Source organism: Trachurus japonicus, chromosome 17, assembly GCF_045865225.1.
Source record: "Trachurus japonicus isolate A0001 chromosome 17, Traja_1.0".
In the NCBI taxonomy this organism is placed as follows: domain Eukaryota; kingdom Metazoa; phylum Chordata; class Actinopteri; order Carangiformes; family Carangidae; genus Trachurus; species Trachurus japonicus.
The window spans coordinates 17,780,339-17,839,018 of NC_140923.1; the positions used below are offsets into that span (position 1 = coordinate 17,780,339).

Here is a 58,680-nt window from a genome sequence, read left to right on the forward strand (position 1 = left end):
TATATAAAAAAATAATGTTCTATTATTATATACATAGTCTGTTGTCCAGGTTTTGTTAGTCATCACTGTCTGAATTCTGAAAATGAAGACTTCCCTGCATCAGTACAGGAGCGACAGTGACTGGTGTCCACATACTTCTTACCACACAGAATATATACAGTCTGCTCCCGACAGAAAACGATGACAAAGTGGCACTGCAGCCACCGTCTGACACCGTAACAGGTAAACCGTGTGAGCCCATTGTTTTATAAGACAGCTACTCGAATGTAAAATGACAGAGCACAATGGACGACGTGACAACAGACTCTACACTCGACAACTGTCCAGGCCTGATGCCAAGTCACAGAGATCTGCGAGGGTATGAGAAAAAAAAAAAAAAAAGGTCTCAAGAGTCTCGGCCACAGTCGGTGTTGTTGGCGTTGACGACGTGAGAGGGTGACAGCATGATGAATGCCCTGTTATGAGCAGCTGCATGTGAGCCCAGTCCAAAGACGTCCAGGTTATGAATGGACTCGTCAATGAGCAGGAGCGTAAAAGGCCTTTGGTCATAATTTGGAAGTGGAGAGGAGATGTCTTGTGAGATGTCCCGCTGTCACAGCTCGCACTGGAGGAGATGCATCACTGTGCTCGGCTCGCTCCCATCTCTCCTGTGTGGTTTACCTTTCATCCTTCCTCTGCTCTCTCTCTCTCTCTCTTTCTCCCTCTCTCTTGAATTAGCATAGCTGACCTCTCACACGCTGGCGCTGAGTCATTATTAGGTGTGAGGATTTTCAATTACCCCACACCTCCCATCTCTGCCACCCTGTCTCCTCTGCAGAGGCAGACGCTGCACAGCATGACAAAAGCAACAAAATGCAAATGTGTTTTATAAGAAGCTGCTCAGCCACATCTCAACATGAAAAACAAAACAAAACAAAATGCTCAAAGCTAACGAACGATTCCAACTCAAGAGGAACAAACAGCACTTTTCAGCATCCCCGGGTTCATTTGGAACTTTATTTCAGCTATATGGTTGTTTTAAAAGCACTTATTAGCAATACAGCCCGAACGGTTTTCATGAAACATGTCGTACTGCATATGTCAAACATTCATGCCAAAGAAAATACTACCGATACATTTCCAACAGGACAATTGACAGGTATTGAAAATAAAAGTACAAAAGAGGCTTTTTCATAACAACTGTAACAAGACAACACTACCATAAAGCGTATTAGTGCTTCTAGCTTAAAGTGTTATCATGATCAGTGAAAAGAATTGAAACTGTACTCAAGAAAAAAAATTTGCTTTCAGACCTAAAGAGAGAGAGAGAGAGAAAACGATGCTTGTATGTGGTTGCAAAGTCCCACATAGCGGAGCAAGCTAGCCACCTTGCCGAGTCTCCACATGGGCAACTGCCTTTTTCAAAGAGGTAAGGCAAGTTCTGTCTTACAAAAAAACAAAAAAAACATTAGCTTTCCTCCCAAAATAAAACATTGGTGAAAAGATACTTGACACTTTAGACAACAAAATGTCTTTTTTTCTGTTTCACACAAACAAATTAGGCTTACAGAGACCTAGTTCAGAGGAAAAATGCTTAATCTTTCTATCGAGAAGCTACGGCCAACAAAAAGCAAACAAAAAAAACAAAACAAACAAAAAAACATCACAAACGTATCTTAACATTAATATCAAAGCAGAATGTTTTGAGAGATTTTGAGGCTACATATTAGGAAGGCAGTGATACCTATGAATCCTATCTTTTTGGGCAGCAATACAAAATAATTTATTCTACATTTTCATCTTTAGTGTTCTAATAGATTGTACTTTCTAGCTCAAGAGATGTTGATTTTGAGAAAAGGAAATACACTTAAATAAAATAGAAAAACAAAACAACAACAGTAATACAAGATAATAAGCACCTTATCCCCATACAAGTTATTTAACCAGTAGATTTTTGGAAGCAAATGGCACACAGTCATCAATGGTAAATTAGCAATGCTTATTGAATTGTACTTTTTTTTCTTCTTTTTTTTTTAAAAATCAGACAATACCAAGTCTCAAAACAGTAAGTTGTGACAACAGGCTCTGTTACAGAAATGTTTGCATCATGTGAGGTCGTGTGTGTGCGACAAACAGGTGCAACGGTGGCCGATCACTGGACAGGTTGAATCGGCAGTACTGTGGTGTGGTGTGCTACCTGGTGGTCAGACAAACTGTATCTGTGGTGTTTCAACACTGACCTGACGTGGGACCTCCGAAGGTTAAAGTGTGGAAAGTGGAGTTTTGTTAACCCTGACTCAGCTTTTTCTAGTGGAAAACTGCCAACATCTGGTCTTCAACTTGCGAGGCCAAGTCGACGTACGGCTCGTGTCGCGACTGCCAAACTCAACACATGATGAGAAGCAAAGAAGAAAGAAAGGTGGAAAAAAACAAAACACTCACTGAACCTTTAAATGATGCAAACCGTAATGTGTCACAAACTTGCCACACTGTAATGCAAAAAAAGTAAGTAGTTAAAATCCACGTCAGGAGCTTCCGATACCAATACACTTGCATAAAGATTTACAAATACAATAAAACTCGACTGCAGCTGGCGTTGACTGCGACAGATGCATGACAACTTTACAACGACTTTACAACCTCTTCTCCAACTTTTGTGAATCCGCTCTGATGCTCAGAGTCGGTGCAGGGTGAAATCCAGGCACGGGATTGACCCTTTCAGTTCATGTCCAAGACTGTGGGCTTGACGGAGACTCCACAGACTCAGAGAGAGAAAAGAAGCTTCACAGAAGAGAGTGAAAACAGATTAAGGGATGAAGAGGGGGTGGTGAGAAAAAGGAGAAAAAAGTGAGAGATAGAGAGAGAGACACATTGAGAAACGAAGGCGGTGTCCAAGAGGCTGCATTTAGGAAACATGATGACGAAGCAGCAGAATTGATAAAAAGTCAACTCGTATTTTTTCCTTGTTTTGTAACAGAAACTCCACGTCGTGAACTTTAAGAGAACATTGTTGTGTACAATAAGACATTTGAGGACGCCCCTTGGCTGGCTGACTTGGGTGCTGTGAGGGTGGTCAAGCAGCAGCAGCAGCAGCAGCAGCAGTAGTAGTAGTAATAGCGGTGGCAACAGCAGCTGGTGGTGTGGTTGTGGTTAGAGTTGCACGATACCCACGGTAGCCACGGTACCCCGCGGTGCCAAAACGTAACGGTTCCTACTATACTAGAAATTCTACCGTGGATTACTACTACGGTGCCAGTTTCCGCTACATAGCGGCCGCCTCTCCTCTCCTCCCGGCTTCTCACTGCATGCTACTCCCTTGTAAACAAAACCCACATGCGCCCACTGCAACCGAACTACACAGCTGAATGATTGGCTGTTTGCCTGTTACTGGTGATGTCCGGGGATACGATAGGCTGTTTCCGCACGCTGGGTCCGCCCGTCTGTTATCTGATTGGCTGTTTGTGTGTTCATGCCGGCAAGCACCGACTCCATGAAGACAGCTGAGACAGCTCCGCTTCGATAGAAATTCGCTTCAAAACAAACAACGAGCTAAAGTTCTGTCTCGCCCAGACGCGCGTACGGCTTACAGTCACAAACACGAGACAACACACTGACCACGGCAGAAGCACCGGGCGCGAGCGGCGGGTCTGCCGTGACGTCGTCGTCAGTGGCACTTAACTAATTTAGCTCTGTTTATTTTCTCATTGGCTAATATCAGGCTATATGCTCCGTGTACAGGCTGAGGAATAAAGAGTTAAAGGATGTCCAAGTGTAAAGCACCTAGAAAATCCATAAAAATATAGTTTTCACAGGGAATCAGTTCCTGTTCAGTCCTCTATGGTTTATTATGTTGGAGAAGAAGCATTATTGTCAAATTGATTTTTAAGTAATTAAAAAGTATTTATAACTTGTACAAATACATTGCATTTCATAAAAATAATAATAATAAAAAAAGGTTGCAGTATCGTGATATTACGCGGAACCGTGATACTTTGTCTGGTATAGTACCGTGGTTACTCATTTTGGTATCGTGACAACTCTAGTTGTGGTGTCGCGTGAACTTCTGAGAGGAGCGTGAAAGAGAGAGAGAGAGAGAGAGAGAAAAAAGTGTTTGTGTGTGTGTGTGTGTGTGTGGAGATCTAGTAGAGGAGGATGCGGCGTTCGATGGCCTTGCGGCAGATGGGACACTCGCTCATTCGGTCCCCGCACAGCTGGCAGGTGCCGTGGCCGCACATGAAGATCATGTTCTTCAGCCGGTCCAGACACACCGGACACATGGTCTGTGGACAGACGGAGAAAAACGATCACAGCTCGTGTATTTGGTGCGATGACATCATTTCAATTTTCAGAGAAAACACACACACTTCATCACACAACATTTTACAAGTAGTCCTGATCTTGGTCATGAGCTGCTTCTGCTTTGTGTGTCTGTTATTGTCAAACTATTTTGTTTATTAGTGTCTAATGACATCATGGTGGTGCATTCATGGCCTTTTGGAAACCTCACAACCTGCAACAATCTGTCACTGTCCTGCTGGACATTCGCTACGTGTTTTAGAGGTTTGGTGGGTTCAATCCCTTTCAGGGTGGAGTTAAAGGGATAGTTCACCCAAAATTCAAATTTCACTCATAATCTACTCACCCTTGTGTCGACTAAGGGCTGGGGGAATTTTCAGAGTCCTCCGTTAATTTTTTTCGGAACAATTTCTCATGTCGGGGCTTCAATACAAGAGGGACATTACAGAAGAGCAGTATGGAGGTATTTGGATGTTTTTTGGTGTGTCTTTTTGGACGAAGAAAAGTGAGCCCCATTCACAACCATTATATGGACAAATACTGCTGCGCGGACCCCCCCGTAACTCAGAGAAGGCACAGAGGACTCTGAAAATTCTCACAGCCCTTAGTCGACATGAGGGTGAGTAGATTATGAGTGAAATTTGAATTTTGGGTGAACTATCCCTTTAACAGGTGGACGTTCTCTTCAGGTTCTCCAGCTGCTTCCCACACATATTAGGTTGAATGTCGACTGATGTGAATCTGAGTTTGTTCGTCTATGTGTCGGCCCTGTGACGGACTGATGACCTGTCCAGGATCTAACCCCGCCTCTTGCCCTATGTCTCTGACAAACCCACCAAACGGAAACTCGTGTATCTCAATGCATGTTGCCAACTGCTCCATCCTAAACGTGCATGTGGGTGATGAGCCGCAGGAGGAGGCGTCACACTCTTCCGTACACTTCGGGCCTTACCTGCTCCTTGATGTCTTGGAGCTGTTGCTGGAGCTTCTGAACATCGGCGTTGACGTTAGTGTTGTCCTTGTCTCTCTGCAGGGCTGGGATGTTTCCACTGGCTGTTTGAACACAACAGAGCAACACAAAGACGAGTTTAAGGAAAAAGGAAAAAAAAAAAAAATTCAATTACCAGCCTAGGGATAAAACAAATTAACAGTTTACACCAGCGGCAACATCAAACTGGAACTTCACCTCCTCATAATGATAAACTATATTGCCAATAAGAGAGAAATGCACCCACACCAACACTGCCTTTCTGAAACAAGCTGGAAGCTTGATTATATTTAAAACATGAGCTCTGTAAACAAGCAAATGATCACAAATGCATGCACTCGGAAATTTATTATGTTTGGCAGATCAAACCCGGGCTCTAGCAGTCTGTTGGCGTAGCACTCACTTTTAAACGACTTGATTTCCGAAATGCATACTTTGCAATTGTCTAGATTATAGAAACTGGCAAAGGACAAAACATCATGCAGTGTTTCTGGCGTTGGACAATCCACTGCGATGCGAGCGTGTAATGATACAAGTGTGAAACTGCCTGGATATATTATTTGAGTGCTCAACAAAAATTAGTTGGACCGAGGCCCTGATGGGGACTTCCATTCCAGACTGGCAAACATCTGCCAGAAATAGTGATCAGCAGTGTGATTCTTGGCGTATGGACGATGGACGATCTACAGTTCAGGCTGTGTGTGTATAAAATGAAAGAGAAGGAGGAGGAAGGGGGGTTTAAGGGGAGGGGGACAGGGGCCAGGGCAGCACTGTGGGGAGCTCTTTCAAAAACAAAGGCTCTGATAACGGACGGGATCATGGAGGTATACTTACACCAACTTAGTGCCAGATTGTTGGGCTGGAGAAGATCCTGCGATCCCCCTGCCATAGTGTTAGAGCTCCCTGCTGGGGATAACCAGTCACATTGTTATAGCAGGAGCCGTCCTCACCAGCTCAAGAGTTGGCCTGAGGACCAAAAACTACTCGCTACGGCCTCGGAGGGAGGTTCAGAGAAAAAATTTAAAGAGGACGCTAGAAAAGTGGGAAACAGTGATCAGGCATAGAAAGGGAAATAAGAGTCACTTCTATGTAGAGTTAATAGTTAAAATGCAGAGCGGTAAAGTGATTCTTTCTCTTTCTCTAGAAGCAAAGTGGAGGTTTTCTTGGCATCTAAATCTCATCTTGCGTGGAGAGAGGAAAAAAGTCCAAGAGGTCAAAAGTCCAGCAGCACTTGTGGTATGTAAAATAACATTTTTTTGGCTTGCGGCCTTAATCAAGGGTCATGCTACAAGTCAGTGCTGCTGGAGGATTGGCCGTCTTTATTCTTTCTCTTTCTGCCGTTAGCCAATGCTTAAGCGTGAGTCTAACACGGGGTCACTGGGTTAAACATACATTATAAAAGCAAAATACTAAACTAGAGGCGCTGGGAGCTGAAATAATCAAGAGCGACAGATCAATCTGGCATCAGCTTTCATTGTAACTGGGATGCTGCCCCTTGCATGAGGGTCTGCGTGCGTTTGGGGTTTTTTGCACGTCTGGTTGTGAATGTGTGTGAGATCTGCATGGTAATAAAAACCAATAAGTGGAGCGAGGTGACGCAATTAACACATGGAGTTAGTGAACTTACAACAGCTTCCCTTTTAACCCAACAGAAAATGTGGAAAACATGATAGAAGTTACCGCTAGTACACCACTAAAATAAACATGTGGACAATAAAACTGTGTCAGCTGGAGACAAGAAGATGGATTGTGAATGAAACCAAAAACTAAATAAATTTGGACACAATATTATATCGAGATTCATTGGAGGGTTACATCCACTTGTAAAAACTTGTTTTTTTGTGCCTCTCTTTAGAAATTCACCACCAGGGAGGAATTCTAACTCAGTTCTTTTACACATTCATGAAGGTATTAATATATATAAACCATAAGAACTGCAGGTTGTTTAGTAAACGCCTGCAAATAAATCCAGATATGTTTATAGGAATGTGATTAGTTTTCATATTCCAGCAAAACCCAATCTAATAAGTCTCATTAGCCAAAACAAAACATATCAAAAAACAAGGCAGCTAAACATTAGTGAGGCCACTATCTGTCTAAATAGAGTAGAGTAGAACTAAATGACACAATCAAAGTGGATGCATTTTTGGAGAGTAAGGTTGACTGATTCAAACGTCTGACCACATTTTTAAATATCTAATGCATGTTTTAGTAAGGGAAAATAAATAAATTAAAAAAGACAGCAAAAAAAAAACAAACAAAAAAAACATCAGTGATGCAAACATAGGAATACAATGCATAAGCAAGGCAGCAACAAAGCAAAAGGTAAAGATATTTTAAAAAGAGGAAACAAAGAAAGAAGGGAAAGAAAGAAAGAAAGAAAACTAAAAAATAAAAGGGGATAATTAAAAGGGAATGTGTGGAAGATTCACTCACTAAGGTCATCATCATCATCATCATCATCATCATCATCAGCGGCATCATCCTCCATACCTTTCCCTCCACAGCAAAGAACGAAGGGCGTGCGGCGTTCCACAACAGCCCGGCACTGTACGCACTTCTTCATGAGGCTGGCACAGTCTGGAGGGAGAGGAAACACACAGACGGTCAGATATCGTATTCAAAACGGTGGAGGATGCTGAAGTAAAGAGCACGATAGAGCTGGGCGATGATGTTTCATAATGTCACTTTTAACTTGGGTAACTACGGGACGGAGCTGCCGACACTTCTCTGAGCTTCAATAGTTGGTAGTTTATGTTTCAGACACAGGCGAACCATTGTTTAAAAAGTAGCTAATGTTAGCAGAATCGTTTTTCTACAGTTTCCCATATGAGAAGGCCAGGTCCCAGTGGATAGGTGTCTGTATATGCAGTTGAAAATCAACCCAAGATATGAGCAACCCAGGCTTTAATTTATTAGAATAATTTCTTTGTCATTTCTAGAATTTGCAGGAAGAAAAAAAAATACGACTAAAAAAGTAATTGTAGAAAAAAAAAATATATATATATATATTTATATATATATTTTTTTTTAAGGCCGTATCACCCAGCTCTAGATTATGATGTGAAATCTGTGTAACTTACTCTCACAAGCGCACATGTGACCACAGGGCTGGAACAACACGGCTGCCTTTTTGTCAGAGCACACTACGCACTCCTCAATCTGTGGAAAATGAAACAAAGAGAAAAAGAAAAAAAAGGGGGGGTAATAAAAGTGTCTCTCCACTCCTTGTCATCTATACATTTGTGGGTTCGGGACAGACAGTGGTAGGAGTGTCTCTGATACCTTGGTTCTCGACTGGACCTGATCCTTGCAGATGAGACACTTCTTGACACGCGGCGAACAGAGGGAGCAGGTGGCGATGTGTCCGCAGGGCCCGAACAGAGTGTCTCTTTTCATGTCTGAGCACACCATGCACTCCTCCAGCGACTCGATGTTGCTGTTCAGAGACGGGCTGCGGGTGCCCACCTGGCCACTGGAAGGTGGAGGATTAAAAAAAAACCACAGTGTGTGAGAGCAGTGGAAACCACAAAGCCAGAGAGGCTGATGGAGAACAAAGAAAATATGGAAAGACAAGAGGAGACTATTAAGAAAAAAAAAACAGATAAAGAAGGTGGAGAAAGGAAACAATATACTATATCAAACCTTTTTCAGACAATAAATAAGAAAAAGAACACATCAACAGCTTTACTAGAATTAGCAGGTTTTTACTGTCTTCATGTTTACCCTACATACATGGGGGTGGTATTGATCTGCTCTTCCAATGCTCAGCATGAAAGCAAGTAAGTGCATTTCCTAAAATGTCAAACTATTCCTTTAAGGGATGATGTTTACCTGCTCTTTTCTTTGTGACATTTGGCCAGAGCTTTGCAGAGGCTGGGGTCAGGACACAGGTCCAGAGGGGACTGGCCCTTCTTGTTACGAATGGTCAGGTCCGCTCCGTTAGCTGCCAGGAAGCAGGCGATGGATGCTGCGCTCTTCTTCTCCGCCCCCTGAGTGCCCAGGCCCATGATTAACTGTGGACGCAAAAAAAAAACAGATGGAATCAGAGACATGTCAGGTTTTTATTTTGGTTTTGTCACAGTGGCGCAGAGCAAAGAGTGAGAGGAGTGAGGAATCCTGGTTTCAAGAGTTAGATCCAGATGAACCATATCAAAGTAAGTGTCACATCGCCCCTAATTAGCCAGTCAAAGACACGCCTTCAGATGGCTGTCAGGCAGTGTAACCCCCTGCAACCCCCCCACCACCACCACCACCATCCAAAATCCCATTAACTGTCACATCCCTCTCGCATCCCTCCTCCAGCTCATCACCTCACTCGAACTCAAAAAGCGTCTCTCTCTGAAGCAATTTGGACCTTCCATGTCTGATTGTCTTCAAGCAGTAGCTTTTACATCTCTGCTGATGGAGCCATCGGGCCGACTAATTCAATTCTCATCTTGAAGGGGAGGGGGTGGAGGTGGGTGGGTGGGGGGGGGGCTATGGGAGAGTGACCCAACTGCACATATCTCAATTAGACCCGCTGTCTGTCTGTTCCGCTCCTCCGCTGGGGGAACCAGGCGAGGGCAGGAGGCGCTGGGGAGGAGGAGGGCTGAGGGGTGGGGAGGAACTGAGGAGGAGGAGGAGGAGGAGGATGAGGAGGCACAGGAGGAGAGGAGGAAAGACGTGGGAGGGAGACAGAAGGTGACAGGTACGGTAAGCCTGTCGCTGCAGCGAGGCACTCCAGCCTTAAGCACATCCCTGTAGGGATTAGTGATGTGGTGTTAACACGGAAATGGTTCGGCTCTGACATGTCGGCCTCTGCAGAGAGGAATGAACTCATTCAGGCTGGTCAGAAAGGGGGCAGCAAGCCGGTCGACTGCCTTGCTGCCCCCCCACCACCACCCCACCCAACACATCGGAGGCGGCTGGCATCTGAGCGATGGTCCGCTGCAGAACCGGGCTGTCCAGTGATGCAGATGACAGGGGCGACTGAGGAGCACTGAGCTTCCTGTCTAGGTGTGATCTGTCATCATTTTTCACACACCGGGGCAGCGGACCACACACACACACACACACACACACACTCATCTTCATACAGGTGTGTACACAGACCCTGCAGAACGCTACCTAAAGACCATCTAATAACCACTGATGCTGAAAGCCATGATTATGAGAGACAGGATGTGATTGCACCTCTGTGGTGTTGACAGAGCAAGTATGGCATGTATTTATAAAGGCTTTAATAACTGTCTGGTTTTCCTACTGAATCTGGTTTGTGTGTTCTCTGCATGTATGTGCAAGTTTTCACAGGAGAAAAATACATGGCATGGGTGAGAAAAAGTAATGTGTCTTTTTGTCTTTTTGTGTCTAATGAGTTTCATTGTTCAAATCAGCTCAGTAAACAGAGAGAGAAAAAAACATGTTTGCTGTGAGTCAGCAGGGGTCGCATTTGACTCTGTCAGATCCTCCACGGTTACTAGAGAGTTTTTATAAGATAACTGGAGTCACAGTAACTCCTGGTAATGACTTCTTGCTCTCTCGACCATTCGTTTTATCCCTCAATCTGAGAAACATAATAAAATCTTGAGGGGAAATGTTGCAGCAAGTTTAAACGGTTTCATTATCCTGCCTGAGTTTTTTGTATTAAAAGCAGAACAAACTGAGCCTTCTGCATCAGGCCTGCAACACAGTGGCATCCCATCTTAAGAGCACAGCTGGAGTGAGCGACGGCTGCCCATCTTTCCTGTGTCTTTTAATACGCCATGGTAGTCAGCAATCTGCTCCCAGACAATTATGTTTGGGAATATCAAGATGACACCTCACATCAACCTATTGGATAATAAGAAGGGAAATTTCCATATTTCTTTTCTACATATTGACCTAAAAATTGTTATCAACCAAAGTTTAAGATATCTTAACTCTTCAGCTACCTGTGTGTCACCTATTTCACAAGTTTGCAGCTGTTTTCTTGTTGGGTGTTTTTGGCTGTTATCCTGCACACAAAGTTGTTTTCGTTTTAATGTGTGAGTGTCTTTAACAGTGATGCCTTACTGTGTTCTTGGAGGGTTCCCAGGGCTCCACTTTGCTGACATCCTGCATATCTTGGAGCTGTCGCAGTTGGGATAGCGTGTGGTGACGCAGTGCCTCGTGAAGCGGCGTGTCCCCGTCCTTGTCCTGCACATCCAGCTTGGCCTCTGCCCGCACCAGCAGCTGTGAAGAGGAACATATAAACAAAGAGTTGCGCAAGCAGGCGGTTTAAAAACGCAAAAGTCTGGCAGCGACCATGAAACAACTTTAATTTTATGCTACGATGCAAATGCCACGGCGCTGATTTATAAGGCTGCTGCTTACAATGAACTGCCTTCAGTGTTGTAGCCCCTCCAATTATAGAGTGCATTTTGTCTGGAGTCCACAAGATGGCAACGTGGCTATCTCAATCCAATACTACCCCAAATGACTCTAACCAAGACACAGCCTCAGAGAGCATTTTCTCTACACAGCATCAGTCTGAAGCAGGACCTCATTCAACTGCAGGACATCCAACCGTGTAAATTAAATGCGGGGCTGCACTGACGTTATTCCTCTCCCCGCTTTTGTGTATGGTCCAGAGTGAGAGGGACTGACAGAGAGATAACTAGAGACAGGATGTCTAGTTTTTTGGTGCTGTGAAATGAAAGAACAGAAAAAGGAGGAGAACAAATGAGGAAAAGAAGAAAGAAGGCTAGAAGCCCCAACTAACCCGGACTATCTGTGTGTGTTGGCGCTCCACTGCCAGGTGTAACGCCGTCTGCTGGTTGACATTCTGGATGTCTAAGCTGGCGCTGCCCTGGGAGGTGGAAACAAGATAGAAAAAAGAAAACACACACACACACACACTATTAACATCTGGGATATTTGTGCATATATTAACAACCAACCCTAGTGTGTCACTCATATGTGCATGGGAGGGATGATAAATGTGGACGAAATCATATAAAGCAAAATGAAATAAAACAATTGTTCAGTACATGAAAGCCTGTAACTGTAACAAGCTCTCTGGGTTTATGTGCCTCAAACAACCTCCTTTCCTTCTTTCAACCCTGCCGACCAACAAAGTATCACCTAGGGGGCTGGGGAAGAAAAAAAAAGAAAAAAAAAGACGCATCCCACAATAACGCTGCATGTGATTGTCATTTCCAATTGCGAATACCTCAGCTGAGGAGATGTGGAGGGAAGATAAGCATTGTGATCAGGCAGTGTGTGAAATCCCCAAGTAATAAGACTGACTGACTGGCTGACTGGCTGGCTGGCAGGGAATCTGCAGTGCACCTTGTAGTGTGGTGCAATTTCTGAATAGAAAGCTGAGCCATCACTGCAAAACCAGCCCATTGCAGGGACTTGGGAAAAAAGGCCGTCCCCGCTGAAAGGTAGCTTGCACAGCAAACGTACATGCGTTGGAATGCTGCAGCAACATTGCTGCCTTGCACCACATCCTAATTAACCCAGTTCCTGCTTGGTCAGGTGACTTTTGCCGTAAACTCCTGCATGTGTTAGTCTCCGGGGAGTTAAATCTGCACTCTCACAGGGGAGAGAGAAAGAAAAAAAAAAAGAGTACAAACCTATGATTGCAGGAGGAGGAGGATATGAGGGCCCGGCAGCACTAAAGCTTACCTCTAGAGGCCCCGTGAACCGTATGGATTCAATAAAAAAAAAGGCAGTTATAGCTGCTTCAACTGGTCTACAGCTTGCTGGCTGCAGGGAGTGCAGTGGAAGCTGCTCTTAATGGTCTGTAGTGAGGGGGAAGCCGGGAGTGCTGAGGCTGAGCTGATGCAGCTATGCTTTGGGCTAATATTTGTAAACGGTAAAGAGTTTTCTCACAGAGCATGAAGAAACTTGCATTTGTTGTCAGTTTGAGCACTAAAGCATGTATTTAAAAATGCCTCCGTGTTGTCACCTGGTGCACCAACAGCTCGGCCACCTCCACGTGGTTGTTGAGGGCAGCCAGGTGCAGCGCCGTGTAACCGTCATCCTTCTTCTCATCCACGATCCAAGGCCTCGGCAGTTTGGATAGCAGCACACGCATGGCACTGAGCAGAGAGAGCAAGAGAGTGGGGGAGAAAGGAGTGAGTGAGTGGATTCTGGTGTAGAAAGTCAAGACAATGCAGTAAAATTTATCTCACATCTGTGATGTAAAAAGCAAAAAAAAAAAAGAAATTCATACATCAGTGAATGAATTCTTTCATGCACTGTGTGAGACCGTGGGGTCAGACACAAGCTGCTGGAAGCAAACACATCCCAGTGTCTGTGCTGCTGATACACAGCATATTCCAGTACATTTTTCCCCCCTTTTTACAGCAGAGCAGATCCCATTTTCACACATGGGGACAAGAATACTAAATCAACTTAGGGAGGAGTTGCTTTCCCAAGCAGAGTGTTATTTACATCAAGCTTTGAGCGGTACAAGTGCTGTGTGTTATTTTAGAGTACTCGTCCCTCTACCATCTCTTCGGTTAAAAAGGGAAGCCACTTTTCCCTTGATGATGCGCAAAAGCGTCTATCATTGGGAGGCAAAATGGTAATTACATGAGATTTAGCTGCATTCACTCAGGTCTTCTCCTGGGGAAGGAACAGACAGGGTGGATGGGAAAAAAAAATCTATTGTTTAAACAGTGCTGTTTAACACGAGTGGCCTGGTGTGGCGAGAAGAGCCCGTCAGTCCTGTGCCACTGAAGGTCATTTGGAGGATGTGTGCCACCGAGAGACGCGGCTGCAAAGGCGAACTGTACGAGAGGAGGGCTGAGAAGGAGTCACAGTGTCACAGTGGGGATAAAGAGGGAGGCTGGCTGTCACTCCCCACAGTGCCACAGAAGAAGAAGAAGAAGAAAGGAGAGACCCCAGAGTTAGTGGTGGATGAAAGCCACAAACACATTTCCATTCCTTATTAACTCGACTGTAATTACAAAGAAATACATGGGGGTTAATGCCCTTCCTCTCGCAAAGTCAACTTGGTTTTTCTTGCATGGCAGCTTTTAGTTTAGTGTTTGAACTCATCCATTATCTCTTTGCCCCCGACTCCTATCTCTCCGTGCACCCTCCTCTTGCTTTAGCTCTCGGGCACACACCCAGGCATATAATACATGAGAATACTGAAATGAGACTCATCCCGATTTTAATGTACGAGAGGCGCATCAAGCCAAGGATATCTGATGAGGAATAAAGGCAGCAGAAAACTCCTTTTTGCAAATACTTTGAAATGTGAAACAAGGCACTTAAAAGCCCAAGCTGTGTCGCTAAACTCTTCTTATATCTGGTCTGTAGTTAGGTACACAATGTACCTTCAATAAGCATTAGAGCAGGAACGCTGGAGGGAACACTTCTGGCCCTGATTAACCCTGAATAATCATGCAGGGCATATCTTTGAACTGCGACAAAAGGAGGCGGCAGATTTTACCCTGACTTTGATAACGGCTGAACAGCCCACATCCGTACGGCGGAGTATTTACATACACAATACAAAGAGGTAAATATGATCCGAAACAGCACACAGAGGGGGGGGGAATGGGCTGTAGCATGGGACAGGAAGGCCGCAGCCTGCACAATCAATGACAAATGGTGAACTATTGAGACAGAGGAAAGAAAGCAAACCAACAGTCTTTCAGAGTAAAGGTAATCGGCACGGCAGGTTCTCTGCAGGGTTTTTTTTTTTTTTCTTCCTGCTAAACCTACAGCTCGTCTCTCTCCTCCCGGGGTAATGAAAGAGAGCATCATCAGCACACCCCTCTTGAGGAAAAGCAGCAGAGGAAAAGAGGAGCAGAGAGAGGCAAGGGGGGCAAGGCAGTCAGCACCTCTGCACGGACAGAGATCCGGGGCTGGTGTACTGCTGCAGTGATGAACAGCGCAGCACACTGATCCCAGGCTCCCTCTCGCTCTCTCTCTACCTCTCATCGCACAGAGGCTTACGCACATACACCTGCATTGCTTGCAGCCATCTTCAAACCACTTAATGCAGAGGAGCGCTGCTTAAATGATATAGCAGCCGCGCCCACTCTTTGCCCTAATCTCATATTCATAATGTGTCGCCTTTGTTACAAAGAACTATTTGCTCGCCTATTGTAGATTTACCATCTCACGGGGGGACTTTTGAGTAATTTCATCCATTGCACTCCCACTGGGCAGAAGTTGAGACTTAAACAAGCAAATTATTCAAGAAAAGACCTTGCCACATCAGATTCCTGCCTGAAGCTATAACATAAAACTTATTCCCAGCGGTTAAACCTAACACTCTTTTAGCTTTCGTTCAAGGAAGACTGATAGACAACACAGGAATGCAGTTTTTTTTTTTTTTTTTTTTTTTTAAACTACCAACAGAATCAAGGGCATTTGTCCCACATAATGCCTTTGTTCTTTTTGTGCTCATATTCTTCCTCTTATTGGTGCAATACAGAACATTTGTGCGACGTGGATTGGCTGGAAATGTCTCCTATATGTAAAACAACTGGCCAATGAATGCAGCGCCTCCTACAGAAGCCGACTGGCGCCTTCTAGTGTCAACAGCCGGCACTTGAGTGCTGGGCAGGTGTTAGCTGATGTAGGGAGCCCCTCCAATAGAAGTCTAGATTGACAGGCTCCCTGCCATGCTGGGCAAAATGGGCAGACATTAATATTAATGCCCCATACTGGCACTGCTGCATTGCAGTTAAGTTATTTGCTGTAAAGGCAGAAAAAAAGAGAGTGAATTAAGAACCAAGAAATAAATCCTAGATGTTTCTTCTTTTTTTTATCTCTTGGGTAAGTGATGTTAGCAGTGACTGAGGTGTGTGTATGTGTGTGTGAGAGAGGAACTGGCTCTTGAGGTAGGATGTTGAGCAGGAGGATGTCGGAGGGGGGAGAGTGAGTTTGGCCGACTCGGGCGGGCTGCAGACTTTTCTTACCGAGCAGAAGGCGCTGTGTCAACCTGGGAGTTTACATTTGGAGAGCTAAAACATTTTTTGCTATGTGGAGGAAACATATTTAGAGAGCGGTGAGGATTTCCTCGTGACAGCTGAGCCTTACAAAACCAAAGCAAGCAAAGTCTGTGTGTGAATGCAGGGAGGACGTGCAGCTAAAGGAAGGAGAATGGTAGAGGGGAGAGGGAGAAGGAAGGGGAGACGTGATGGAACTGGGTCACCCTGTGAGAGATCTCACGAGTCCCTCAGGAGAGCTGCACCGGGGCCTGTTGTCTTGGGCTGCAATTTGTCATTGACCAGGAACGCTCTCTGACGCCCTCAGCTCTGTGTGTGTTGGCGTTTGTCATTGCGCCGTACGACAGTGAACCCAAAAAGTGTGTGCGCGGTCTCGTGTGTGTGTGTGTGTGTGTGTGTGTGCGCGCTGGGGTCGACAGGGCCCTTCTGCTGCCCTCGTCTGGCTGACAGCCATCTGTGTGGTGGTGGTCAGTCGCCGCTATTGCAACAGGAAGTGAGAGTCGAGGGACAGTAACTTGGGTAGGACAGGGCGAAACGGGAACAGTCAAACATCCAGCCTGAGATTAATGGCTGCGCGCAAACATATGGTTACTCTGATGCAGGAGACGTGTTTGGCATACCGTCAGCCGTTAAACAAAGGCTTCCAGCTCAAGACAGCCCGTCCAAATTCTGCATCGGAAATTAGTCGCCAAGAGGTGCCACCTGCCGAAAACGCTCGGTAAAGGCTGATCATGACAGTGATCAGATTTGCAACTGTAATGTTCAACTGCACAGATCCAATCCATTTCAATAGTTACAAGTACTACATACCAAAATACCAAATAAATGTTTTTAACCAAAATAATTCCTGACATATTAACTTTTACTGCAGCGTGGGCGAGAATCTATCCACATCCTTTTCAGGACTTTAGCAACAAGTGTTTAACTTATAATCAAAAGTGCTATGGATTATATTCTTCTCAGAGCAGATATGTCAACAAGTCCATTTCCATGACAACTGAACAAACTTTATCTGCCAATAAAAACTGTTTACATTTGATGCTTTTAGGAAAAAAAGCCTACAAGTTAGAAATCCTTCTTTCAAAAACGCACAGCCTCTGTTAGATTTAGCTGGTTTCATGAGGTTTGTTTCTATATTCCTTTCCTCCCTCCAAATGTTCTTCTCCGTTGCAGAGGCCTCATCGGAGCAGCCGTATCCAGATGGTGTGACTTCAGGACGATACATGAGGTGTCAGCTCATCGGGGGGGGGGGGGGGGCAGGATCAATACTTTCAGGTCTTTTGAAATAGTGAAGCAGGTTCCCAACAAATCATTCACAAATGCAACACACTAACTGCAAATGGAACCGACTCCCTTCCCCATCCAGCTCGGGGCGGGGAGGCGCTCTTCATCATGTGTTTGGAAGGCAGAGAGTCCCTAACTCAGTGGCAGCTGGGAGGGTTGGAGTCATAAAACTGTTGAGGATTTCACTGATCTTAAAACATGCTGCTCTGAACGGAGGGCTGTTGCATTTTTCCTACAAAAACAAGGCAGCCCCAACTTCAACACACACACACACACACACACACACACAAACTGCAAATACCACTGCTACGAAAACATCATATCTCATATCTTAACATTAATTCAAGCAGCTTTTGACACCCATGCAAATGTGACAACCTCCCAAACTTCACCCCTGCCCATCACTCCACTGCTCCCCCCTCCCGAAGCAATTAGTCACCAGTTTACTTAAGTCGGGGGCCGTCCCGCAGCTGCTGGCCGTCCTGCTGTGGACAGAAGTAAATAAACACAGGTAGCGTCCAGGCCAGCAGTGCAGCAGAGAGCTGAGGACAAGAACCTAACTGGCTCCGCTCGATAAAAAAAGGCTTTCATTACCATGCCGTGAGGAGAATAATTTCCCCTACAATGTGACCTTCCCCTGCTTGCCTGTACCTGAGGCCCCTGAGTGAGCATGCTTTTATTAAGGACTATTTGCATAAACCGGGAAGGGGGGAAAGACGGGGAAGGGATGCATTTCTATGATGTTTTGGTTATCACTATAGCTGTTGCTGCCGGCTTGAAGGTTGTTTAGGAGACGCCAGGTGCATTTTCAAACATTCTCAGGTATAGTCGTCTGTCCATTTGGGAAGTAGGCGCGAGCCTATAAAGGCTTAGCTCTAATTAGCCTTAAATCATCCGGTATTATGGGGTGTCCTGATTCATAGCAATTTATGAAGAAGGAGGCAGCAAGACAGTCAGAGAAGCCCAATGGCGCGTTAATGTCCCATTGGTTCGAGATGACCCAATTATTTTCCCATGCTAGTCTTCCTTTGCACTTTATTCTCCTCAGTACCTTGAAAAAGTCTCATTCCCATTTCTGCACCAGCCATAATAGCTATAATATACATCCTTTTACCCAAAAAGTGAGAAATGGCATAAAAGAAGGAGCAAGGACATGCAGATTATATTAGAATAAAGAGACCCCTAAATCATACGTACTCTATGGAAGAATTCCTCAATAGCATCATTACCTATAAAACAACCACGTAATTATTGAACATCGCTTTGTGCGCAGGGTCTGGATCATTGTAATAGGCTCTACATTGGTTTTTAATGTAACAGGGATACAAATCTAGGAAAGACTGGAAAAAAACTGGATTGGATTTAACCTGCTGTATGAAAAAGACTTACAACAAAGTGACTTGACAGACTGAATACACTCCGACAATGTGCAAATAACCAACTTGAAAAGTGACAAAAAAAACCACAAGACAGGATTTGGTAATAGCATTTTGAATGGTTGACTTGACGTAGGACAAAAAGTATACAAACCGCAGCGTGGAAAATGAAAACGGTAGCTCACATCACTTGTCAGCCCGAGACACAAAACAGACCGGAGTACGCTGTCACCGCGGCATCCAAACCCACCGGCCTTTCTCGCCCATTATTACAGTCATTGCTTCTCAAACAAGCTGCTAACAGAGCAAAGAAAAGCATCTCTGACCCCGTCACCCTGCTCACTCTCTTTTTCGACAAACTTCCCTCTAGTAGATGTTACGGATCAGTGACCCCTCCTCCCCCCCGCCCCCCCTGCCCACAACCTGCTACAAATAAAGATTTTCTCTGTCGTGTCTCGTGATGCGGACATTAGATTTCGATTTAATTGAAAATGCAACCTACAGGTCGATATGTATTGCCCTTTGACATGATATATCACTACTGCTGTGAGTCTAATTGTATCTGTGATGTCTGTAATAATTTTTAATGTTGAATGTGTTGTGCTCGTGTCCATCCCATGTCTGTTGTGAAAAACAAAGAAACTCATTATATTATATTATATTACTCGCTATACTTCAAGCAAATTGAGGCTTTCTCCGACTCCTCTTGGTGACGGAGGTGGTGACCTATTTGAACTTGAACTGAATACCCAAGTTTTACATCTTACTGGGTCATCAGCAGTCTTTGTGTTAAGCCACGTCATTGTTATTTGAATCTTCTTCAGGTTTTTTTTTTTTTTAAACAAGCGCGCCAATCTAACATCATCTTAATAACCTCTTATCTGTGAAGCCAGTGTGACTGACAATGGCTCTTTATACTGGCCATTTTTTTGTGATTATGAAGCTGCTTCCTTCAGAGCAATACTACGCCGTGCTCGTGTCTGGTTTGAAATTAACTGCAGGTGTTTCCACACTGAAGTACGGGGAGCGGTAAACAGAAGCGGAGGGGGACTGACTCCGGGCTTTGCAGAGCAGCGGCGGAGGATTCAGCCGCTTGTGAAGGTCCTTCGATCGACAGCCACTCAGCAGCCTGCCGCACTGTCACCGTATGGGCAGACAGTCTGAGAGGCTCCCGTGATCTACGGTCTCACGGCAAATCTACCACTTTAAATCACCCCTCACTCCACAGCCTCCCACCTTTTTCTTGGCCCACCACAAAACACATCACGCTCACCCTCACCCTTCACACTCTCCTCCCTTGAAACGCTCCATCTCTTGTACGACGTTGTGACCTGCGAGGGTCCTTTTTACACACACAGGAAAAACCCAGCAGTAACAGCATCTCCCCCTCTTAAACGCAGCGGCAAAACGAAGATAACACATCATCAAAAAGCTCCGCCACAGTAATTGGCAGAGCAGATCCAAAGTGACACAAACAAGCTGCCATATTGCAGCTGATGAGCCTGACTTCTTTGGCAGTGCACACACTTCTAGGCACATATGCAGAGGAAGAAGCTGTGGCTGAAACAGCGATTTGGTAATTAAAATCCATTGTTTGCAGTGGGAAATAATGGGGATCAAAGGGCCTTGTATCAGCTACTGCCTCCTCTAAGCACTGAGACAACAGGCCATATGCCCCAGAGCAGAAGAGAAAATGTCTAACAGCCAACTTGTTAACTGTGGGGGAATGGAGCTTGTATGAATGTACTGTACATTAGACAGATAAGGCTCCATAGAAACTTGAATGTATTCCACACGGACCCATGATTGTACAGATAGTACAATGAAGGTTTTTCTCCTGCAATTTTCCCACGTAAGCTGTTCTGCCTAATCCCAATAATGTAATGGCTTTTTTTACAAAGCAAGCGCTTTTTGCCGACGCCGATTCCCCTCCGTATTCTTTGCATGTTTGTACACAAGGACCCAGACACACACACACACACACACACACTCGCACAAGAGCTCGCCAACAGACACAAACACAAATCCTTAGCCTCTCCGACTTGTCATAACGCATTTACGCGGGAGCCATTGACTCGGATGTCCGTACAGGTTACCAGGGTAACGTGGCCTGCATTATTCAGCAGCTTAGCTTAGGTTTAGATGTGAACGTCGGCCTGAATGTGTCCCTCAGAGTACATTAAGGTACTAATAGCCCTTGCGGTGACAAAAAACTGTGAAATGACTGGACATGATGGGACAATGAACATGGGTCGTGCCCACGTTTGATCACACACATCACACGGTCTGAAGCGCCTCTGTATTTTTTTGACATAGCTCGAAAGGATCTTAGCGCTGTTGTTTTATCAAATACAAAACTGCTGAATCATCTGGTGTGCAACCAGGTGTTCCTGAAATGATTCTGTCACTGCATTGAAAATGTATCCAACCTCTGATTCAGTTCTGTTCTACAAAGATTGCTACAGTCTCGTTTAAAAAGAGGATTTCTCACTTGGTATTGATACTCAATATGTGGATTGGGGTCACTAAAGCATGACAGCATCTCTAACGGCCCACGATGACATTAATACTTACATCATGCTATCTGTATTATCTTGATACATGAGTGCAACCATTTCAAGTATACTGCAGGGTTTGTAATGAGGTTTTACACGTGTTCACTCAGCTAAGGAATGTGCAGCACACTTCTCAGTTGTTTCATAAAAAAAAAAAAAAAAAAAAAAAAGACAAACCCAACTGCCATCACTGACGTTAAAGTACCATCTAAAACTGAAATAAATTCTATTACTTATTCCAGTACATCAAGTAAATAGATAAACTACATTTGTTTTTAAATAGGGGGAGAAAATATTAAAGATGCCTGACAGCTGTGCTGTGGAAGTACATCACCTTGCTCTGTCATATTTATTACCTGCATTGCTGAGGCACTTAAAGTGCCACAAATAAATCCTGCTCTTTCTAGGTTTGGCAAGTGGGCGAAAAACATACTAACGGTGCATATGGCGGCTTCACAATGCAACCTTTTCTTTTTGCATGGCATAGTCACTTTCCCAAAAGCTCTTAATGTCCTTGAGTCCCTCCAGTAAAGGGATGCACCCCTCCCTCTCGCTCCCCACCATGCATCCATCCCTCGATCCCTCATTCCCTCTCTTCCCCCTCCATCCATCCATCCTTGCCTCCCTCTGCTTCCCCCAACCCCCTCCCTCTCCCAACATGTGCTATAGCAACATAGCAGCCAGGACTCAATGTTTCAGAATGCCACAGGACAGACAGAGCATTACAGCATGGCTGAGCTTATCTATTGGCTCAGAGCCACTGTTGGCCCAGCCCTTAGGAGGAAGTGTGGGCGTTCTGATTGGCCACAGGGGGATTGGGGCTTGTATCAGCTTGTCCTCTGGCTGATCTGTTGGACTGGTCCCAGCTCATAGAGAGGTGGACATTGGGAGGGATTCTAGGATTGGGGGGACTTTTCAATTAAGTCCGAGTGCATGCTGCAGCAAACTGGAATGAACCCGTTGTTGCGCTACATCCTTAATGGGCGCGCTCCTCAGTCAGTAATTTAACTAGAATAAGCTAATGTCTATTTGTACAACTGAGGATGATAACAACAAATAATACTAAGGAGACGTGTAATTACAAAAAAAATGAATCAGCGGGATAAATCTGTTCAGACTACATAGAGCATGTTATAATAACTACCCGGTCTAAGGATACTTCCTCCCGTTGTGGGCGACAGGAACTCTCTAAGTGCAGTTCATCTGGATTCCAAAGGTTACTTTGACATATCTCTACGATCACTTATCTTTTAATGAATTACAGCAAAGCACCTGTGTGTCCCATTTCCTCTGACCAAGTTTATCGCGTCCACCTTCCTGCCATCAGGAATTATCATATATTACTGTGTAAACATGGCCGGATCACACACGACGGTTAAACACACAAAAAAACGAATGGCCAAATCACCGCGCCTAAGTGACATCATTCCTCTGTTTTAGCCCATAAAACCATAATACTCTGCCATCACGTATTGCGCAACTGTGTCTCTGTGTGTGTGTGCATGGTTGTGCACCTCAGAGCATATGGTGACAAGGAGGAACTCATACATTGTCCTCAGCAGCTACAACACCTTTCCTGTCACCTCTTTTTATTTTATCAATAGGTTGCTGGCTGCTGCATCTGGCTGTCCTCGCCTGGCCGCGTTAACTTCTAAAAATCTGGAAAAAATTAAAACTTCCAATCACAGAAGACTAATTCAGGTTAAGCATCATAATTAAATCTGTGCACGAGCATGCAGCCATTTACTTGAGTGGCATGTGAATAAACAGACATCAAGCAGTATGCTGCGGGTGTGTATGTGTGTGTATGTGTGTGTGTGCCTCTGAGAAAATGGTCTGGCACACGCATTATGCGCCCCTGCAGTGCATAGGTATTTGTGCAGTTTGGGAGTCACTTAATGGTAACATGCAGCGCCAGTAAGGCACAGTAAAAGATCAGAGGCAGGAGAGGCAGAGGAGCTTCCCCTGCAGTGAGGCTGGAGGGAACAATGGGCTGCTGGATCAGAGAGCCTGACAGCCACTGGCTTCCCCCTCCAGCACCCAGGTAGGCTGGCCCATTCATAAATCACTTTTATTCTTCCAAGTGCTCAACAGCCTCACCTCTTCAAATGATGCACTGTGTAAAGGGATGAGGAGAGAGAGAGAGAGGGGTGGGGTGGGATGGTGGGTGTGGAGGGAAGAAGGAGGGAGAGGAAGGCAACCGACGAGAGAGATAAAGTAAGCACGAGGAAGAGCCAGGCTGATGGAGGAGGAGCATGCAGATTTTCTAAAAAAAAAAAAGAAAAAAAGAGAGGCACAAACTGGACTCATTAGAAGTAGCTGTAATCCCTATATGATGTTGACTGGTGGGCAGGGACACAGACAGCAGGAATTAAGACAAGCCAAAAGACCAACCAAAACTTAACCAGCAGGCTTGAGGCTCAAAGATAAAAAATAAATAAAATAAAAAAACAAACAGGGGTGTCATGACCATGTGAAGGTGACCAGGAGTCCCAGAACAAACCTTTCAAATCACAAAAGAGACTTTTCTGGGTCATTTTAGTCGAGTCAGAGGGACGAGCTTTCACTAAGAATGCCCATCTTATAAAATAACCAACAATATATTATGCTTCCTAAAGGTTTTCCCTCTGGGCTTTCCCAGAAATCAAGCTTTTTGACGTTAATTTGGAAAAGGAAAAAAAAAGGAAGAAAGAAGATTTAATGTCAAAGTGAAAACAAATCACTACAAATTCATCTTAATTAGGAACAAATAAAAAAAACAAAGTAATTGATTGTATTCACCCTTCTCAAGTCGATATTTAGTAGAAGCACCTCTGGCAGCAATTACAGCCTCAACTCAACTCTTTGTGAATTGCTCTGTGTGGACACTGCCCCCCCCTCCCTCCTCCTTCCTTCCTACTTTCCTCATCTCTGCCCAGTCTCTCTTGCTAAACTGCCTGAGCTCTGTTATGCTGCATGAGATCCATGAGTAACAAGCCACTTTAAAGTCCTGCCACAAATGTTTGATTACAATCCTTCCAGCGGCTGCTGCAGACAATCATCGTCACAGCATAATACTGCCACCATCGTGCTTTATGGTGTTTCTGCCCTCCCACCCCCCACCCTGTGTGCGGCGTTTTGATTTCACTACATTCACAGGTTGATTCAGTAGCGATGGGCCTCTTCCGCACAGACTCGTGTTTTATCCAACATCACTTATCTTGAAATTTTTGAATTTTTTCTTTCATAAAACTTCTACAAAGTGCTGGCTTCACCACTGACGATTTTGAATCAGAGGAAGTGTGTTAAGAGGGTGAAGTCTGTACTTAATTTAGATCATTTTGGAGAGACTATCCTTTTTTCTCTTGATGTCAAAAATCCTGACTTGTATCCATTCACAATTCCCAAATAACACCAAGAAAGGAACGGCTTCAAATATCAAAATTTCTACAAAAAATCTGTAATAATAAAAAAAAATCATTAAAAGAGACAAATGCTTGATGTCAAACCAACCAGTTTTGTTTAATTTCTTTCAGTTGAATGGGGGGAAACGTCTTAAGCAGCGCTCATGGGGGGAGAAACACCCATTCCAGCCTTCCATCCAGTGAAGCAATGCACATCCATTAGTAGATCCTTTTCTTATTGATCGATTAACTGCTCAGCTAAACATTCAGGCCCGCGCTATTCATCATGGAGGGAAGATGTAAGCCATGCTCCTGAGTTTCAGGGGCAGATGGGATGTCGGGTTGTAATTGAGATTAAACTGGTGGGTTGGGTGGCTGGAACAGTGAGGGTGGAGACCCACCGAGGGGATACACAAAACACACACAAGAGCATCTTCTATGCAGACAGTTGGTTATGGTTTCTGTGGCTCGTGACTGAGTGTTAGCACATTGCCAAGTTCAAACGCGCATCTGCTGCGTGTGTGTGTGTGTGTAAAGTAAATTTGCACAGAGTATGTGAAAAAAAAAAACAGGTTCAATATGAAGCAGTGTGCAAATGTGGAGACTAAAGTGCAATAACAGGTGGACAATTACAGTTGCCATTTATGCAGCTGGGAATCTGCACTTTGATTGTCCGTGTAAGGTCAAGTTTTGAGCGCGACACATTAGCTGGGAATCCATTTTATCTCGCAAATGGTCAATTCTTGTAACAGCCGTAAAGATAATGTAATCGAAAAGCTATAAATTGCGGTGACAATACATTAATTAAATTGCACACTTGAATCTATGCAGAATTATCTCCACGGCGAAGGCTTGAGATATAACTGTGAGCGAGGGGCAGAATGACTGTGAGCTTCTTAAAAGGCTTATCAAATCAACGACCACAGAAGTGCGTGACATTTTTCTGGCTCGTGAAAAACACACTTTGATAAATGCTCGTGGTGCATTCGGGGGTGTTTGTGAGTTTTCACAGTCTCATTCATTACGAAGTGAAATGCCACAGTCTGGTTTCCATGTGATTACCTTATTAAAAAGCATATTTGGTGTGCGAAACCATAGGCCTTACACATCCTGGGGCGTTCTGCAGTTAAAAATGCAGGTGGGGTAAGTAAGAGGACTTGTGTGCTGTCATTGAGGTATAAGAGGAGAGAAGAGGAGAGAGTGAAAAAGAGAGGAGGGCACAGAGGACATTGCTTCCGTACAGTATAGATGTGCCCCGTGATGAGACCGACTAATTAAACAGATTCTTCAGTGGCCGCGCCTCGGGAAAGCTTGAAAAAGACACTTGAAAATTAATGAGAGCTCAAAAAGAGAGAGAAAGCAGCCCAAACTTTTCAGTGCCTCAGAGGTGAGGCTGCCACTTGTCTCCCTGCATTGCCAGAAGCCGCATAAATAAATAAATAAATGTGAAAACACAATAATATTTCCTGCTGTCTGCTGGCTTCTCCTCTGCGCTACGCATGCAGCCCCTACTCTCTCCTCCATTTCTCGCGTATACAGTTATTCTAAGTATAGAGGTGAGCAGACGGAAACTCGACCATAAGCAGTGTGTTCCAGCTCTATTTAAAAAGAAGAATGATAGAGACTAGTGCTGGTGGTGGTGGTTGGTTGGTTGGTAGTTGGGGAGGGAGGGAGGGGGTCAAAAGGACACAGCGAGTGAGGGGGTGGTATCAGAGGAGGCGGTGGAGTTGGTGGTGAAGGATGTAAAGCAGGGGAGGGTAGGGGGGGAGAGAGAATCAAGAATATACAAGTGGAAGCACGAGAGACCACTTTATTTGGAGCTACTAAAAATAGCACAGCAAATGGTAACGGGGGCTAGCTGGCCTAACTCTCCTCCTCTCTCCTTCCAGACCGGTGGAATCGATAGGCAGGGAGCCGTGGGGAAGGCTTCCCAGAGCCTGCAGCCAACAGTTGCTGAAGGGGGGATATGGAAGAAGAGGGTGGCGGGTAAGGGGAGGGAGGTGGGGGGTGAGGCAACAAGAGGAGAGGAGAGGAGCAGAGTGGAGCGGAGCGAAGCGGGAACTATTTTTTGCACTGCTTGACTAAATATGGTCAGGGAGGTGGTGAGACAAGACACAGGAGCAGCCCGGCAACAGGGGCCGAGGCATGTTTCGCATGCTTGGCTTCCCACAAAGTGCTAACCGTTTAGCTTAGCCCCCTCGCTCGCACGGTGGGGTGTGAGCAAAGCCGCTGCTGCCTGCTTCGGCCTCTTGTTTCCTAATTTGCTGCCAGTGTGTTTCGTCCCCGTGCTTCTCTGCCCTCCCAACTGCAGCAGCAGCAGCAGCAGCAGCAGCAGCAGCATCTCTGCATGATCTACTCCTAGTCCCAAAAAAAGAAAAAGAGGTGACCCTTGCAGCGCACTTCCAAGAATGCATAATCTGTAAACTGGAGATTTACGAGTGCAAAAAAGCATGAAAATCTAAACAACGAAAAATACCAAAATGATATTGCAATATCCTTCATCTCCAGGCTCTGACAATGGTAATCAAATCTGCATGGATCGCGGGGGACTATTAAAAGTACAGCTGTCTTCTACCGCAGAGGCACAGACACCTCTTTTTTTTTTAAATACCTCTATCACAATTCTGCTCTCAAACATTCAGTAAACTCCCTCTTCTAAGCTGCTGTATAAAGTTCCACTGAATAATAAAAGCGCATTTTAGGAGCAGGATAAAGCTCTGGGGCTGTGCGTGTGTGTGTGTGTGTGCGTGCGTGTGTGTCGATGGAATAAGAAAAAGGCAGGGTGGGAGGACGGTTGGTATACTTTCTGCCTCCTCCACCGACCAGGGCATCCTCCCAGCTCTCTCCCTCAGAATGCACATGATGGAGAGGAGAGTGCTGCAGAATTTTTTTTTTTTTTTTACCCCTCCTTCTCTTCCTCTTCTCTCTCTGCCCCCTCCCTCCCTCTCTCTCTCTCTCCTTTTCTTTTTTTTCAAATGGCAGCTCTTCATGTCAGCTCTACATCTTCCTCTTCTAAAGGTATGACTTGTGTTTGTGTGGGAATGTGTGGGAATGTGTGCGCATGTGTTGTGCGTGCATGTGTGTGTGTGTGTGTGTGTGTGTATGTATGCCCGCTTTCTCTCCTTTCCCCATCCTCCCCTCCCTGACTCTGGCACTCAACCCGCCCGCCACCACCCCTCCTCCTCCTCCCATCCCCACCCCTCCACCCCCCCCCAATCATAGAAGCTGATTCAGCGAGTCAGGCGTGCACCCGGCACACACGATGGCTGCAGCAGCTGGAGCGCTCTCTAGGTCATTATGGCTCTCTTCACTACGGGAAGAGGAGGAGGAGGAGCGGCTCAGATAAGAAACTGATCTGACAGGTAATATATGCTCTTCCTTCGCTTTCGGACGGAGTTTACCCCCCCCCGACGGGCCTTGACGTCTCCTGTCCCGTCTCTTCCTCCCCCCTCTCTCTCTCCTCTTCTTCTTCTTCTTCGGATGCGATCAGTTATTAACCGCATGGTTTGCCTGTGAGTCGCGTAGTCGAAAGGGGGAGTGGATTGTACTGTTCTGCAGCAGCAGCAGCAGCAGCAGCAGCAGCAGCACTGGGACAGAACTTAACCAGAGAACACCTTTGGGCATTTTTTTTTTTTTTTTGCTCCTTCTCTTGTTCCTCTTGTCTTAGAAGAAGGGAAGAAATAAAGGCTTTACAAAAAGACAAAAAAAAAAAAAAGTATGAAGAGGATGCAGGAGGAGGTTGAACAGGGGAAAGGGAGGCTGGGGAGTTGCTATGGTCCACATGGATTTTAGCCCTGTTTTTTGCACTCTCCACTCTATCTCTCTCATCTTGTTCTTTCTCCCTCCCTCCCTCTCTTGTCTTGCTCCTGCTCTCTCTCTCTCTCTCTCTCTCTCTCTTGTGTTCCTGGCACTGGCCGGACATGCTGCAGCAGCAGAGCTCTTTGGCTCATTAGGCTTCATGGTTGCAGCCCTGCCGCTATCTAATGACGGACTCGTTAACTCAGACCTGCACTGGTGTGGAGCGACATTCCCTTATGCACAATTCGCCCTCTGTATCCAACACCTTCCAAGATGCTTTTTGTCACCATGACTAAGGATACTATAATTACTGGGACTTTTCACATGTTTTTTTTTTTTTTTAATTTTTTATCTTTTTCAAAACATCTTTTTCTTTCTTCCTTGATCAGCCAGACCACTTTTTCAATTAAACTGAGGGGCGGGGGAGGTCACTGGCGTTCTTAATTGATGGGAGGTAAGTTTGAGGACACGTCGCACTTTCAAACCCGAGGCTGGCCGGCTGATCGGGATGGAAGGATGGAATCTGGCGACCGGAGGGATGACGAAGCATCAGAATAATGAACAGCGGGGCAGGTCGGGAGTTTCTGAACAGGGGGGGAAAAGCGGATTGACGGCACACAGCTGTGAGAAGTGTATTAACACAGATGTGGGGTTGGGGGAAGGTGAGGATGGGTGGGAGGGGATATCGGGCAGCGATGGTTGGCTGACTAGATGTGTGTCACTGGCTGAACCCACAGCACTTAGGGTAGTAACCCAGTTTCTTCTCTCTCCCTCCCTCTGTAACGGATCGCTATAGGCTAGGCAGGGCATGCAGGGCACACAGTACTGCAGTACTATCGCCCAAACCAGAACAGACACAGCAACCACCGGGCTAATTCGCTGGTTCGTGTCCCCCCCCCCCAACCTCTACACTCCGCTGTGTGTAGGAAGGAATTTCAACCCCCTCTCTCCGTCCTATTTGCTCACCCTCTCGGGTGGCTGTGACATTTCCTAAACAGGACGTCACACCTTTAGGACCGGGACTCATCCACCTGCCCAACCCTTATCTCAGTCAGTGCTGAGAACAACTATCACCTCCAGTTCAACCTCCCCCTCATTACTATTCCAAAACCCTTGCACTGCAAAAACACTGCACCACTTCTCCCATTTATTCAGTTTTTCCTCTCCAAAACTCCAACCTAAGCTGGTCTCCCCCTAATCCATTTTTTCGATTTACACCCATCGCCTCAGCATTCAGCCTGCTGGCTAGCTTACCGTTGGTTGGAGGCGGTGTGGACTTGTGGAATGTGTTGGTCTGGGGCAAAGATTCATTAGAGGCTTGCTGAATAATTCTCACTACCATGCAAATGGTTATTGATCTGCTCCACCAACGCCCCCACCACCGCCCCCTCCCCGTCTGCAAACAGAACAGCTGGTTTCACTGTAAACACAGGCAGGTGAGGTTTGATCAGAGGAGGAAGTGCGAAAAGGTGACGATATAAAAAAAAACAACAGTGTGGGAAGCAAGAGAGAATGAGGTAAAGAGAGAGAGGGAGGGAGGGAGGGAGGGTGAGAGAGAGAGGGAGGGAGAGGGAGAGAGGTGGTTTTGATGGTGGGTGGGGGGTATAACCAGGACCAATCCACAAGTGCTGAGTGGGCATTAGCGCCTTCATGTGACCTATGGCCTGCCTCTGCGCCTAAAGCCCAAATCCTGCTCACAATAGCTTCCTGTTCCACTTGGATCACCCTCATTTTCAAACATCAGCAGCCGCTCCCGCTAGCGACCGGGGACGTCGCTGACACCAGAGAGACAGGCGGGAGAGAGAGGGGTCCATGTTGGTGGAAGTGAGAGGTGGGGAAAAGGATAAAGAAGGTGGTGTTGGTGGGGGTGGAGGGTGGGGGGGGGGGGGGGTTGGAGGGCAGGTGGCGGTGAGGGGGGGGAGGAGGGGAGGAGGGGGTGAAATAAGAGAACGCGATGGCGGTGAGGGAGACTCACTTGAAAGAGCAGTGGGAGGAGAGAAGTGAAAATGTTTAGTATGTCAGCGGGGGCCATTCAGCTTATAGGTGCACCTCTGCTCCCAGGACTCGGCCACAACGATCGTCACACACGACGAGGTGCACACACAGAGAGAGAGAGAGGCACCTCACACCAAGGACTTTCTATCAAGGAGAAAACTCGTCTCTTCTTTGCTGCTGGTCTCTTTTTTTTTTTTTTTGTGGCCAACCCCTTAATCTCAACATTTTTTCCTGGAAAGAGAAAAAGACCACCTTCTTAACTGCTGTTAAAAAAAAAAAAAAAAAGGAAGCTGTATTCCTCCTCCCCCCGCTTTGATCCTCCTGGTTTCTCCCAGTTGTCTGGAGGACAGCGGGGGTCATTGTAACTGTCGACTATGGTATGGACTGCAAAACTTTTGTTATGTTCAGGGGCGGGGGGACTGGCTGTTCAGCCTTACATGGCAACCAAAGGAAAGCCTTGAGTGTTGAACTGAATTTACACTCAAAGTCACCTTACAGTGCAGACTACCATACTTGGGAGAGAGAACGGTGAGGAAAAATGTTCTGCTCATAACTTCCTGACCTTGGCGAAAGGTGAGAAAATTTCATACCTAAGATTACCTCCTTGGTGTACATACTTCTTTATGTACCCATATGAACATATGATAGCTATGGAATGTAAAGAAGTATGTATTCCTGGTGAGGTGCAAGTCCTCGCACTGGGAAAAATGATGCTGGACAGTGCTGTCTGAGGATATGTTTGTGCTTTGCAAATTGTTAATATGGCTGTGATCATGGTGTGAGAGAAAATAGCAGGCAAAAGTAAAGAGAGAGGGGGTGGCGGGGGGGTATGAGGAGAGAGAGGGGGGTAAAGAGAGCATGAGTGTGAGTGGTGAGGCTCATACATTAGATATACTGTCTCTGGGCAGTCTCACTGCAGCAATAATCGCTGTAGGGAACTTACTGCTTTCTCAAATTGGCTGACTTGGCCAATAAAAATCTCTCATCCACAGATAAGCCAGCAATTGAACAACAACAATTCAATCCAGCACAATTCACTGGACAATTATATAAGTTAGGATACGATGATAACAATCGTGTTTCGCAGGCTTCGCTCCGAGCGGCGTGAGTTTGAGGGGGGGGTCACTACTTCTTTGACCACCTGCTAGTATGTCGCCAACTATGGGCAAAGAGTCGCCCTGTGACATCGCCATATGAACAGGGCCTCCTTTCATTATTTGGGGGGTGATTTTACTGCATTACGGCCCCTTGAAATTCGGCCAGCGGCAACTTAGCACCAACTTCAGCGAGCAGCGAGCAGTACGCTGGAGCTGCTCCTGTTCATTAATACCATAATCTTTTCCCCAGTACTTCCACATGGCTCAAGGGGGGAGGGGGCAAAGTGAAGTGGACCAAAACTCTGCCACTGTTGCTGGCTTTTTTTTTTTTTGTTCTTTCTCTCCCTTTAACATGCAACTGAAAGAGCAGGAAATAGTTGCTGAGTAGGCAGAATGAAGAGGCTGCTGCTGCTGCTGCTGCTGCCACAGGCCGGCTCTATGCTGCTGCTGTATCATATGGCTTCCGTGTTAACAATCTTGTGTGTTTAACTATGACTGCCCTCCCTTTATGCCGCTGCCCTTATCCGCACCCCCCCTACCCCCCATCCCCTACCCCACATCAACCCGGCTGCCCCCTGTGCTCCCCTCCCTCCCCCCCCTCTTGATTCCTGCTCTCATTGTTCACGTTTGCTATGCTTGCCAAATGCTTTGCCGGGGCTGCATGGCAGTCAGATTAGACCATCAAAAAGTGACAATGCAGGATCAGGGTCAACTCTGGCCCGTCAGCTGATTCCAATTGTCGACCGCTTCAAACAAATAAAGGCAACAGAATATGGACAGAGGCACGGAGAGAAATGAAGCCAGCGGGGGGGGGGGGGGGTTGGGAGGGGGGCAGTTTGCATGGCGAGCTATTCATATCTAGCACTTTCACCTATTCTGACCCTCTCTGTGGCCTGACTGTGGATCATAAACAAGGCCTGTACCGGCTTTAACGCAGGTTTTTACCTCTCTTTAAAGCTCTTTAATGTAGAATCGCTGCTCTGCTACATTTAATTTTCTGACTGCAGCTTGAAAACGCACACAGAAGAGATAATAAATGTAAAACAAATGAGACCGTTAATGCACGCAAATAAGTTGCCAGGGCATTTTGATAAGTTTCCCAACAAATGAGCTCATCAGTGGCTTAACAATAGTGGATACAAATTTATAACAGCAATTGTACCATACAGCAAAACCTTGTAAGGATGATCAATGACGTCGTGATGCTGAAACACATGCAGCACCTACGTACGTACAAAAAAGCGCTTCTTCATCAAATCACATTTGTTCTCCTAAATTACAATGGACATTGTTAGCAGCTGCAGGCTGGAACATATCCATCCCCACAAAATTTCTCCCGCAGTGGAGCAATTAGAAAGCAGACGCATGCCACTCTCGTAGGACAGCTCCATTCGACTGAAATACAAGACACTTCGTTCTCAACTGATTAAGGTGCTGAGTGTGGCGCTGACTTGCTTCATTTCCCTTGAATCCAAGAAATATCTGAACTGAGGTGACATCAGTGACATCAAGATTGATTTTTCTTTTAACTGACTTGGCTGACATTGGTTAGAGACAAGTTGTAATTTAACAAGTAAGGAAATAGAAAATAGCAGAGGTCATATTTGATTTGTGAAGAATAAAACTAAAGTCAGACTTAAATATTCTGAAGGGAAAATACTTAAGCCTAGAAAATAATTGATGATTTAGGGTTAGTTATTGATTCTTTAACAGCTGCTAAATAGGATTAACTCAGTTTATAATAATCCAACATTAAAAATAGACTAATGTGAAAAGGTCACCTCGGTCCAGATTTAAAGTGGAATTGTTTTTTTTTCTATGGAGAGCATCAGAATGAAGCTTAATTTCTGCTGGCTTCACGTCTTCCTTTTTTCTTTCCACCCTTCAGACCCATCTGCATGATATTCTGTCTTTTCAGCTCTCTTTTCTGTCAAGACGCAAGAGGTGTGTATGAGTGAACGGCTTGCACTGCATGTTTCTCTCCCAGGCCCTCAATAGCAATGACCTGCTGTCTGAGTGACAAACACAGCAGATGCTGACATTATCAAATGCTCAGTGCCTGTCGTCCCCCCCTTGCTTTTGCCCTGTTATGGCCCTTAGATGAGGTGAGCAGCCTGGCCACCTGACTCTGAGTGACTGAGAGACTGTGCATGTGTGTGTGTGTGTGTGAGAGCGAGCATGAATGTGCATGTGTATGTTACAAATAGACCTGCCTCTGGTGTGCCATATCAGCCTAGCCCAATGCTGACCTCCATCCTGTCTACAAGCAGTGCTGTATATCCCTCAGCTGTTGCTGGCTGCTCTGAGAACCTCCTTCATGCCTTGGCAGAAAAAGTCAATAGTTATAACAGCTGACTTATGTTTTTTAATTCCCCTTGCTAAACAGGTATCAAAGGAGCATTTATTAAGATTAATTAGAAAGAAATTAACTTTATTTAACTGTCTCTTAATGCAAAGATCAACATTGAAGGGCAGTTGCTTGAGAAACTGCATGTATTTTAAAATATTCCAGCAGTGAAATTAAAAAGAGCACTTTGCCTGGCTAAATCATAGAAAAGGTGGTTTGATGTTCCCTAATGGTGGAAACTGTTTCATGATCCTATGATTGACTTAACTATGAAAGGCTTATTTATTTATTATTATTTAAATATATTATTTATACAATTTATACTGTGATCTTCTTTTTTTATTATTAGGACAGGATGGATTTTTTTAGTAGAAAATGTTACAATAGTGTGCTGCTGTAGAGGCCTGAAAGAGACATAAAATAATCTGCCCTCAGTCACTGTTCAAACACCACCCTCTGCACTACAAATCAGTCTCCGGGACTTAAATGACTGGTTTAAATTAATGTTGTGACTTGACGCCCCAGAGTGCTACAGTAGGAGTATGAGTGAGAGGGGCTTGTGTATGTGGCTGTGCCTCTGCATTTGTCTGTTGGCCGTCTCAGTGACCGGAGCAGCAGCGTGCTTGCAGCAGGGCCCATCTGTCAGAGCCTGTAATTGCTTCATGACTCCAGGACATTTGACTCAAGTGCACTGCCACAGATTATTATTATCCTTTTCTCAGGGAACAATTTTTCTCACTCTCTGGGAAGGGGGGGGGGGAGCGTAAAACTTAAAAAGATAGCAAGGAGGATAAATAGGCTGCCTGGGAGGCAGCAAAGGAGAAAGTTGGGTAAGGTTGATCAACTGTACCTGTGTGTTATTGGTGTGGTGGTAAATGGGGTGTAGTGTGCTAAATGTACCTGCGTGTCTCACAGAGTGGGTGAAGGTGAACGGGCGACGGAAAGAAAAAAAGAAAACACACAGCAGAGATGAAGCACTGTCCGTTTTCAACTCGCGGGTGGACGTGGTGTAAATTCAGATAGATTTCAGATTTTAATCAGATGTTTAAATGCAACATGGCCTTTTCTCGCTTGGTGTTGCTCTGATGCTTTTTGAATGAAACTTCACTTCAGTACAGCCTTTCAGACGACTCGGTCTCCATGTCCGCCTCGGAAAACAGTGATTTCCAAAATGCTTTGCTAAAGCTGGTAAAATGGAACCAAATCACCTCTTGAATGGATTTGGTCCCCTTCAACCAGCTGTAGCTATGCTTTGATGACTACGGGAGACGCCTTCGACACAATCACTGCGACAACGGCACGACACTTCTTGGCTTATGGGGCCAACAACATCTGTGAGTGCTGGGAGATTTATCCTGTTCAATGTGAAACCTGTCTCATTTCTGACTAATAAAGAAACCAAACTCTGCTTCAAAACTTTGCTATGGTCCCCTTTTCCTGACTCGAGTGTTGCCTTGTCACTTTGCCTCTGGAGGGGATTGATATTCTTGACCACACTATCAATGGCTGTTTCAAAAATAGCAGGGGGTAGACTGCGTGTGCGCTATTTCAGAGACACGGCACTCACATGTCTGTGTGAGAATGTACGGCTGTCTTGCTAAGACACCTCCTGAACTGACTGTCGCTGGATGCTAACAGTCAATTACACTGTGGGAGGGAATAGGCAAAAGGAAAGAAGAAGCAGAAGAAAAAAGGAGACGGCTAATATAGCTCAGCGGGGGTAAAATGGCAATGTAAAGGATTCGACGGAGGAAACGTGACGATAGGAGTGCGAGAAATAAATAAAAGCGGCAACATAGAGTTATTTAGAGAGTGTACAACACACACACACACACACTCAAACCCTTTGGCCTACGTCCCCCTCAAGCCTCCTGCAGTGTTGTTGGACAAGCCGGGGTAGATGAGAGCCAGTTGCTCTGGAGGACAGGAGCTAAACACAAATCACAGGAGCAGACACTCGCAAACAGTTACAGCCTCACACATTCACTCGTCGTTACTGCGGAACAACCAGGCAGATAAAAACGAACTCCCCCTCACATCGTCTCCCCCTCTTTCTCTCTCTCTCCCTCTCTCTCTCCCTCCTTCTCTTTTTCATTTGGCTTCCTAATTTGGCGCTTAATTCCATGTCAAACTGACGTGTTTTCAAACTTAGACAATGTTCAACACAACCACAAAGAAAAAACAGTTTGTTCGTTATTTGTTCCAAAATTGGTCTTAATTTGTGTGATCACTTCAGGGATGAAACCAACTATTAAATTCACTGTGAATGGCTGTGGGCTCTACATTTCAAGTGTTTTCTGTTAGACCAACAACCATGAAATCTATTCGGGTGATGTCAAAAAGCACTACCTTACTCAATCATGGTAGTCTGACTTGATTAGCCTTGTCTGAAATGAGCAGCAGAGAGAGTGAAAATCGAATGAATGCCTCGGCAAAGCCACTAGAAATGCAAACATCTGACCCATTTCACAGATTTATCTCTACGGACCCGCAACACTATTTTCTATCCATCCCGATGCCGTCCCACTACCGGCACGCCGCCACCTATTAGTTCTGGCATTATATCGGGAATACTCGTCTGCGTTCGGGAGGAGAGTGTGAACGCTTGCGGAGCCGTCTGTCTCCTCAGGTGAGGCAATTAGCATACGGGATTGTCCCGGGTGTTGCCATATTAAAAAAAGAAAGCCGAGCGCTGCTACGTGAGAAAAGAGAGGAGGGCAAATATTCCAAGGAGGTGACACGTAAAAAGGGTACAGACCGCCGCTGCAGGGCTTGTTTGGAGCTCGTTTATGAGTCATGGGCTATTAATCGTATTGTTTACAGTATTGTAGCAGCTACTGGCTTCTAGCAGCCCGAGGGAAAGACACAGAGACGAGCCAGGCTCTCCTTGCAGGCTGGGACTGCAGTAAACACACATGGGGAGAACACACAGCGTGGACGGCCGAGAAAAGCCTCTCCCCAAACGCGTTACTGCTGGTTATACCAGCACTTTCAATTTACTGGCAATTGTAAAACATAACAACTAGGTCTAATTTACGAGGGAATGCCCTTACACACAAACTCTGTAGCGGGCGTGTGTGTGTGTGTGTGTGTGTGTGTGTGTGTGTGTGTGTGTGTGTGTGTGAGAGTAATGAACAAGGTGAAATATAGTAAAACTCCCCTGTTCCTGCTGCACCCCTGTTGTTGGAGTTGATTTGTCTCAGTGTTTGGGACAACAAGTTGAAAGATTCATCTGTCACCCACAGGGCTCTTCCTATGCGTCTCCCTCAAACCTTCGCTACCTGAACCTGAAAGCTATTGACTTTGATCGCCTACATCACTTAGAAAGAGAAAGCTTAAAAGAGCTTTTTTTTCTCCCCATGTTGTTTTGTTATAGCGTCGATGAAAAATTTTAGATTAGACTTGTTTAAGCCCCCGAACGCCAGAACATTCTGTGCCGGTGCTCAATCTAAACATGACGAGACAGAGCAGACCCAATTCTTGAAGTTACTATCAGGAAGCGATAATAACATCGATCATTAACCAGAAAGGCCTCGTGTCACACTTTTCATCTGAGGGAGCCTCTGATTAGCTTCCAACTTCAAACACTTTTTTTTTTCCTTGAGAAATATGATTCTTTAGTGGGAATTCCTCTAAGCACTCAATCGAAATAACTGCCTCTCCACTAAAAACACACCAGACTAGGTACTTTCACTTCAACCTAGGGAGAGATTTTCGAGGGCTTTAGGACTTGTGGACTGTCTCCCTGATATTGCAGGAGCTCGAGCGTGAAATAAAAGTAAATGGGCAGACTGGAGAAGGCGACATATATCTTCGTTTCTGTGAAGGCAAGGGGACAGAGCGTGGACTGAAGCAAGCAACGCGCACACAACACGACAGGGGCCGGCGATACAGAAAACACTGTACTCCAGCACTTTTCGCCTCTAAATCAATGACTTGTACTGCGGCCCAGCTTTCTGCTCCCTCATGTTCTCAATCCTGGTTTCGTACATCCATCGCATTTCAATATTTGTAATTTGATTTCAAACAACAATTTAGAAGACATTTTAAAATAACCATTTCACTTAAACTCTGGCAGTTTGCGTACTTTGCAAAATAGATTTACTGTTATTAATTTAAAATCTGTGCAATAAAAGACAACACAGTGCTCTTGTAGTTTTTTTTTCCCCTCTCCGGCTACAAAGTCAAGCTGGGACTGTGTGTGTGTGTGTCTATGTTTTTTGAGTTTATGTACTTTAATGGTAAAAAATGTGGATTTTAATTATCCAGACCTACATCCAAACAATTAAATTCAATTATAGTATTTAATTTATCATTAACTGGAACGACCTTCTGAAGAGGATCGACAAACCAGCTTGAAATGTGACGTGAATTCAAGTCTTCATTTGTAAAGTGTAAACTCAATTTCACTCTGGTTTATTCATTGTCTGATTTCATGTTTATTTTAGGTTATTTGTTTTGTAAATGTCCTGAATTATTACTTAATACCATCATCACTATCCAAAATCTGTATGTTTCTTAAATCTGTCTCCCTATGAATTTTCATCAACCCCTTGACAACAGATTTTAACCATGATTAGCAGTGTTTAGTGTTTCTATACGTAATTCTTAATCTGCAAACCACTTCATCCATGCACCCACGCAGGAAACAGGCCCTGGCCTATTCTGCAGTGTGCCAGAGGTGGGGGGCTGGGTCTGGCCAAGCTTGTGGCAGGTGGCAGGTGTTCCCGAGCCCTCCGACCTCAATTCCATTTGTCCTCATGCCAAAGGAACGAATGCCAGTGAAGGGGAATGACATTTAGCCAGGGAAACCACGCTCATGTGCAAAACATGACACATACACACCCAAAAAACGCACCGCGAAGGAAGCAGCTGTTAACTTTTTCTAGAAATCGCTCCGGTCTATAAAGCCGACCATGTAACGTCAATGTAGATCACCTTAAGAGGTGCTGGATGATCAACCTGATACAGACAGACATCTCTCTGAGCTATCTTTGATACGCTCATGGTTGAGAGACGAGAATAAAACAGCCAAAGTGCGGAGCAGCGAATCTGCAGCAGCCAGAAATAGCAGTGGACAAGGACAAGGCGTGCTGCTGCTACTGATGCTGCTGCTGCTGCTGCTGCTCCTGCTGCATGGGCCCGGGCCAGCCGCCGCAGGCCAGCCCTCTGCTCAACAACAGCGATGGACGAGCCTCACAGTAAAAAGAAACAACTAATCAACTTCAAGGGCTATTAGTTAAACTAATAAAAAAGTCAACATAAGACAGATGCTTTCAGAGCCTCAAAGGTAGTCTGATGTCAGTCGAGACTCTACCATCTGTTGGGAAGACGAAGCCGATGGGTCTGCTTCAGACTTCAATCAATGCCAAAGTTAATTGAGATAAATAAAAAAAAGTGAAGCTTATGAGTTCAGAATAAATAAACAGTGGAATCTGTGGAGGAAGTATCCACATAAGGTGGTCGGTTCATTTAGGATATTGAAGTGTAATTTTAAGAGAAGGAATTACTAGTGATGCAGTGGTCGACCAATAACCTGCTGGTTACCCACGGGTCGGGTCAAGAAATGTTTACTGGTGGGGCGGGTTGGGAAAAGCCCGACCTGCACCACACGAGGCTGTATTAGTGTATTACATATCATGTTCAGAAGATGCACTTAAATGATTAATGATCTATTGGTTTTCTATATTGATCTTGGGAAACATTAGAATCTGTAATCAAAATATGCAAATGAAAATCAATCTTTACAATAAATAAAACAACTTGTGAAATAAAACACACTGGGAACTTGCCATGCTTTTCAACTGTCTTCAGCCACAATAGGATCCTGTGCTAGTTATTTAAAATGTTTTACTGTTTGTGTCGATGACTGAGCATACTCCCCCTCCAAGTTGAGACCTGTAAGTGGTGAGCCTGCATCTTTCAGTCCAACGGGGGATGATTAAGTAATGGATTAGTAGCAGGAGATTAGTGCTTCTGCCATGGCCTCTGTCCTTTAGCTGCTAAGAAGCAGAATATAAAGCCTGGTGGTTCTTGATTTTAGACAAATATTTTTAAGTTTTATATTGCTCTATCATAATCATGTGCTGACATTTTCCCAGTTTTCTCATTTTAAACTTTTAATCATTTGTGCTGCAGTGAATAATAAGCATCAGTGAATATATAGTAATGAAATATTATTTAGTCTAAGCAAGCAAACTAAGGTAAGTGTTCGAAATATTTGTCCAATTACTGCCACTAATACAGTTAATCTGGTTCCCTCTCATTATTCGGGCTAAGGATTGAGAGTTGCGTCCAGTTTCATTTCAGTTTCGGGGTGGTGAGCTCAATCTTTAATTTCCATACTTTGGTTATTCGCTACAGAGTTTTGTGCACCAGTGCTGAATCATTCAAAGACCAGACTGCATCAGAAAAAAAAGAAAATAAAAAACAATTACTTTTCCTACCTTACTCATTATGTATGAATTTAGAGTGTGGATAATAGAAATATATACAGCTATTTTTGTTTTTTTGAGGCAAGATTTTAGGATTCAGCGTGTCTGCATCTAATATAAAGGCTTAACTGGAATCATTCACCAGACATACACCGAGATCCTGAGGACACAAACTCCACAGATTCCACCTAAACATGCCCTGGTCCCTCGTCCCCACACCAAACAAGTGTGACAGCTAGCGGTGGCAAGCGGGGAGTCAAATGTCTCATACCTGGGGTTTCCTCGCAGGGCAGCATGATGCAAGGCGTTGAACCCGTTATTGTTGGTGATGGTAACATCAGCACCGGCTTCCAGCAGCACTGACAGCATGTCGTCTCGCTTCTTGCTTATGGCGTCGTGCAGGGGTGTGTCACCCTCTGAATCCTAAATGGGGAAACTTTGTGTCACTTACTGCCGTTTCACTACTGTATCATTTTAAACTCTGCCTATTTGTTTCATGAAGCATTTCTCTATTAGACAAATGAGACGTAGGGGCAGATACCTGGAGGCTGGGGTGGCAGCCGAAGTCCAGCAGGGTTTTGACCACCTGCAGGTGGCCTTTGTTGACAGCTATATGTAATGGTGTTTGCCTTCGCTTGTTCCTGGCGTTCAGGTCGGCGCCGCCCCTCTGCAGCACCTCAATGACAGAGCCCTCATCGCCAAACGCTGCGTGATGCACCGCCCGGTCTCCATCTTTGTCCTGAGGACAGTGACACACCCACATTGTGGCTCAGTGTTGCGTCTGCTGCTGGATTTTTTTTTTTTTACCATTTGTGTGACATTAAATTGGAAACGTACATGAGATGAGAGAAAATCATCATTCTTTAATCATACCAACCTCAGCCTCCAAGTCCACATTGTGTTTAAGCAGCAGCTTTAGGACATCCACGTGACCGTTCTGACTGGCTGCCTGCATAGCGGTGTGTCCAGCACACTGCCCGTTCACCTGCAAACACATCAGCACTCAGAGTGAGAATGCGAGCCGTGCAACTATGTCATGTTTCATGTTTAGATCTGCATGTTCTGAATTATCTGATCACCTGAGGGGCTCAGAGATTGGTGTGGGTGTGTTAAAGCGTTTATATGCGTGGATGTGGTTGTGCATGTGCGCCCTCCGTGTGCATGTTTCATCACCAACTGCAGCACTGCAAAAACTCGGGAGCATAAATATTAATGTGGACTCCTTTGGGAGTCTCGAGACATCTCTTGTCCTGGCAGGCGGATCACTTGGCCAGGCTTAGTGTGCTCAGCTTTAAGCAAATAATTCCACTGAAAGGCAGTAGGGCATCTGGCCAGCCTTCACCACTGACACACACACATTAAGACACACACACACACACACACACACAAACACACACTCTTGGTCTGAGTGGAGACAGTATTGCAGGCTTGGTGTAACCAGCTCTCATAACCCTCTACAAGGCAGAGACCTCTGTCCTGTGGCCAACGGGTGTTTTCCCTGGCCTATAGCATGTGTCAGAACACAGTGTGCAACCATATGAGGTTTATGGAACTCCACTTGATTCGGAGAGTAAATTGGGTCTGTGCTGCAGTGCACACCGACGGTCCTTGGTGGCTCCTCTGGGCCCAGCTTTAATGCTTTTCAGAATGAGAGAGGTGCAGAGGTGGGAGGATCTCAGAGTCCTTTCCTATGAGACTCCCAGCCTCTTCAATATACTGAGAGCAGGGTGAAGCACAGCCACGAGTATCCCAGCTCCAATTATCAATGCACCCAGATCGTCTATATATCTTTAAGGGCAAAATCATTTGGTGTTCATCAAAAAGTCATCTCCAACACCAGCAAGTGGCTCACATGGAAACACCAAAAACGTTAGGGCACTTACGTCCACATCCGGTCTCTTAAGGATGTCCTCCACCTTGGCCAGGTCTCCATTGGCTGCTGCTTTGACCAGCTCCTCGTTGATGTCTCCGGACTCTTGCGTCTCGAATAGTTTCTTCAGCAACTGAGACAGACGCTCTGACCAAAACAAAGGGAGGGGGGAAGAACATCAGACGGTGTTTCAGTGTGGGAGTCAGAAAAGAGAGAACAGTAGGGACACAGAACTGAGATGACACTCTCACTGTCAGTGGCGCTTTTTTTTCCCCACACATACCTCCAGAGGCGTTGCTGACAGCAGAGCCAGAGGGGGCGATCTTGGTGACAGCAGCCGGATTGTACGTCCAAGAAGTTCCACAAACCTCGACCTTCAGGTCACTGTCGGAGTAGATCTGCTGCACGCGACCCACCTTCCCTAAGGTCTGTTGATAAATGGTGGAACAAACTCATTAGGATATGGAGGGTGGTTGTCTTTTTCAGCTTTGTTTTGTGTATCAGAGTCTGGATGTGGCAGAGTCAAAACAAAGAGTGGTTGTGAGAAAGAGCAAAAAAAATAAAAAACCTGAGGTGGGAGGAAAGATTTTACGTGGAATGAAAACACGCTCAACAAAGCAGTTGTTGGACACGGAGAAGAAACAAAGCTTGTTGCGAAAATGAAAACTGACAGAATAAAAAAAATATTATAGATTAAAGCCGCTTATTCAGAGGACATTCACTTGCACGCGAAAGGAGATGGATATAAAAGAAAGACCCCTCTGCTTGCTAGACTATCCCTCATCTATACAAGCAATACAGAGCGCGCACGGCAAAATGCTTTCCAATTTTGAATCATATCATCTCGATCCAGGCTATATGAGAAAGAGGCACTTTGAGTCTGTCGAGCCGGGTCTGGGGCTGTCCTGGAGGATGCCATCAATAATGGAGACTGCTGCAGTAGAGGCAGCAGCGGGCGGCAAACAGCCGTGGTTAGTGATCAAAGCTACAACCCATCTCAGGGTTTTAAGGCTCATTAGTTGCTGAGGGGGGCCAGTTTGGCAGGGACAAGTGGCATATTGGAGTAGACTGGAGTTACATAACCTAAGGCGTGATAGACAGCAATGAATAAACTTCATAATAAGAGAAGAATAGCGTCTTGTTGAGATGATAAAAAAAAATTAAATATATATATAAAAAAAAAAAAATTGGCAGCCAAACAGCCATGGACTGATTTGAGGGGTGAAATTGTGTCTCTGCGTGTTAATAATAATAATACTACGGCAACGTTTCTTAAAGGAGATGAGGGACTGGCTCTGCCAAGTGTGAAGGGAACAGCATAAAATTACACAGACAGTTAGATGAACTGAGCCTAATTCATAGAGGGTTCTTGCATACAAATTTTGTGCCTGTGATGAAGTACAAGTCAAAGTTCTGATTAAAAAAAAAAATCCAAATAACAGGGATGATATTCTCTGATTTCCAGTTCCCAGATGTTACCAATGTTTATTATGGGTTTGATGACGTTTTCTTACTGGCACAACATTGTGGATCACATTTCGAAGAATTAATCCTCATATTTTTTGAAGATCGGTCATAAAACCATCCTGTCACTGACAGAAGACTACGGACCGTTTTATTTATGTTAGAATAAAAACTAAACTGACGGGCTGAAAATGGTTTTACAAATGCACAAATCAGCTATCACATATTTCAAACACTTACAGGCAGCATGGCCTCAGCCCACTCTCCGTGGCCCCTCTGTAGTAGCTTGATGCGGTCGATGTCGTAGCAAATCTGGACCAGGTCTCCCACAAGGAACTGAGAACTTCCTCCTTCAGCCCCGGCTGCAACTTCACCGCTGCGTACCACATTGGCCTTGGTCAGCACTGCTGGATTGAATGTCCATCTGAGAAGTGAGAAATAAATGCATGAACTCACTCACAATTCATGAAACTCAATACCTGGCTGAGGTAAAGATGAGCAGTGATATATAATATTCTGGGAAAGATTTTTAAAATATATATATCAGAAAATGCTGTTACAAAAAGCTACCTATGACAAAAGTGAGACATGGTGGTGAGAGAACAGTTTTATGATAGAAAATGTTTTACTACAGACGGACCACTAATTTTTAGAGAGTCTCTCCTGTCAAGTGCTACAATTATATCTTATGGTGAAGATGTAATGAGAGGTGTTTTGTGGCTTTTGAGCCGAGTTGAAAAGGGATGTTTAAAACTAGACACATGGAAAACTGTTGAGGAGATGAAGCTCTTTTCATTGCTCTCAATTACTGGGAGCTGATAAACTGAGCCGATCCATCAGGGACTCACCTGTTCCCACTGGGGTACTGAACCACGATGTCGTGGTCCTCGTCGATGCCACATACTGTGCCGGTGGTGGTGAGGGTCTCGAACATGCCATCAGTCCAGCCGCCATGGCCGTGTTGGAGCGACTGGACGATCTCTAAGTCCAAGTCGATGTTGACCAAGTCTCCAATCTGCAGACCACCAGGATTTCTGTTGCCATTCTGCTCACCTGGAAGATAAAGATTTATTATTTTAATAATGTTGCATTTTTGTATCTTTGCATCTTTTGCACATCGGGGTTTTAAGTCTGTAGGTGATTTTATACTCAAGTAGAGAGAGAGAGGCATTGCAGTCTGACAAATCTGATAAGAAAATATATAATATATACAGTACAAACATGGTTTAAGCATTATTACATACACTGCACATAAAACGTGCTTCTATGTATGAATAATAATAGTATTAAACCTAATGTGAGACTTCTACTGCAGTGCTGAATCCACAGAGACGAGTAATTCCTGGAATTCTTGGAATACTGTAACTGCATGACCTGAGCCTGCGACTGGCTTTAGCAGCCTGGTGACTGGGCAGTGCTGCCATCTAGTGGCCTAATAGGGGTAACTGCAAGTGAAACTCCCCTAATGCCCTTGAATTCACTGCACCAGAGCGGTAGGTGAAAGAATTGGTGCAATAATGACGGTGGACACAGATCACTGGCTTACTTACCTAAAACGGGACAGTGGTCTCTGTAAAAGGAGCCTCCTTTGGCATCCTGGACACATTTCAGGTCCGACTTTGGGGGGAGAGGAGGGGAGAAAAGAGGGAAAGGGGTTAGATAATTAGCCAGGGTGATTCCATTAGAAGAGGGGCGCGATCAGGAATAATGAAACTGAGAATTTACACACTTCAAGCTGCAGCGACGGCGTAGTTGTCTTGAATACCAACAATATCGGCGCTCTAGGGGTAAGGCAGGACAACGTTACGCTACGCTGCTACAGAGGGAGGGCATCATTTGTGATGACTCAGATGTGCAGAGTTAGAAGGGCAGAGATGATGAACGTGAGGCACAGCAATCGTCCCTCTGAGCTGATGGAAAACTTAAGTCCCGACTACAACAAGTCTCAACAAATTAAATAACTCAGACCTAATCTGCTGTACTCAGCCAGCGGGGCATGTTTGATCTTACGATGGTTTGTGCGGAACACCGACATTTCCGAAAAGGAAAAAAAAAGGCGTCAACTTCTCATTCCGCATTTAAACTGGACTCCATTAATATTTGTTTGGAAGCTTTGCCCCTGCGTCTCAACAGGAAACAAAGCCGAAATAAAACAGTCAAGATGGGGGGTCTAATCCATGATTTATTTAATCCAGAGGCAGATGTCGTCTACCTTCCTTTCAACCTATTAGAATAACAAAGGACAAATCTGTTATGCAACCAAGACACCCGATTGGCCTCTTTCATAGAAAGACAAGGCCAGTCTCCACCAATGAGGAAGACGCCTTTCATTTGAGACGCGTGTGTAGCTGCACCCGCGACAACCCCGGAGACAATGTCTCCCTCCGCTAAAGTTGACCTCCATGTTCACTCTCTCCCCCGAAAATAGCAGAAGGAGCAGATTGCCTTTATCATGCAGATACCTTCCCCTTCCAGCTGCCTGTACAATGGCGCCTTACTCATGCTGGCAGCGTGGCGCTCACAAAGGCCTGGCAGCAAAAGAAAGAGCCTCAGCCCTGCGGTCAAACACAAAAGCCACCTGACAACTGATCTTTTGTGAGGCCCAGTGTGTGTGTGTGCATGTGTGTGTTTGCGACTGAGCTTAAGGGTCAGACTGGAAGTTTGCTCACCATTCCCTCAAAGCCAACCCGGTACAGGTTCTTCGCCCCGTTGTCCCACAGTACGTAGGCAGCGCTGTGCGGGCTGGCTGCGCTCCAGTCCTGGATCTCCGTCACCTGTGGAGCAGGAGAGGGGTGAGATGTGAAACACACAGACAAAATAAATAAAAGGGAACAGCGTAGTGTTTGAAGGTTCACGTCACATTTACATCATTTTTAGCATACTGTATGTGAAAATAAAATACTGAGCAGAGAGAGAGGAGGGGGGGGGGGCGCGTTTTCCCAGCAGGCGTTTTTTCATCTTTAAACCTCGTAATGATAGCAAATATGATACTTTATTGATCCCTGTTGGAAATTATCTTTTATCTCTCACTGGCTGCCGTCGAATGGAAGGTCAGAGTCAAGGTTGAACTACAGAGCAGCAACCCTGGAGCCATGCGCGTGTAAAGAGGAGCAGGTTTCTGCTAACACAGAACTTGAACTTGTATTACTCCAGCTAATGTTTCCAGTTTAGTGTCAGATTCTGGCGGTTTGCCCTTTCAGGCTTTGAGTATTTGCCTTTTGTGCCACCTTTTCCCCCCCAACATGGTGATAGATAGTGACTGTTACAGAGGAGAGTAAAAGTCACTGGCAAGTTGATGTAGTGAATCTATACACTGTTATGTCAGATGGGCCATCATTGTAAGAAAAGAAAGTTTCATTCCAAACAGATGAGAAATATTAGGTCTGGGACTTATCAAGAACAAATTTGATTAGGTTTTGATTTGTGGGGTTTAACTCTCCCTGCGTTGCAATTTGTATAGTCAAACTAAACCTTTCATTGTTTTTGCTTTTTTCTCCGCCGAGTGGGAATACTTGTGCAATCGGCAAGAATGTTTTAATTAAACTTTTGCAACCATCACTGCGTTAGTTTGCAATGGAAAAAACACACACACACAAAAAAGACAAAGACAAGCCTAGTTCAGACCACAGAGACAGAGCCTGTGGGAGACATTACTTATCAGAACAAGAAACCTTTGACACATTATGTTCTTTTTAAAAACTGTACTTCAGTTTCTCTCTGGTGGAGGTTCCAGGGGATTCTTCTGCCCTATTGAAGTCAAATAGGCTGCTTTTTGCCAATGTGAGTAATAAACAACACTCAGAGTATCTAAAACCGGCCGGCAACACCATCTTGGATGCATTCAGGAAGTCCTTACCATCAAAATACCCTGTACTTTTCCACCACTGATGGGCTGGGTACAAACTGTGGTTGCAGTTATGTGGTATGCTCAAGCAAGTCTGAACAGCATCTGCTCTTTATGATCACGTCATTTAGGTGGTTATCTCCGACATATATTCAAGACGGGCCGACTCCAAAATTTGCAAACATTTTAAAAACTGCTTTAGACACAATTAGGAAACACACCTCACCATGGAAACATCATCAGATGCTGAAATAACATGACTGACCTGATACAAAAAACAAAACAATTACAATTTTCATAAAACAAAAAGCTTTGATTGACTCACTCAGGGAGGGAGACATGAAGCACATGGCTTTCATGGTGGTTTTTGGTTATTAATATAAAATAAAACCCCAACTAATGTGCCCCCACAATTTCAACACAGCTTATCGGGAGTTGGTACTTGTACTACATTATGACTTCTGTAATATCTGACTTGTATAATCAGGAGCAGCTCAAAGATTTTGTTAAAAGCTTCATTTGAAGGGCACTGTAAGCCGAAGAAAATGGTTATAGGCATAAATAGGCAATGAGCTGTGAATGGGGGGACTGAAAAAAATCAATTTATTTCAAATTTGGAAGATAAGTCTGGGGTTTTTACATTAAACAATTCTCTCTTGATCACAAGCTGCGCAACACTTTTGTAACACTGAGAAAGTGTCAAGAGAAGAACTGTGGTGGAGTAAATGAATTCTTTAATTAAAAGCTGCGCCCTAAGTAAATACAGAAATCAAATTGTTAAATTATTTTCAAGTCCCTTCCAGAGGTAATTGATTAATGGGCCTTAGGAGGTAATATCCACACTAAACTAAGGCAACATCTAAGCTGGAGGACATGTAATAGCAGTTTTCTGGAAAGCATATTGCTTACAGCATCATAAAACAGTAATGAGATACGCCATTAAATAACACAGCAAAATGAAGTCTTAAATTGCCTGGAGGGGCTCTTAAATTGAATACTCTGGGGTCTGTACCATAGTCAAAATAGAAGCACTTTACAGCACAGTTACAGTATAAATCTAAATAGAGTATGCTAAACAAATGCAACCTCATCAGACATTGTATTACTTTCTAATGAGGTGTTCAAGCCCAGAATAACCTGCAGCAAAGAAATCTGGCAATAGCCTCAGTAAAGATGAATAGGGAGGGATCAGTGGAAAGAAATAAAGGATTTTTCCCCCAGTGACACATTCCAAATTTAGTAATAACTTTTGGATAATTTTCCTAAACACTATGTTCAATAAATTGAATTCTTGTTTGGATTGATTGTCCTGTCTGTTTGTTTCCACAGATGGAAGATTATGTTAAAACTTATGAAATATTTGCTGGAATAAATATTTTAATGACTTTTTTATCCAAACCTTCTATTCCTATAAAAGACAGATCTGCAAAATTATAGATGTGAGTGCAGCACAGTGCAGCTTTAGAGGAGTGAACTGTTTGTGCACTGTCTTGGCCGTTCTGTGTGCACACTACCAACATGTTGTGTCAGCCTGTGCCCTTCCTGTTTTGGTCAAGGCTCCTGTGCACTTCAAATCAAATCATATCCTGGGATGCAAGTTTGTTTTTTCCTCCCTATGATTGTTTAGGGCAAGGGATCCTTGTTTTTTTCAATTCTACACAACCCTCATGGGTGGTCATGCTCCCTTCAGTGGCACACACGTGGTTCTGATTGCCTCTGGCACGCTCGCCAAAGCCTGCCTTTACCTCCCGGGATTTATTATCCACTTAACAGCGCAGCTCTGAAATAAAGTTGAGACAGGTTTGGCCATATTTTTTAAGCAGTATCTTTTAGCCGTGGTGTTCATTCAGCAAAATTTAGAAATGTATCTGCACACTTAGTGCTCACTTGGGAATTGGGATTTATAAGAGACAAATGTTCTTTCTTTTTATCACCACTGAAGCTCTGCATCAAGCACCATTTACTTTTACTTGACACACCTGGATGGGACTGGGACTCAGACAAGCGCTTTGGTAATGTGGAAAGTTATTTGAGTTATTCATTTTTATTAATCTATTCATGTTTTTTTAATCTATTTATTTATTTACTTCTCTTTTACTTTTAATTATATGTCTGTGTAGCAATTGCCCTAAAAATGCACCATCAGGGACTCTGTGGCTGAGTGGGTTCAACTGGTTTGTTCTGTGATAAAGCAAAATCATACTGTTTCCATATATGTCTGTATTGCACTGCTCTCAATAAAAAATAAAGTTAAAGGGATAGTTCACCCAAAATTCAAATTTCACTCATTATCTACTCACTCTCATGTCTCTGAGAAATTGTTCCGAAAAAAATTAAATTAGTCTATATTTTAAGCTTGTTTGTAGCGGAAGCTCGCAGTGTCTCAGTTCACTGCTCTTCCTGTGTCCGGCGGAACAATTTCTCATGTCGGGGCTTCAATACAAGAGGGACATTACAGACGAGCAGTATGGAGGTATTTGGATGTTTTTTGGTGTGTCTTTTTGGACGAAGAAAAGTGAGCCCCATTCACAACCATTATATGGACAAATACTGCTGTGAGGACCCCCCGTAACTCCGAGAAGCCCCGGAGGACTCTGAAAATTCTCCCAGCCCTTAGTCGACATGAGGGTGAGTAGATAATGAGTGAAATTTGAATTTTGGGTGAACTATCCCTTTAAAAAAAAAAGTTATTTGGGAAAGAAAAACAAAGACAGAGTAGCAAAGAGCATGATAGAAACTGCTCATGTTGACAACAGCAGGTCTTCCTACCTTTCCTCTCCTCCCGTTGCCTCCATCCTGGTCCTCCCACTGCCAGTCCACGCCTCTCACCACGCGGCCACCAGTGAAGATCCCTCTGGCTGTGATCTTCTTAGACTTTCGACGAGACTCCAGAAGGACTCTGTTCAGAAGATTTAAAAAAAAGGTTTCATTTACTTTCATTTGGACTAAACTTTCATCACTCATAATAACACAGTGTCAGACAAAGGACTCAGCAGCAGGTGTTTGCAGAGACTCCGTTGACATGGATCAATTGACTGTTGTTTTTTTAATTACCAAGCAAATGTGGATTGCAGAGAGGACGCTAGTGCCTGCTCCACGATAATTGTTAACTGAAACTGATTAAAAATTATGCCCTCCCCCTGCTACTGCGTGTCCTTAACTGCCCTTCCCCGTGTGCCCACTGCTCCCAAGTCATGGTGGAAATTACTTTCGGCAAATGGGACATGGCTCCAGATGAAAAATCGTACTGAGAGGGCTGAGCACAACCAGCATCTAATCTGCTGTATCAACAATGTAGTCCCTGACAGTCATTATAACCGTCTCAGCATTGGGCGACTGATGATAGGGAAAACAAAGTAGACGACAAAACATTGGCAAAAGGTGTGTGAGCAACACCTATTACTGGCCTGTCGTCTGAGCTCTCTGTTTTCTAAAAGGTCAAAATGAATTTTAGGGCTCTAGACTAACTTTTTTTCCCCACTAGGAGCACAGTGGCTCCTCCTAACACAAGCAGAAAATTTAGGAGCGCACACCATGAATCGACTTGCAAAGCAAATATTCACATTTCCTTTTCATTCATGATCCTCACACACATTGGCCTGACACCTGTAATGACAGATACCAGAGTCTTTGCGTCGCCACTTCCACGTTTCCCAGTGTTAAAAGAAAGAGAAAAAAAAGTCAAATTTAATGGTTGCACATGTGCAAGTAGAAATTTACTTGCACTGTCTCAAATTTCAGGGGCAAAATGCAATGAATTTAGGCTTTTGACTGTTTTTAGGAATACTACTGCGATGCTGTTCAATTCTCTGCGTATGTTGTAACATCATGAATAACAATCGTTTTTGTTACAGCACAGCTTTCACACCTAACTAACAATTTCACAATCTAAATGGACAATTTTGACATTTTTGACATGTTTTAAATCACTGTAAGCCTGTGAGCGGAGGTCTAAAGCGTAGCATAGCTGCTAACCTAACCAGTGGAAAAAAAGGTAAGAGCACATAAAACATCCGGCTGAGCTCTAACCATCAAACAACAATGTGAGCCGTGGTGGTAGACGCGGCAGCTGGCCAGTGTACGTCTAACCAGTGCAAACAGCTTGTGGCTCTCAACCACTCCCTCTTCAGCACTTAGTGAAAGAATCTAATGCGGTGTAACAAAACACCCCACCACCACGCTGTCGGAGCAGTGCGGGCTGGGGAGACCTCCAGCACCCATTGTGTGTTATGTAATGTCCGTCTCGGGGGAAATGAAGTCGTACTCAGTTGAAAGGGCTGCCAGCTGTTGGGCCATGTGTTCATTTAGTGAAATATGGTGTTTGGGTGAAATAGGTCTGAAATGGATGAAGTCCCATCACTTCAAGCAAGCGGTGGAATTTAGTGAGCATGCTTTCACACTATCCCAAATATCAAAATCTTTTATCTTGTGAGATTGTGTGTATTCTTATCTGTATATGTCTTTCCCTATGTTCTATATTCTGTATGTAAAGCGTCTTTGGGTCACTGAAAAGCACTATATAAAATAAATGAATTATTATTATTATTACATTTAAAGTATTTAAATCAAATCAGTATATTACGTCATTGCTCTTTTATCTTAAAGGGACAACGAGGAGTTTCTATTCGGTTATAAAAAAGTCTCACGTTAATGTGGATGAATCTCCGCTACCCACACTTGTTAATGGGCCCATTTTCGATAAATATATCGTTTTGTCTCTATCGTTATTTTGTTATTATTAGTGGTGGCGGAAATGCTGGTCGAGCCGACCAGCGTTTCCTTAATGAGAATAACGCAGCTGAATGGCCGTTTATGGTCGGAACTACGACGGTAACTGAACGTCTTTGAACCTCTGACTTTAATTATTGATGAATTAAAACATGAGTCCGTCTTGCGCCGGTCAAAGAATTTTACGGTGCGCGCGGAGGCTCATAAATGTAGTGTGAAAACGCTTCGCTTTTCCAAAACTCCTCGTTGCCCCTTTAAACACGTTAGATTCTGTGTAGAGCATCTCTGAATGCACGGACAAAAGCCGCCTTAAAAAGTTTGTCTCGATCTTGTCTGCACACGCAGTAATTGATAACTTTTCACAAACCACACCTGAGACATGGTTTCCATTAATGATTCTTTCAGGAGTGCTCACTGCTCAGGAAGGTGGAGGTCAGAGAAATGTTTTTGACTTCAGTTTGAACCTTAACAGCAGCTGAAAGACAATGTGATTTCTGCATGCAAATGAATCCATCTATAAACACCTGCTAATTTGGGTCATTTCTTTGACCTGAAGACACACACACACACGTTGACATGAACACTCTCTCATATGTTAAAACACACACCGTTCCCATGGTATTGTACACACATATCCCTTAAAGTGTGTTTACCGCTGCACTGATCCTTGAAATTTTCCCAAACTGTTCAAAGTCTCTGCACCGGCCTCCAGAGCCATAGACGAAAACTCAAATTATGCCTAATTCCACCATGAGCTAAACTTTTATCATCTCAGCTTGTAGTAAATACCAGATAATTATGTTGACAATGTCAACACTTCCACAATAAACCTCCCACGACCTCCACAGTTCAGCACTTACACACTAAAATGCATTTATTGCTGGTACATGTCAGAAGGGGTGGTTTCCCATACAGTGCTAGTTTTGCACATCAACATGAGTTTCCCACAGCCAATAAAGAGCAAAGAGAAAACAATGGGACTTCCACTATGACATTGCTATTTGAAGAGACAATAACTTCAGACAAGCAGAACTAAATAAAGCACTAACATGCGTCAGGAATTTCTAAAACTGAATTAGGAAAAAACACTGGACTGTACATGCATAATGTTATTCTTTTTTATATATTTCATCACTTCCAAAGCAGATATTACACTGTGTTGTGTTTTTTTCCCCATTAACAGGACTTTGGCTTAGATGATGAGAGATTAGGGCTTCAACTAACGATTAATCTGTTGATTATTTAAACATTTAATCGATTAGTTGTTTGGTCAATAAAATGTTGAAAAATGTCAATCAGTGTTTCCCAAACCACAAGATGACGTCCTCAAATGTCTTGTTTTGTCCACAAACCAAAGGGATACTCAGTTTATTGCCATAAAGGAACAAATAAACCAGAAATATTCACATTTAAGAAGCTGAAATCAGAGAATTTTGACTTTTTTTTCTTAAAAAACTACTCAAATCGATTATCCGATTATCAAAATAGTTGACGATTAATTGATTCTTTGTGGCAGCTCTATGAGAGATTGAAAAGTTTGTGTTATTATTGTGAATCACACGCAAAATACTGTATATTCTCTTCAGAGTCAAAGCACAAACTTCTGAGCTGTGAAACAGACTTTTAAAACAAGCTGCAGTTTCGTTCCAAGACCGTGCAGCCTTGTGGAAAAACAAAATTGCAAATATTGAAAAACCAAAAAAAAATCTTGTAAATCTGCTCAAATAAATTCTTTAAATGGGAAGCACTGCATTAATAAAAATTTTAAAAAGGTCTGACTGGATCCTAAAAAAAACGAGGCTGAGTTGTTGCCTGGCAACTGAGAGCTGGGAGCAGAGAGATAGATTCTGTCTGCCTGAGAGGCAGGGTGCACAAAAAGACTTCTCAAATGTCACAAACACATACACACACACACACACAAAAAAAAAGCAGCACAAAGCTAAACTGTGGAAGTAAAAGAAAAAGAGAGGCAAACCTATCACCATAAAGTGCAGTGATCATCTGGGTGCCTTATGTCTACGTATGTGTCATCATTCATTGGTGGGTTTTTACAGTGAAGCACAACAGTGACCGATGCTACTGCTGCTGCTGCTGGGTTAACTAACCTCTCGCTGCCTGGGGTGGTGATCCTGTAGAACCGGTGTCTCAGGTGATGCTTGTCTCCATGGTAACAGGTTGTGCAGAGATCGTAATTGGTGCACTCAGCACATTTCCAGCGAATGCCAATGATGGGCTGTTGACGGCAGGTGTCACACATGGTACCATCATGCTTGATACCTAAAGGGAAGGAAGCATTAGTCAAAGTTAATATAGCAGTGTCACACATCAGAGATACTACTGGGATAATTGTTAAACATATTGTTATTAACATTATTTCAACAGTGTGTGCAGATAAAAAAAAATAACTTTTTCCATACAGAGACCTCTGGATTTGGCACATTCCACTATAATTTTACTTTAGAAATATGCTCATATTCCCAAGTATGTTGCAGGAGGGCTACATTAATAGTCACAAGATCGTACGCCTGTTGATGTCAGCACTTTTGGACTAATCTTGGCTTTATAGCCTCCTACTCTTTCCAAGATAGAGATGATGCATCAGAACCATGATAAGAACAGAAAATTCAACTTCTCCTCACTTCATGGCTGCAAGATCAAGTGCGCATTCAAGAAAGTGAATAATAAACTCTGTCACAGAGATAAGTGCAACTCTACTGGTTTATAATGGTGTGGCTTGTATACAGGAAGACCAAGCAGTCCTAACACATTTATGTTCATGCTTGCACAAATAGTGTTCAACAACCTACTAACACACTTTTAAATACTGAACACGGAAGTTGTTTCATCACCTCGCTGTACAATTTGGAGAAGCTGGTTATGTTGACATATTTTCAACTCTGAACGTGCAAATGTTGTGTCTCGCTCAGCTCATTAGCATATCTTGCACACACGCAGCTGTCTGCTATACGTGCATCTGCTCAGACAGGATGTATTGAAATACTCATCTTGATTTTATGCAAATTAGGCTGAAACCAAGCATATGTCGTCTTCGTTCATCCACACAGGGCATAGTATAACACATTTGCTACTTTCAATGTTTTGTTTTTTTCATTCAAAACTGAAAGTTTAGGTAAAACAACTACTTCAAAGGGGGCAGAGATTTTGCATCACAACAAACCACAAGTACTACTAACCCCCAAACCAAACCACAACCACAACCTGCGCTTTTAACTACAGCAAGTTTACTTTCTGTGTCTCCATTGTTTGTTTGTTTTTTTAATCTATATTCTCATTGTCCTTAAAGTCAGACCCAACTAAAACAACAGTATGTCCTCCTCTAGTGAGCGCAGCAGCCCTGTCGCACAGCAAAGACGCTGGCTATAGACTTCAATGACTCTCAAAAGTGTTGACAAAAGTACACCAGCAGCTGATGGAGGAAAAGTTACCTGTTGGTGCGCTGTCTAGTATCCTCACGTCGTATGCTCCGGAGCAGCGGTAGTTAGCAGCCGTCCCATTATCCCAGACAACCACCACCTCCTCTGGACTTTCAAAACTCCTGACGGTGCCAACATGTCCCTCTCCGCCGTCCTGCTTCCCCCACTTCCAGTCGGGTCCGCGGACAACTCTCGCTCCCACTCCTTCCATCATCGCCCGGTTATTCCTGCCGGTTGTCATTTACGAAACAAAAAAAGGATAGCGCAATGCTACAGCGATTTTTTTATTTCCTTCCTTCTTTTCTTTTCTATTTCTTACGAGTTAGCAAACCAAGCTAGCACTCTCTGCTAGCCAGCCAGCTATCGGTGCCCCCTGGTAGACAGTTTTCCAAAACGCAAGTGGGAGCAAGTCCTAACAGGAAAAAGAAAAAAAAAAGGACTGGGACAATCCACAAAGCTAGCCTGCTAGCTGAGTCGCTAAGTTAGCAACCTAAGGAAAAGAGGCTGCTGGACTATAACTAGTAACTAACTACTCCCACAATATAACGTGATCGTGAGCCAGTTACCTCTTCAGCAATTCATCTGAGAATAGGGAGAAAAACACAAATCACAATAAAAGCTTATTATTAAAGCGGCCACATTGCCCCATAGCTTAGCCAGATCTCAGTAAGTCAGCTCCTCCACTCCACACAGAAGAAAACCACCTCTTCAACTTAGCAAGCTAGCAGAGCTGAGTTGCTAGCTATCGCAATGCTAGCAAGATAAAAAAAAAAAAAATCCCTCTCCTGGTTTATAGCAAAGCAAGTCCTCCTCGTTGAGGTAACAAGAGTCGTGTTTTGAGGTTGTTTATCCCTTAATGGTGTAACGGTGTGGTGGTGGCGGCGGCGACGGTCCCATCCAATCCAAGATGTTTCCCCCTTTGTCAGCCAGAGATGTTTCCCTGGAGTCAACTCAGAATGAACGCGTCGCCATTATTGTCAATCATCATCGTTCAGACCCTCACAGACCGAGCGAGCAACAACTAGCAGCTCCGGAGATGAACGACTAAACACGAAGGAGAAGACGGCGGCGGCGTCGGGGGCCGTCCGTCGGGCGCGAGGCTTGGGAAAAACAACAAGCACGAGTTCGGCCCGCGACGCGCGTGCGCATCTGTAACGTGCAGCAGGCGCATATTCCCATTCCCACCTCTTCTTCTTCTTCTTTTTGATTTTTGGCGGTTGGTGCATTCATATTCCCACTTAAAAGTTGTGATGGAAAAATGTAAATACTTGGTTTTTTTTCCTGTTCTTTAAAGCATGTAAACATGAATTGTATAAACATTTAACCACCCACATTTTAATTTAGTCACAATATAGGCTACAGTCGGCCTAAGTCTCCATTTGGCCCTAAGTAAAATTTTATATTGGGCCCCTCTAATACTGCCAGTAATTCTGATTATTGATCATTTAGGCCTACACACTACAAACGTATTCATTTTTCTAATCTGTCATTATGAATTATCATCCTAGCCTGGCATCTTTGGTTTTTAATCTGAAATGGTACCAAATTCAGCTAAATGTGCAGCCTGAGGTTGATTTACACTCTTTTTACAGTCTATGTTTACACTTAATATTCAAAATGATATAGTACTTAGTGGGATACTGAATGTCATATTGAAACTAACAAAATAAGATAATAGACAATGCATTTTCTGTAAGCATGTAATCTGCTTTTTAATTTTTGGTTTGAAATCAACTGCAACAGCATTGTGCAAGTGCAACAACAACAATTAAAGCATAAGTAAGCGATCCAGTCGTTTTGGCTAATGCTGCGTTCCAGGCAGGCTTTTGAAACCGTAAATTACAGCTTCAAGTCACGACTTACGACTTTGTTTTTCCGACCTGTTTTACCTGTGAAAGTCACTATAACGGCCACTCGTAACTTCCGATCCGTGAACTCGTACCAGATCGAACTGGTACGACTTCACAGGTCGGAAAACAGGAGTTACGGGTTGCCTTGAACGCACCATAACGTCTTGTCAGCCGATGGAGTTAGCAGCCCCCGTCCTCGTCCCTACGCCACCACATTCAGGCGCATCCCTTGGCTGCACCAGACTGGCTCTGGCTGCACACACAGCCCTTCATGCCGTTCTCTCTCCTCATTGGATAAAACTTGTAGGATACGAGAAAAGTTTTCTCCTCAGCTCAGAGCAGAGCAGAGTGACTGAGAGACCCGTGTTTCGGTCCAAACACTCTATGTAAGTGATTGCTGTCGGAAGATATAACTATTTAAGACTTATTAACACAAAAATATCGCTTACTTCTGCTTTAAGGGTTTTTTTTGTAATTACACAGGATTTCTCTAAGGAATGACAAAAGTTAAGCATTATAGATCTAAAAAAAACAGAAAGAAAATTGAATTGCTCTTTTGGAGCCCAAGTGGTCACGGTGCCCTAAACATGTGCTTCATTCGCTTATGCCTTGGGCCAGCTCTGATACACTGTAATTAATTTTGTGGTATGATAACCATAATAATAAAAAAGGACAAATCAAAATCACTTTCAGAGATAATATACATTTCTCTGGAACATTTTATTACAAATTACAAACCATCCAAACAGTTATAAGTAAAAATGTATGACATATTAACCCTCGTATATAGGCTACATAATTGTATATGCTCATGTATATGAATACACCCACGTATACATCCGAGATATACTGAATATTGGATATAGTAGTAGTCATTAATAGTAGTGTCATTAATGGATTTGGCAGCTGTAATGCCATACGATTTAACTCACAGCATAATTGTGTCAAAAGCCACCAGCTGGTATCTTTAAATTGAATGCATTTGCTTATTATGATTAATGATTGACAGATTGAGTGATAATTTAATTGTATTATT

General features: G+C 44.2%; 1 protein-coding gene across 4 annotated transcripts; it reads right to left on the reverse strand.

Annotated features, from left to right (window-relative positions):
- Positions 1 to 4,052: 4,052 nt before the first annotated feature.
- On the reverse strand, positions 4,053 to 56,944 carry mib1 (MIB E3 ubiquitin protein ligase 1). 4 transcript variants are annotated; one of them, XM_085805179.1, is made up of 22 exons: positions 55,807 to 56,944; positions 54,466 to 54,637; positions 50,402 to 50,531; positions 46,458 to 46,562; positions 45,339 to 45,405; positions 44,637 to 44,841; positions 44,029 to 44,212; positions 42,608 to 42,752; positions 42,338 to 42,471; positions 41,332 to 41,439; positions 40,996 to 41,193; positions 40,726 to 40,877; positions 13,179 to 13,311; positions 11,985 to 12,071; positions 11,297 to 11,455; positions 9,098 to 9,279; positions 8,549 to 8,738; positions 8,347 to 8,425; positions 7,700 to 7,843; positions 6,098 to 6,166; positions 5,228 to 5,328; positions 4,053 to 4,259 (listed from the first exon to the last, which is right to left on the reverse strand). In XM_085805179.1, the coding sequence occupies exons 1-22, from the start codon at positions 56,033 to 56,035 to the stop codon at positions 4,119 to 4,121; spliced, it is 3,114 nt and encodes a 1,037-aa protein (XP_085661305.1). In that variant the 5' UTR covers positions 56,036 to 56,944; the 3' UTR covers positions 4,053 to 4,118. The 4 variants fall into 4 exon arrangements, with proteins under 4 accessions (XP_085661305.1, XP_085661304.1, XP_085661307.1 ...); XM_085805178.1 differs by having other exon boundaries at positions 6,098 to 6,169; XM_085805181.1 differs by having other exon boundaries at positions 7,757 to 7,843; positions 55,807 to 56,850.
- Positions 56,945 to 58,680: the final 1,736 nt, after the last annotated feature.

Excerpts from the sequence above, each read along its gene's own strand:
- mib1 (XM_085805178.1), bottom strand. The coding sequence starts at position 56,035 with ATGACAACCGGCAGGAATAACCGGGCGATGATGGAAGGAGTGGGAGCG. Across the intron at positions 45,406-46,457 it reads GGGTTGGCTTTGAGGGAATG|TCGGACCTGAAATGTGTCCA; the intron begins GTGAGCAAACTT and ends CTCCCCCCAAAG. Across the intron at positions 8,739-9,097 it reads TGTCACAAAGAAAAGAGCAG|TGGCCAGGTGGGCACCCGCA; the intron begins GTAAACATCATC and ends TCCACCTTCCAG.